General features: G+C 41.3%; 1 protein-coding gene across 2 annotated transcripts; it reads right to left on the bottom strand.

The window, feature by feature from the left end:
* Positions 1-7,077: 7,077 nt before the first annotated feature.
* On the bottom strand, positions 7,078-55,236 carry WFS1 (wolframin ER transmembrane glycoprotein). Of its 2 annotated transcripts, none has more exons than XM_044680771.1 (8): positions 55,077-55,236; positions 45,077-45,283; positions 20,675-20,757; positions 15,796-15,940; positions 15,251-15,421; positions 13,992-14,072; positions 10,460-10,605; positions 7,078-8,966 (listed from the first exon to the last, which is right to left on the bottom strand). In XM_044680771.1, exons 2-8 carry the CDS (start codon positions 45,276-45,278, stop codon positions 7,164-7,166), a joined length of 2,631 nt encoding a protein of 876 aa, XP_044536706.1. In that variant the 5' UTR covers positions 45,279-45,283; positions 55,077-55,236; the 3' UTR covers positions 7,078-7,163. The 2 variants fall into 2 exon arrangements, with proteins under 2 accessions (XP_044536706.1, XP_044536707.1); XM_044680772.1 differs by having other exon boundaries at positions 45,077-45,279.
* Positions 55,237-63,724: the final 8,488 nt, after the last annotated feature.

The raw sequence follows: 63,724 nt of genomic DNA, 5'->3' as shown, positions 1-63,724 counted from the left end.
AAAAAACTCTTACCTTCCGTCTTGGAATCAATACTGTATATTGGCTCCAAGGCAGAAGAGTGGTAAGGGTAGGCAATGGGGTTCAAGTGACTTGCCCAGGGTCACACAACTGGGAACTGTCTGAGGCCAGATTTGAACCTAGGACCTCCCGTCTCTAGGCCTGGCTCTCAATCCACTGAGCTACCCAGCTGACCCTGGATATGACTATTATTAACCACAATTAATCTAAAAGCTTCATTAAGGGTAGGAATTAATGGCTTATTTATTAAGTGTTTAGAAATAACCAAATGATGGATGCTTAATGTGAGCTTCTCAAAACTAGAGGAGGTTAAGTGGAGCTTAGATGATTCTATCAGGGAGGCTTGTGAGGGACATTCTAGCCCAGGATATAGTAGGTGCTTACTATATGGTTATTGATTGGTTGTTGATGGATGACTTCCAAGATACCTTTCAATGCTATTAATTTCTCTTGTTCACTATGTCCAAAGGGCTTTAAATGACTGCCTTCCCTTTGATCCAGCCATACCACTGCTAGGTTTGTGCCCCAAAAAGATAAGAAGGAAAAATACTTGTACAAAAATATTTATAGCCATGTTCTGTGGTGGCAAAAATTTGGAAAATGAAGGGATGCCCTTTGATTGGGGAATGACTGAACAAATTGTGGTATTTGTTGGTGATGGAATAATATTGTGCTCAAAGGAATAAAGACCTGGAGGAATTCCATGTGAACTGGAACAACCTCCAGGAATTGATGCAGAGTGAAAGGAGAAGAACCAGGAGAACATTGTACACAGAGACCAATACACTGTGGTAAAATCGAATGTAATGGACTTCTCTACTAGATGTAATGCAATGATCCAGGACAATTCTGAGGGACTTATGAGGAAGAACACTATCCACATCCAGAGAAAGAACTGTGGGAGTAGAAACACAGAAAAAAAACAACTGCTTGATCACATAGTTCAATGGGGACATGATTGGGGATGTAGACTCTAAGAGATCACCCTAGTGCAAATATTAATATGGAAATAGGCCTTGATCAATGATACATGTAAAACTTAGTTAAATTGCTCATTGGCTACCGGGGCAGGGGGAAAGGAGGAAGGAAAAGGAAAGAAAATGAATCATGTAACCATGCTAAAATATTCTAAATTAATTAATAAAATAAAATAAAAAAATCTCCCATTGACTGATGGCAAAATTGGGTAGGGGCAGTTACTGTACCAGGCTTTACATTTTACCCAGCAAATGAGTGGAGCCTGCTTACTTAAAGCTGACCTTCTGTGACCCCAAGTCAGAGGGTTGGTTTTCCCAGGAAAAGGGGCCCCTGTTGGAGCATGAACTAAGGTAGAAAGGGAAACCCCAAGCTTCCCCTTTGGTAGAGAAAACTTGGGCTAGGAGCAAAGGAGAGAAAGGGAGAGGGAGAAGGGTAGCCGTCTTGTTCAGGTGAGTCACAGCAGAAAACTCATCTGTACCATGGGATGGGGTGTGTGTGTGGGGGGGGGGGGCGTATTTCTGGAGGAAGGTCTGTTTGTTCTTATCCACACCTTTTCCATGAAGCCAAATAACACAAAAAGAGAGCATTGGCCTTAGAGCCAAGAGGTCTATGCTTTGAGTTCCTCTTTCAGCACTGAGTAGCCCATGAATGATGACAAGTCAGTTAAACTGAACCTCAGTTTCCTCACTTATAAAATGGAGGCAATGAACTCCATGTCTCACATCATGGTTGTGAGGAAAGCACTCCAGAGAGGTACAAAGCTCTAGAGAGACATAAGCTAGGAATGAAAAGAGGTTGGACTGATGAAGATCTTCTAAATGTCTTGGTTCTTGTTTCCAAGGGGGCCTTTCTTCTTGGGGAAACCAGTTTTAAGAATGTAAGGTTTATCATCTTGATCATCCAAGATTCCAAGCATCATCTAGCATCATCTGTGTCAAAAATCCAAACACCAAAGGCCATACTTGGTTCTGTAGCTCTTTAAAGCTTATCCAGTAAGGTAGGCAAATATTGTGACCCCCCATTTTACAGATGAGGAAACAGGCTCAGAAAAAAGGAAGCTATTTGCTCAAAGCCACTTTGCTATTTAGTGGGGTGAGCCCTGAAACTGGAGTAAGAAAGGGTAGGCTTGGATTCTAAATTCTGTAACTACCTTTGTGGCTTCAGTCAAAGCATTTACTAACTAATCTGAGCCTCAAAATTTCTCATCAATGAAATGGGAATGGAGAGGCAAAAGATTATCTGGATCCTCAAATTTTAGCCTGTTGTGAGCCATGGACTTTTGACAGTCAGAGGAAACTTCAGAATAATGTTTCTAAGTAATGGAAGGCTATGATAAATTTCAGTTAGAGGTTAATGAAAATAAAGATGCATTTTTTTCCCTTCAAAGTTCACAGAAAAGGGTCCCCACATTAAGAACTGATTGAGAGAGTTTTCTGTCCTCCAGGGTGCTATCGATAATCCTTTGACTTTGGAGGCCAGGTCAAGTCAAAATGTGAATTAAACAAAATAGTTTTCAAAGGTCACATTGACTCATGATGGAATGCATGGAAAATGGTAAGGACCACTCACATCCATAAAGCTTTTCTGTTCTATGTGTTAATAGCAAGGAACTAGCCATTTCCTTTATGTTAACAATCCTTAGAAATGGAAAGGTGATAGCTCTTGGAGATGTAACATTTGTAATAACTGGGTGTCCATTTGGACTGTAATGGAAAAGACTAGAAAAAGTCTCAGTGCGGGCCAACAAAAGACTAGACAATGGATAAATGAGAAAGTCAGCAACATAAGAGACACGGGAGCAGTGAATCATGGGCACCATTAAAAGGTCAAGTGGAGAGACTTTAACTTGGTTGAGACTTGATTTTCATCTACTATGAATTCTCCATTACAAAACAGAGGAAATGGGGACGTGTTGGTTGATTTTCCACTAATGGAGAGAGACAAAGCTAATCACATGGTAAAATTTACAAATATCTTTATAAATTGGGAACTAAGGTGACTCACATCCCCCTGAAAACAATGATGTAGACAGAGGCATGTAGAGACAGAGCAGTTGTTTCATTTCCTTATCATACCTTAGCCTGGTGTATTGTATTAAGCATTAGATTTGGGAGTTTGAGGACAGGGGCTCAAATTTTGGTGCTGTATGACTGGGCAGCTATGTGGCATAATACAGTGCTAGACCCGAAGACATATGTAATAGGGGAATTTCAGGATGTAATAAGGGAATATTGCAGGGAGGTAATAAGGGGATTAGGCTATAGGTAGTAGGGAAATTAAGGCAGAGGTATGGTTGGAATAGATAGATGATAGGCACTGTGGATAGGGGTTTGTGAATCCCTAAGGCAATAAAGTGGATGAGGAAGGTACAATAGTGAAGGTTGGTAGTTGAGGTGGTAAGAGAAGTAAGGGAATGTCTGAGTTTAGGGAATAGAAACACTGAGGTATAAAGAGTTGCAAGGGAGAGGATGAGTTAATCTAAGACAGGCAACAACAGCAGGGAAACAGACTGGATACTCAGGTTAGAAACAAAACACTGAAGGGAAACAGACTGAGCCCTTCAAAAGGGACACTTTTACAGAGCAAGGTTAGAGCCAGCCAAGAACGGCTTGAAACTGACTAGAGACTTCTAGTCAGTTTCACAGGTTCACTAAGGAAGGGACTAGAAGGAAGTATTGAAGTTACACTTCCTCCAAAATGGATACCTTCAGCTTCCCTCAAACTCCAGAGAAAATGTTGTTCCTCTCTCTCCTCCTCCCTCTCTTATTAATCAACTAATGAAGTAGCCAAAGGGTTTTGATTAAAGACAAACAGGGTTTATTGTTTTTTTGGGGGGTTGATTGGCAGGGATAGAGGATATTAGGTAACCCTAACAGCCTCCTAGAGAAAGCTTCAGCTGGGGGAAGGGAGACAGGAATGTGAGACTGAGTAGGGACCAGCCTACTCAGCCCCGAGAGGGTTTGTAGCCAAAAGGGGTAGGAAAGTTGGATACAATGATTCAATAGATCAGTTTGTAAAAAGGGTGAGCCCTATTTGACTAAACTATCAAGATTTGAAACTAACACTCAGATCTACTCTCCTTTCAAAAGTTCTCAGACATTCAGGTAGGGAAATGAAGATGGGAATAAGGAAGGCTAGGGAGATTCAAAGGAATTAGCTAAACTAACAATTTTTAAAAGAAAAGCTCCAAAATATAGGCCAGGTTTCAATCCAAAGAAGGAGCTCAGATGGACACTGATCCTCTCCACAAGTTCTCAGGGCCAACTGACTTTCCCAAGATTCTAAAACCCTTTATCAACTGACAGAAGAACTCTGCAGCAAAGCCTGCAAGGCTATTATGCACCCTCTTTGCACCACGCATATTGTTCCAATCTGGTCTCAGACACTTATTAGCTGTGGGAAAATCGCTTAATTCTTTATGCCTCAGTTTCCTCTTCCATAAAAGGAGCTGGAGAAGGAAATGGAAAATCCCCCCAAAAACCCCAAATGGGATCATGAAGTCAGATATGACTGAAAAACAGAACAATATGACTGGAAAAGTAACTTAGACTCTTGGGACTTTAGTCATATGAATTTAAGCATCTACCATAGTTTTGCTGTCAAGAAGCTAATGGGGGAAGACAATATGCAAGTAACTCTATACAAACAAGATAGAGACAAATACGTTGGGGATAGCCAACAGAGGAAAGGCACCAGGATATTAAGGAGGATCAGAAAGACTCCTTGCAAAAGTGGGAATTTTAGCTGAGACTTAAATGAAACTAGGGAAGCGAGGAGGCAGAGATGAAGAGGGAGAGCCTTCTGGGCACAGGGGAAAGAACCAGGGAAACCCCACAATCAGGAGATAGTATCATGGGTGAAGAACAGTAAGGAGCCAGTGTCACTGGATCTCGGAATATATGGAGAAGAGAGAGGATGTAACACTCAAGGGGAAAGGTTATGAAGCTTTAAAAGCAAAAAAGATTTTATATTTGATCCTAGAGGTAACAGAGAGTCATTGGAATTGACCGAATTTTGGTTGCTGGTCAGACATTTTTCAGTTGTGTCCTACTCTTTGTGACTTCATTTGGGGTTTTCTTGGCTAAGATACTGGAGAGGTTCCTTCTCCAGTTCATTTTTACAGATGAAGAAAATGAGGCAAAAAAGGTTCAATGGCTTGCTCAGGGTCATAAAGCTAGTGCCAGTCTGGATTTGAACTCAAATTTTCCTGACATTCCATGCACTTCCCCACCTAGTTGCCCATCAGGAAGAGTATCATGCTGGTCATGTGGTGGTGAATGACCCTTTACTAAGGTGAGGAAGGGTTACAATCTTTATTGGTGGAAAGGGTATACACAAAGTTCATGATTTGTTTCCTACTTAACTTTCTGATCTTATTTCACATTTTTCTGCCTTCAGACGCTCCCTATCCCACATGCCAGTTCCAGATGTATACCCTTTAATCTCCTGCATTTGTGCCATGAGTGGTTCCCTATGCCTGGATAGTACTTTCTCATCAGCCTCAGAGTCCCTGGCTTCCTTTAACTCTAATGTCATCTTCTACACAAACCTGGTTTGCCCTTTTGAAATTACTTTGTATTAACTGCTATCTGAGTGCTATCTTGGGGAGATTCAAATTCTTCAAAGTTGAATTTCACCCTCAGTAACTATTCTAGACATATTGCACAGAGTAGATGCTTCATGAATATTTGTTGATTGAACTTGAATATACACACCAAGTTTACTTATGACACACTTGCTTCTTTCAAGACATATGGTCGTATTCTAAGAATAAGTTAAACAAGGCTACCCTATCACTCAAATTCCAGTGGGCTTTCCTATTACCATTAAGGTTTTATAGACACTGTTTTGGGGTTTAAAGCTCTACAATACGGCCCCTTCTAACTTTTTAGTCTTCTATAATATTCTTCTAAGAAGAACCAGCTGGTCCTCAGGCATGACTCTCTCTGACTCTTATTTCTGGGTCTATAACTAAACATCCTCCCTTCTCATCACCAGATTTGACTCTTCTCAGCTCGAGGCACCTTCTGCAAGAGATGTTTCTTGGTCCTCCAAGCCACAAGGACAATCACCCCTCTAAGATTAATTTGGGTGCATCTTGTGTATATCTGGATATGTTTATGCTGCTTCCACTGTTGTCTTTCCTTGTAATCCCAGCACATAGAAAAATGCTTCCCAAATGCTAGTTGATTTGTGGATTGACTTTGGGTACTTTCTAACGTTTCCAAGAAAAAAATAATCTTTATAGATAAAATTACTAAAAGTTGTTTGTTTTTAAAGCCAAGGGTCCCAATCTCTAGTTAAATCTGATTCTATTAAATGTGCTTGCATGCCGCAAGAAAGTTTTCAAATTGCATCAATCACAGATTTGACCACAGATGTTTTTATTTCAGCCTCTTCTGACCCCCATTTTTTCTGCTGTACAGCATTAAAGATCACTAAGCTTTTATGAGTATTGGGGGTCCAGCGCCCAGCGCCGAGGTGCATTTGACAAATCAACATGGTTTAGATTTGGCACATTTCCACACAGAGTAGTCATTTTGTACAAGATTCTGAAATCGTTCAAGACAATTCATTGTATGTACACTCAAATCTGGCATGGAACACATTCTCAACCAAAGCTGAGTTCCACTCCATCTGAAAACTCCGGCCTGTTAAATAAATCCAGAGATCAGTTCAAAACTCGCTGAGCTCCGTTAGTTCTAGGGGTCACCCCACTTGGAAGAGTTAAAACTAGAGGGACAACGGAATAAATACAAACCAGTATAACTTTACTTACACACCACTCGTATTTTTAAAACAATAACAACAACAAATCCAAAGGAATATAATAATAGCAGCTTGGGGGGGGGGAATTACCTATAAAGTGCTTTTTAATATCAAGCAAAATTTTTTTTTATTCCAAAATCATACAGGAACCACAACAAACTTGGGGCTTTAGGGAAGCCTGTGTGCATGCAATTTCCAAAGATCATCTTCATTTGTAAATAGGAAAAGTTAAACGGCATTTTTTTTACCAAGTTCATTAGTGCTTGGGGCCATGTGAATGCCACACGAGTTAACACACACTTCTAAAAGAATGGTACGGCCAGCCTGGCGAGGAGGCCGAGCTGGGGAGCGGGTAGGTAGACGGAATGGCGCCCCCGCGGCCCGGGCGGCCGCCCCCTCAAGTGGCCGACAGGAAGGGGGAGAAGAAGAAGTCGAAGGCGAACTTGACGGCCCCGTGCACGGTGCTCCTCCAGTCGTGCTCGATCTTCACGTGCCTCTTGGCGGGCGCCAGCTGGGCCATGCAGTTGAGGCAGCTGATGGCCTTGAGCTCGAAGACGGGCCACTTGCTGCCGAGGCGGCCCTCGAGGATGGTGCTGAACTCGATGAGGCTGCCCTGGCGCAGGTGGAGCAGGACGGCCCTGAACTCGCTGCTGGCCCTCAGCACGATGTCCTTGGTGATGTCGTCCTCCTCCAGGCTGCGGTTGCCGCCGCTGTAGGGCATGCCCACCGTGATCTCGAACTTGTACCTGTCGAACCTCTTGATGTGGCACTGGTGCTTGGCGAGCGCCTTGAGGCGGCACAGCTCCTCTTCGGCCGTGCTGACGTTGCCGGGGAGGCAGCTGGGGTAGGCCTCGCCGTACAGGCACCTCATCCAGTCTCCGATGAAGAACGGGAGCATGTTGATGGCGGACTCGGCGCTGTTGTCGATGTCGGTGACGCGGACGTACTTGAAGCGGCCCGTCCACGTGACCCGGTGGCCCTCCAGGTGGCTGCACAGGATCTGGGTGCGCGCCATGTTGGTGTCCTTCCAGGCGCGCGGCCCGCACAGGAAGCCGTACTGCGGCCACGTCAGCGTGGAGTTGTACACCTTCATGCCCTCCGAGCGGTACACGTAGAACCAGCAGAAGAGCACGACGGCCGTGATCCACACCAGGATCAGCTTGACCACGGAGCTCTTGCTCAGGGACTTCGCCACGTCCAGCACGGAGAAGCTGGCCTTGGACCAGCGGCGCAGGAGCAGGGGGACGCTGCACAGCGCCGTGGCCACCACGATCTTGGTGAGCTCCAAGGACACGAACCACCTGGAAAAGTGGACGACGCCCATCAGGACGATGCCGACCACCAGGATGGGCAGGGCGAAGAGGAAGAGGAAGTAGCCGATGGAGGCCCGGAGGAGGCCCAGGCCGGAGGCCTCGAGCAGGATGACCACGGAGAGCTCGCACCACATGAAGCACACCAGGTAGGGGACCAGGTAGCAGTAGGTGCCTTTGAAGTTCCTCAGCTGCGCCATGCGGAAGAAGAGGTAAAAGAGGTAGGCGAAGAGGAAGCACGGCACGCTCACGTTCAGCGTGACCAGGGGGCCCACGGGCACCGTGAAGAACGTCTGCCCGAGGAGCTTCAGCGGGCGCCAGTCGACGGGCAGAGTGCGCAGGACGGACAGCAGGCCGGCCGCGGCCTCGACCAGCAGCGCCCTCCGCGTGTACGGCTCCGCCGACGTGCTCAGGCTCATGTAGCTGGTCACGGTGAAGAAGACGGAGACGACGGCCAGCTCCGAGCAGGGGATCCACTCCTTGCTGGCTATGGGGAAAGAGAAGATGACGAAGAACACGGACAGCAGGAAGTGGACGTAGGGCTCCAGGTGGTTCCAGCCGAAGTTCACCTCCGCCTGCTCGACGTCCAGGTTGGGCTCAAAGTGCAGCAGCAAGTCTGTGAGGGTCCGGAAGTTCTCCCAGGCCTTGCTGTCTTGGAACACCTTCAAGGTGCAGATCACCATGGAGATGAAGGACAGGTAGAAGATGACTAAGGGGATGAAGAAGGCAAAGAAGTCGATCGTCAGGTTGCTGATGATGAAGAAGAAGATGAGGGCGTTGATGTGGTGGGTTGGGATGATGGTGGAGAGCCAGTGCATGCCTGCCTTGGAGGCCATGTCGATCAGGTACTCCTTGATCTCCATGATGGCGTGGAGGGGGTATTTCACCACCTAGGAAGGAAGGAAACGACATGTTGAAGGGGACGGAGGGTGAGGCGGCCAGTGTCTGAGGGAGAGTGTGTCACGAGAGCCGCCTCCTCCTCTTCCGCCTCTAAATAAAAGCCAACATATCAAACAGGCTCCCCTTTCAATGGACAGACCCCAACCCACTGGGCTGGACTTGGCTAGTATTTCCAAAGCTTTCTGGAAAGTCAAACCTCGTGGACTCCTGAAGGGCACATCTGTGAAAAAGAAGTCTGCTTCCAGGGCCCCTGGGGCCGTCCTCCAGGTGCTCAGGCTCTGCCTTGGCGAATGCATCTAAAGGACGGCGGGACTCTTCATGGATGTGCTCCCAAATGCTCGGGATTTCTAGATCTTCCCCCTCGCCCTGAGAGGTGCTTTCTGGGTTTATTAGAATGTAAACTCTTTTTGGGGGGGGAGGGGAGGGGATGTGTGCATGTGTCTCTTTCTCTCTCTTTTTTTAAGCTTCTATTCCCAAAATCTAGTACAAGGCTTGGCACGGTAAACACTTAAAATCTTTGGGATGAAAGTATCAGAGCCAGCTAGTAGTCCAAAACCTTCTTAACAGGCAAAGAATGGGCCTGTGATGGTAGAATGGACAAATGAATTCCTTCCAGAGACCCTGGTGGGGAGCAAATCCCAAACTTGCATGGAAGATGTTCGAGGAGGAAGGCAGCCAGCCCGGTGCTGTTTGTTTTCTCTGTGACCCAACAAATCAGGCTGCCTGCCTCAGCTTCATCTGCAAAATGGGGATCATCCCAGTACCCGGGTCTCAGGGTGGCTATGAGGATAAAGAGAGAACATATGAACAGTGTTTTGCTCATTTTAGAGGCTGAAGTGCCCATGACTACCATTATCATTTTTTTCTTTTTGAGGAGAAGAGGGAAGAGGATGCGCCGGAGGACCGAGTGGGGATAGAGGAGATCAGCTTTCCTCGAAGTCCTTGGAAGTGAAAGGCTCCCCCCGGCGGCAGGGGGCAGAATGGGTGTATATAGACTTTGGACAGTCTTGCCGAACTACACTTTCTTTTCCCTTAGGACTAAACTCTTGTTGCAGTGTAGGATGTTGAGGTAAAGGGGAATGTCATTGTCCGACGTGAGGGGCAGCACTCCCGTGTTTACAGGGGCTCCTCCGAGGGCTGGGGTCTCACAAGCCTGGTGGGGCTCCTGCAAGCATCAGCCCCCCAGGAACTAGGCCGTTCCCCACAGCCTGTCCTCCCTGCCTGTCTGCCGAGGCCCAAGCTCCCAGGCACCCGGGGAAGCGAAGGGCCCCGAAGTCATGGAGCTCGCCGGGATCTGGATCGGTTTGTGGATCACTGTGTCCTGTCCTGTGCCCACCCCAGCCCCAAGGGGGCGCCAGGCTTGCACCAGGGGGCCCCACCTCCAAGAGGCTGCGGTGAGGGAGGGCAGAGGGGAACGAGGGACCCCAGGGCAGCCCTGGGACGCAGGCTGCCAAGCAGACTCTGGGGCCCCATCCCCACCCACCTTGAGGCGCAAGGGCAGGTCATCGGGGCTCTTCCCTGCCAGCTCGTCGTCGTCGTCGTCCTGCAGCAGGAGGCTGCTCGGGATGATGCCTTTGGCGTACTTCTTAGTGATCTCCACAAAGTCATCCAGGGCGATGTAGTTCTTGGCTGGGGAGAGAAACGCATGGCCGGTAAGTCACTGGGGGCTCCGTCCGTCCGGGGCAGAGCCGGCTCAGCCTGCCTCCTCCCGGCAGCTGGGGGCCAGGAGAGGCTCTGCATGACCGCCTGTGCCTGGGGCGCTCCCCCCCATGCCCCGGGCTCCCCACCCAACAGAACAGCACTGACGGGAAGCACAGAAGGAGTGAATGAGTTTATCAAGCATGCGGGGCCGGGCATGGCACTGAGGGCTCCTCATACAAATACCAGCAGAGGGACACCTTCTGCCCTCAGAGAGAGAGCGACATTCTTCCCTTCTGTCTTGGAGTTGGTCCAAACGGCTGTCCCAAGGCAGAGGGCGGGCAGGGCTAGGCAGGGGGGGTTAAGGGACTTGCCCAGGGTCACCCAGCGGGTTGGGCTGCCCATGACTCCATGCCAATGAATGGATTGCCAAAGCTGAATGGAACGGCAGATATTACCCACCATCACGTCCACCATCTCTCTAATTCTCCTGTCAGGAAGACTGAACAACGTCTTCCTACCCTAAATGTCTTACAGAAACTTTTCTCTTCTCAATGCCATTAGGAACCTGGCACCAAAAAGGTTGTGTGTGTTTGCTTGTTTTTTTAATTTAAGACTGCTACTCGAAATATTCTCTAGCTTCTATTCTTCCTAGGTTTTTTTTTTCTTTCAGTTTTTTGATGACAAATTTCCTCCGGTCTTCCCTGCTTTTTAACAGGTGTCCCAAGCAAGACCTGCCCACAGGAATGTGTCACAATTCATTTACTATTCTGTGACTTCAGCAGTTACTTTAAATGCAAAGAAAAATCCTGGCCAGTTCCTTCGGCCTCCTAAGAAGCTGGACTCCAGGCCCCGGACTCCAGGCCCCGGTCACAGGCATCCTCAAAGCGCCAGCACCCGGGAGGGAAAAGGTTTTCTGGGATGGAGTGTCGTGGCCTGGTGGCTCTGGAGCCGGGGTGCCCCGTGCTCTGGCGAGGAGGGCTCGTGGGGAGGCAGCGGCGTTTCCCTCTGAGCCACAGGGGACCAGGGAGATCACCTGGCTGCCCAAGGAGGCTCTTTTCAACCCTGACGAACTCTTCTTTCTAGCCTGTAGCCTCACCCCCTCGGCGGCCTCCTCTCCCCTCAGAAAAGAATGAAGTAGTACAGTGTTCCTTGACACGGATTTAATTAATCCTCACTAATACAAATTAATCATGAGGATAAACGAATGAGACTAGTTAATCATGCCATTAATCATACTAATTAACCATTAGTATAAACCTAAGCATTTTCGCGCTGAACTACAATCAATGCCTCCTTTTCTGGTGGTTTCTGAACACGCAGGAGGGGGACGACGCTCTCCAGATAAGAATTTCACAGGGAGGGTGTGGAGAGCCTGTGGCAGGCCTAATTATCAATGTAGAGCCTGCGAGGTCATTCAGTCCCTCCTCCTGATTTTTTATTTGTTGTTTTAGCTCTCCCCTCCTGTCTTAGACTCCTGACCAAGTCCTGGTTCCAAGGCAGAGAGTGGGGAGGGCTCCCTCTGGACCCCGGCCCTCCTGGCCCCAGGCCCGCTGCCCTATCCTCTGTGCTCCCTAACACAACCTCCCCACACCCCTCATTTTTTAAATGAAGAAATGGAGGCAGAGAATGGCTAATGAAAGGTCACAAAGCGCTGAAGTCTCGGAGGCAGGATTTGAACCCCAGTTTTCCTGGTCCTAAGACCAGCACTCTGTGCCACGGTCCTAGGGCGGAGGAGACCCGACTTCAAAGCCAGCCTCCAACACTTGCTATGTGACTTTGGGCAAGTCAGCTGCCTGCTGCCTGCCTCAGTTTCCTCATCTGTAAAATAAGGATAACCATAGCCCCTCCCTCCCTCTCAGGGCTGTTGTGAGGACCGAACAAGGTCCCCTTTGTGGAGCCCTCTACAAACTCTAACGTGCCGCGCTACGCCATGCTGCTGCCTCAGAGGGTCCGTTAAACACCTTGAGGCTCCTCGTCACGGTGGCGCACACCCGGCAGAGGCGGGGCACCCCGTCATGGCCCCTTAGACAACGCCGAAGGAGCAGAGGCGCCGGGGAGCTCTTGCCCTCTAAGTGCACGAGCATGAAGGAAGCGGCTCCTGTGTGCCAGGCACAGCGCCGAGACCTCACGAGGACAGCCGCTCTCCTTCCACAAAGCCTCCTTCTTATCCAGTGACACGGATGGTACACGAAGACGGCTTTTCCTGAGAAATGAGAGCCGGCCCACTCCTCAGGGCTTTGAGTGAGAGGGCGCCTCCTTGGTCACAGACCGCGGAGCACGGTCTTGTCCACCCCTCCCTCTGCAGAGGCAGACACAGGCCCTCGGCCTCCCCGGCGGGGACAGAAAGCTGGACGCTGTCTCCTGGCCGGCTCAGACTGCGCTGGGAACTGAACACGCCCCAGGTGCCGCGTGATTAGGACTTGGTCCAGGAACGGAGGCTCCGAGGGGTCCAGGAGATTCCCCGGAAGGCCACGACACCTGCGGCTTGGTGGGTGTCCTACAGAGGAGGGGTGTCCTACGCCTGTCTTAGTTGAGAGGGAAGGAGGGGCCCCGGGCAGAAGTCAGGATGAAAAGCAGAGGATGCGCCGATGGGGGAGTCGGGGCCTCTCTCGGCGGGGTCTGGGGGCTCGCTGCGCAGAGGATGGCTCGATCTCGGGCCCTGCCGCGCTGTACTCGGGGTCAGGTTACCTGAGCTGGAATTCTCTCTCTCCCACTTCCTAGGCTGTGGGCTCCTGAGCAGTCAGGTTCATCTCTCTGGCCCTTGATTTCTTTATCTTTAACATGAGAATAATTGTACTGCCCACGTGTGACGGGGAAGAGTGCGACAGAAGCAGGACCAGTTATTACTGCTGTGAAAAATCCGTCGTAGCTTGAGACGGTGACCTTTTTCCCAGACTAGGCTCTAGCTCGTGAACACCATTTTTCTTTTAAATCACTTTAGTAATTATTTAGTAATAAAAAGGGCCTCTATTTCCAAAGGGCTTTAGGATTGTGAAATGCCTCTTTTTAAAGGGAAGAATAATATTAATGTAAAGTGCCTTCATCAGCTTCAGGGCCAAAAGACCTGAATTTGAGCTGGAAGAGGCTTTAGAAAATGGAATGTCTACTCTGGAAGGGACTTCAGAAGGAAGACTGCCAGGGCTACAAGCAGCCTTTGAATTTAGCCTTTTTCAAAGGACTCAGATAATCTAAACAAGTTGGAGGATTCCAAGTAGACAATACTAGGGATGCTGCTGTCATCTCTAGAGATAATTAGGATGGCGGAAGGGTCAAGGCCTTCCTCACAGACACCCGGAAAAGAGAAGTCAAGGTGGGAGGCGGGAAAGAGGTGCTTGAATTAAAGGAGGGAGCATGAACAAGAAGCCTGTGCTTACATTCGCTGCTGACCAGCCGCTCTAGCATTCGCCTCTGCTTCTGGATTGATTTTGGAATGGGGCCAGGCTGCTTTCCTGCATCTGTAGAACACCAGTTGATTAAAAATCAAAGTCAGTCATGGAGTGAACACATATCTACAGGCAGCTATAAGGAAGCCAAAATACCAGGAGCAAGCCTCAAATTCCCCACCTCAATGACCATGAAAATCCCCTTTGTTCAAGGTCTAGCTAAATTCTTCACCTCCTTCAAGAAGACTTCCCTGATTCTGATTTCTTGTAAGCTCCTTTAACACTTAGAGAGTAAAAGTGAGCCTCAGAGCTTTGGTGTTTTTAGAAGAATGGTGCTGATTCTGCCTCCTTCAAAGTGAGGGCCAAATAGGAAGATATAATGGAAGGTTCTCTATAGCTGTTAAAAGTATTAGACAAATGTAATGTGATAAAATTACTAATAATATCATAACGCAAGAATACTTCTTGTTTAACCTCTTGCATTGTGGGATCTTGAGCATGCAGTCTGTTGCAGAGGATTTATTGAGCAGATATATTTAGGATTAGATAAACTCTAGAAATCTAGGGTCCTCAAGTCCTATTCAACTCTATGCTTTGAGGTTTCTATCAACTTTCAAATTCTATGTTCTAAGAAAGCTTTGAGTCCTGAATTCCATATTTTAAGGACAATCTCAGCTCTAACATTCTACATTCTAAAGTCCTTCTCGGACCTGATATTCTATATTCTAAGTTCCCACCCAACTCTAATACTATCTAATCTAACATCCCTCTCAGCTTTGAAATTCTGTGCTCTAATGATTTCTAATTCTATGATCTAAGATCTCTCTCACCTATGAAATTCTCATCCTAAGGATCCTCCTTATATTGATATTCTATGATCTAATGGACTCTTTATCTCTGAATCCTGTGTTCTAAGGTTCCTCCCCAGCTATAGGGAAGTCTCCCTCAACCTATGTTAGAAAATTCTTTGTTCTAAGATTCTTCCCAGTCCTGACATCCTATTCTATGTAATTTAATGTTATAAAGCATTTCCCCATTGGTCATCCTATTTGATTCTCAGAACAATTCCCTGAAGTAAGTAGTACAATCATCTCTATTTTACACTTGAAGAAATGGCTATCAAAAAAGTGAACTCACTTACCCAACGCTAGTATTAGAATTCAGGTCTTTCTGCCTCAAAACTAGTACTTTTGCCACTACTCTATACCATGCCAGTCTTCCTTAGGAAATCTTTCCCAGAACTGATTTACCTTGTTCATTGACTTGGCCAACGTTTTCTAGAAGCTCTGAAACAGCCACCTGCTTTTTCTTCTTTGGGTTGAGTTTCCAATACATGACTAATGCAGCTTTGCGCACAGCCCTCTCTAAGTCAGTCTCTGAGGACAACTTTTTTACTTCCTGCTCATTTTCCGAAGTGATACCTAAAAAAAGACAATGAAGAACATTAACCACCATTATCCCACATTGCCACATATGATTAGACAAGAGCTGACAATTTATTACTCTGTCAATTTAGTTTCAAAGTCCTTGGACAGAGTGAGTCTGAGTAATGAGCTCCTTCTCTGCCCCCACTCCAATATTTCACTCCCCTCCCACAAATCAGATGAACACTATTAAGAGATCATCCATGTTTTTGCTTAGCTTCAATAAGTATCAGGCAATACTGGGGAAAAAGAACTTCAACAAATCACGGACATCTGGCTGAAGTTTCTTCTCTAAAATTCAACAAAAAAAAATGTTGTCCAAGCCCATATAAAGCTAAAAAGCTAAAAAAATAAAGTGCCCCAACATTCACCTCTTCTGTCTGCTAGGCATCGACGCAGCAGCTTGACAGCCTCTCGCCGGCCTTGCTTCGCAGCAAGAATTAGCCAGTCAACAGCACTACAGTTGTTGAGCTCTTCATCCGCATCATCTGCTAATTTCAGGTAGTGTTTCCCCACCTGGAACCAAACCCAGGATAATGCATAGCCCTCAAGTTAATATAATCCTCAATTGGCTTCTACCCCAAGCTCATCATCTTCCATGATCTTTCTGGCCCACCACCTTACCCTTTCTGATGTTTGTCTTCTAAATCCTTGTCCCCATTCCTACTCCACCTAGTTTAATCTCTTGTTCCTTCCCTCTTGCCCCTATTTCCCACTCAATCTCCTTTTAGCACACTGGATTCCCTCTCCCCAACCAAGTGTCCCTGGGCATTCTCCCATGCTTTCTTCCTGAAATGTCCAAATGTCTATCTCAGCACTGGCTGAAAATTCAGGTAGTTCAATTTGTCCATCTCTTGAGATGTCAAGGTCAGAGTCAGAGAAAGACAGAAGAATCTCACAGAATGAAAGGAACTTTGGAAACCATACAATTGAGTCTCTTCATTTTAAGGAGAAGGAAATAAAGAAAAAAAGGAAAGATTCAGTCACATAGCTTGCAGGAGAACCACTTATTTCTTTAGAACATATGTTTAAGTTGAAAATTTCTAGGAACTTGAACTTTGACAAAATAAGATATACATTAAGGGCAAACAAATCTAATTTTATAAAAAAGATGCTTCTCTAAATGAACTATGAAGAAAATTTCTGATGCTGAATTCCATTTTCCCCAATGACTTGCATCATGAAAATGGAAATGTGCTTGTCTGGACACATTTGGGTCCCAAGGCTTAAAAGAAGGAAAAATGATCCTTGGAGAATTCCATACATCTAAGGAAAATTACAGTTCTAAAATTAAGACAATACAAATATTTGCAAAACATCTAGACACAGAATTAGAGAATCAATAATCACAGAATCATATAGATCTGGACAGAACCTCATTAAAACTTTCACTTTACAGGTAAGGAAACTGAGGACCAGAGAGAGTAAGTGATCTGACAAAGATCATGCAATTATTATGTGTCAGAGGCAAGATTCAAATGCAAATCTTCCTGTCTTTAAGGCCAGATCTCCATCCACCTAGCCATGCTATTATGGAAATATGACTTGACGTTGTTATAACAATAACATGATTATTAATATAACATTAAGACCATATGAGTATGATAACATTTTACATTCTTTCCTTTACATATTACAATCAAACATTTTATAATAAAATGGGAATTCTGTTTTTTAATTCCCCTTTAAGGCTAAAAACAAGTCCAGGCTTACATAGTTTTGCTTTTGTTCTCATCAGCCTACCCCAAGTCGTTATGTTATATTCTACCTTGTGCAACATCTGCTTGTGCCCTATGAAAATAACTAATGAAAGTCAGAGTGTGGGAGCTATTCTTTAAGTATTTATGCTTTCTTATAAGCAGGTTAACAGCTTTCTTCTTTTTTTTTTAATGATCAATCCTGCCATCTGCTTTCATATAGTCCAGCTTGCTAGCCTACTCAAAATGTGTTTCCTGGACTTTTAAGGAGCCAAGCATGGCTTTTAATGAAGGTTTTGCAGTATTCTCACCACTGATTCCAAGCCCTGGGCCACTTATTACCCAGGTGCCTGATTTTAAATAAGTTTGCATCACCTTTGAAGGCAAGGTACAGTAAAAGGCACCAACTGTTTTAAATGGCAGTCACTTGTCTTGAAGTGCTCCCAGATCATGGGATTTAGAAGTGGAGAGGACCTTAGGGCCCAGCTTTCTAATCTAATCTGCTCATTTCTTAAGCCCAGGCAAAAGAACAGACTGGTGTCCAAAGTCACAAGAGCAGGAAGTAGTAAATTAGGAATGTGAAGCTTGGCTTTTCAACTCAATACTGTAAATCCTTGCTATGTAAATGAAATTAGGAAAAAAACAAACAACTGAATGTCTTTTGGTTATCTGGAAAACAAAGAAGAATCTATATGGGTAGAAACTTTCATTTCATAAAGAATTCAGAATACCTCATTCTTCTTCTTAAATTGAGTTTGTTTTCCCTTTAGTACCATTTCCTTTTCCTCTACCAGTAAATCTCTGTCAATGACAGAACCATAACTCCATCAAGGAAAAGAGATGGACCATGAACAATGGGAGCCAGGATGGTGATGCTACTCAGAAACGTCCGTGGTTGCCAATCACAGGGGCCATGTGCCAACACCGGCCTACAGCTAAATGTGGGTCACACAAATAAAAAGGAAAGTAGCTATGCTCAGTGAAACCATTTAGTGTTGGGGGAGCTACATAGCACATTGGATTGAGCACCAGGCCTAGAGACCGGAGTTCATGGGTTCAAATTTGGCCTCAGACACCTCCTAGCTGTGTGACCCTGGGCAAATCACTCCCAATTGCCTACCTTTTGCTGCTTTTCTGACAGAGCTGATACTAAGACAGAAAATAAGGGTTTAAAAAAAAGAAAATGAAAGAAAGTTTAGTCTGAAAGCATGCTTAAACAGAAATGAACACAGTTAGTGGGCTATTAAAAAGATAATAAAAATGTTCCACAAACAAACAAAAAAATCTTTTAGGCAATTGTGTTCCAGGGCAGATGATGGCAAACCTTTTAGAGATTTTTTAAGAGTGCCCAAACTGTAACCCTCATGCTGCATGTGAGCCACTCCCTCACCCCAGATAGGGGAGGGAGGAAGCACTCCCATTGGGCTGAGGGGCAGGTCATGTGAGAAATATCCTCAGGTGTGATGGAGAGGGGGAGGGTAGCAGCCTCCTCTGGCACACATGCCATAGGTTCACCAACATGGTTCTAGGGCAGTGAAGGCCAAACTTTTTAAAGAGGGGGCCAAAGGAAAGGAAATGCTCATCTGTCAGTTTGTTTCTAAGGCAACTCTATAGAATGTTTCATTGTATTGTATCCTACTCATTGTATTCGCCAGATTAGGAAAAATGTCAAGTGGCCAGTAGTTTGCACATCACTGTTCTAGGGCATTCTACTCTTGCCTTTCACAAAAACAAAACAAAACAAAACCAACCAGGAAGGGGAAAAACAAGTTTGAAAAAGACTTCTTCACTTTATTGATAAAGGAAGTAAATGAAAATCATAAAACTAAGCCCTAAAAAAATCGCAGCAGAGATTATCAGCTGGAAATGGTCTTAATGTATCAAGACCATCCAGAGCCCTAATACTATAAATGAGCAAACCAAGACCTAGAGAGGAGGAATGGCTTGCTAATGGCAAAGCTTCTTAGAGGATTGCAGACAAAGAGCTAGAAAGGGTTAAAATGATTTGCCCAAGGTCATACAGATAACAAGAATCAGGTAGAATTTGAAGCCAGGTCCTGTGACCTTCAGATTCACTGCTCTTTCTACCTTACCCTGCTGTTGGAACCAGCACTAAGAGCCCAGGCCATCTAACCCACAGTTCAGTGGTCTTTAATTATGATTCACTTTAAATCTCTCTGCAAAGTTCAGGAACATTGACATAAAAACCAAGATACTCAAAAATCTGTACCGATCAAACATCAGTGCCAGTCAATTAACATTCAGCCAACTTGCAAAGAAAGGACATTAAGACTTGAGTTACTTGAAGTCCATGTGCCTTCTCTAGTTCTGCATTCCTCCCAAACCTAAGACAGTGTGCTGCTGCATAGGGTAGGTGCTTAATAAATATTTGGTGAATGAATGAATGATATTGAAGAAAAATGCCCCAAAGGTGGTGGGCAGTCACCAAACATGGTTGAGTATAAACTGTAATTTACCTAATTCGGAGGAAATCTGAGATAGCAATTTAGCTTCAACTGTATTACAGGTAGCAATTTTTGCTGGCCAACATCTGTGGTCACCAATACCTAGTCCTACTCTTTTGGGACAGCAGCATCACAAAGTGATAAGCTCTTGCCTACTGTAGGTGCCTTCTCTTTAGGATTCCCAAATCCTTATTCATCTCTCAGCAAAGTCCATCCCTTGTCTTTTCATCAAAGTGGCAACATTGATGATTTAGCTTTTTATTGATGACTACTGTAATGGAATAATGCGATTCTTTTCCATATTTGGTATTTGGGAGGAAAAATAGATTTATAAAAAAGAAGCTAGTGGAAATTTGTTATTAAAATTTTTTAAATTAAACTAAATTAAAAAAATAAGAAGCAACAAGAATATTAGCAATGAACAAATTTTTTTTGTGCTGACATCACTACAGCTGACATGTTTATGTCCATAAAATCATCAGATTTACTGCAAGAAGGGTGGAAATCATCCTTCCATCCACCCAAAATAACACAGTAAAGAGGGGGCCAACACTTCCTGTACACTGAGGTGGGAAAAGAGGCCCTTTGATGGGAAACTTATGGCCATGGTGGTTTAAAAAAGATGATTTTCTAAAAAAAAATCTAAGCCCCCAGGGAAAATTAAACTGAGGTCGAATGTGTTGGGTCCAATTGCAAGTTTAATAGGATGCTGGTCATTCAGAGGGAAGTGTTTTTTTTTTTTTTTCCCTTAAACCCCTTACATCTTGGAGTCAATACTGTGTATTGGCTCCAAGGCAGAAGAGTGGTAAGGATAGGCAATGGGGGTCAAGTGACTTGCCCAGGGTCACACGGCTGGGAAGTGTCTGAGGCCAGATTTGAACCTAGGACCTCCCATCTCTAGGCCTGGCTCTCAATCCACTGAGCTACCCAGCTGCCCCCCAGAGGGAAGTGTTTTTAACTAGGAGGAGAGAAAAGGCTAAGTGATCTTGTTCTAAGTTTCATCCTTTTCTTTCTTTAAAGACAATTAAAATATTAAAGCTATAAACAAAGCAGCACAACACAACAAGAACAATAAAAAGAATAGTTACCTCCGTCTGTGCCTTAGGGTCTCCTGCCTTGGCCTTTTCCAGAACATCTTCAAAAGATATTTCAATATTTTCTTTCCTCATCTCTTCAAAAGGAAAAACCAGATACAAAGTATGGGTCAAAAATAGAAGTAAAACCAATTTCTACTAAAAGATTTATTCAACTAACATTTACTAAGGGATATACTGTTTATGTCGTAAAATTGCTATTTTTGAGGCCCTGTGGTGGGGATTGCAGGCAGATACTTTAAGGATGAAGGGGGATATAGTCTTGCCCCTAGGAAGCTTATAGTCTAGTGCAGCAGGATGAGATTTAAGCAAATAAACAAACCACAAAGTATAAAGTGAGAATTATTATAAAGGCTACAAGAGTGAGCTGATCAAAGCATCTTCTAAAGGGTTAAAAATCCTTCTACTTTTTTTTTCCCTTTCATAAAACCAGGCAGGATGTTATAAGCACAGATACAACAGAAGCAAAAAAGTAAACTTATGGGGAAATAAGTTATATTATGTATGTGTATATGAATCTATATAATTATATAAGCATATATTTGTTATTGCATATATATAATTATAACAAAATGTTACAAATACATATATGTATGCATACATGTATTTTTTCTAAAGAAATATCTATACATATAAACACACTCTTTTTCCTTATAAGCAGGTCTTTTTTTTAAGTTTTTACCTTCCATCTTAGAATTAATACTGTGGATTGGTTCCAAGGCAGTAGAGTGATAAGGGCTAGGCAATGGGGATTACATGACTAGCCCAGAGTCACACAGCTAGGAATTATCTGAGGCCAGATTTGAACTTAGGATCTTCTGTCTCTGAGCCTGGCCCTCAATCCACTGAGCCACAGAGCTGCCCCCTTCAGCAAATCTTTAAGCCCTTGCTTTGTAAATAGGCTCCTTTCATGGGCCTGAGCCTGCCAAGGAAATGAACAGAATCCTAATTATGAGTTACCAAGATTAAGAAACTGTAAAGGTCATTTTATTAGACTATAAGAATGACCTTTGGGAGTCTGGTCTATATCTATCTGGTTGGAGGTTTTGTTCCTGACAGAGGAAATACAGAATGTGGATGATTATAGCTACCCACCGTAAGGTCAATTGAAAATTTTTAACACTGAATAAAATGCCCAGAATGGAAAATAAATATGGTACCAAGGAAAGCGTGCTGGATTTGGAGTCAGATGACTTCACTTCAAATCCCTCCTCTGCTCCTTATTACCTGTGTGACCTTGGGGAAGACAAATAAAACAAACTCCAAACTCCTGGCCTCAGTTTCCTCATCTGTAAAATGAGAGGGCTGGCCTATATCAACCTATATATTAGATACTAAAAATACAGTGATGAAAATGACACACAGTTCGCACCACCAAGAAGATGACATAATTCTTTCATCTTATATAGGAAGAAACTAAGGCCCAGAGATGAGAAATGACAAAAGGTTGCCAGAGAAAAGACTATAATTCTATTTTGTATCCCATTCCCATCCTCCCCTACCCCAGTTTCATTTAAATCATGGATGATGGACCCAATGTGGCATAACAGAAAGACCTGGAGCTGGAGTCAGGAAAGACCGGGTTCTAAGCTACATGCCAACAGGCAAGTCCTAGGCTTGAAATTCAGTTTCTTCCTCTAAAATGGGGACAGTACCTAGAATGTCTGCCTCAAGAGGCTGTTGTGAGGATCAAAGAAGATAAGGTGTACTACCTCATACACTGGAAGACAGAATTGGCCACAGATATGATTTCATGTTCTTGTCTTTTTTTTTTTAAAGGCATTAGATGATTTTTAGAAAGATCCAATAGATGAAATGATGGTTCCAGTTCAAAATTTTAAAAGAAAAACAAACACCTCATTCCTTTAGTCTTAAAATTGATACTAAGTAACTGTTACAAAGCATAAGAGCAGTAAAGGCTAGGCTTTATTGGAGTAAAGTGACTTGCCCAGGTAACACAGGTAGGAAGTGTCTGGGGTCAGATCTCTTATCTCCAGGCCTGCATGATTAATTTTTAACAATTATTCATGGTACTGAAAAAACAAAACAAAACATTTTAAATTATTTTGGCTTCAATTTGACAAGCTATAATGTTTCAGCAAATGTACAAATGCTGAACTAATATTTGAGATCAATTCCAACTTTTTCCACTTAAGGAAAAGTTGTCTGTGTTTACTGCTTTTCAACAAAAACAGGAATTTAGAACCACAGAATGTCAGATTAGGAAGGGAGTTTAAAGATGATCAGAACCAATTTCTTCTTTTTATAGTGGAGGTAACTAAGGGGCTTGTGGACAATGTGGTTAAGTGATAAGGATGCAATCTGTGATATGGAAGGGGCACAGATTAAGAGTTGCAAGGGCCTTAAGAGGTCCTCTAGTAATGTCCCTCTCATTTTAAAGATGAGGAAACCAAGGCATCCAGAGAAAAACATGTTGAGGTCATGGTCATATAGTGATTAAGTGTGGCTGTGTTAGAATTAGAACCCAGGTCCATTGACCCTCAATGCAAAGATGGTCAGTTGCTAAACAGGAGGGTAAAAATAAATCAGATTACTGGAAGAAATGACAACCAGTTAACAAAAGTTTTAATTTCAAAATGTTACATCAGAAAGGCTGGAAGGGATCACTTAGAAATTTGGCCAAAGGCATGGCATTCACTGACTTGAGAACAGGAATGTGTTATGAGGTGGGAGGAGTATTCAGGAGTGTCCCAGGAAAAACACAAGTACCAATCATGCAATGTTAGCAACTGGGCAAACCCAGTTGCAGTTAGGACAGCATCGAGAAGAAACATGCTTAGGAAGGTGACAGAATCAAGGGTTATAAGGGCCACTCAGGCAAAGTCAGAGCATTTGCCAACATATTGGCTTTTGGTTAGGAAAAATCTTCTCTCTTTAAGTCTTCTCTAAGTTAAATATTCCCAATTTCTTCAACCAATCCTCTTATGACAACCAATCCTCTTAGTCACCTTAACATTCTGGCTGTCTTCTAGCTTGTCAAGGTCCCTAATGAAATTTGGCACCCAGGACAGCATGATGCAAAGTACAGTACAGAAACTCACAAAAGTACCTATTGAATTCAACAGAAGATAGTGTTGACATTTTTTTTTTAAATGGAGTTCAAAGAAAAATTTCATAGAATGGCTTCTTCCTTATAGCATCATTGTTGGGATTCCTATTAAGGGGAGAGGGACGGGGAGAGAGAGAGAGAGAAAGAGAGAGAGAATATCTCTTAGGAGGGGATCTCACCTTTGGTACTTCCTGACAAGTCTAATCTGGTGGCATTCTCACTGATCTGTTTTTAGTGCACTATTCAAATTCTAGTGCAGATGGCTGGGGTACAATAAGACATATTTTTTTGTGTTGTTTCTTTATTAACATTATTGCTGCTGTCAATACATTTAAATTTCTTAATGTGACGCTGGCCTCATGCCAAAGGCTTACAGCAAAAGCATGTAATTTTAAACTTCTAATAAACGTACATGGTATGCATTCATTCCTTTCAAATTTTATCAGGAAGAAAGAAAAAGAACACAAGGTTAGGTGTTAGAGGAGACCTGGGATATCACTGTAGCTCTGCTACTCACTAGCTAGTCATACTACCTAGGGGTATAGTTCCTGGTCCCCAGGTTCCACATCTGTCAGCATACCCCAAGCAACTTTAAATCTATTAGGGCTAGAGACAAAACCAGTTAAGTGATTTCTTACATTATTATTTCCATGAGCTTAGAATTCCAAAGACCAAGTATAGTTCATACTGCTTTGTAATCTTCCTAGAAGCCTGTCTGACTGGTCCATGTTGGTCTTTTATGCTGGATCTTTATCCAGGTCACACCTAATCACAGTCCCCCAATATTCTGTGCCCATTTCTCTTATGCCTCTATATTTCATCTGAAGATCTCATTAAGTTAATTGAACTGTCATCTCTATGTACATAATTTTCACATCTACCTGTCCAGCCCAAATCTCTCTCTTAACCTCTAGTCTTACATCTTCAACTGCTTACTGGATATCTCAAACCTGCTGTCCTCTAAACTCAACAAACCCCAAATTCAATGCATTTGTCTTGCCACCAAATCCTCCCATCTTACTAACTTCCCTATTACTGTACTAAAAAGGTATCAGTATCTTCTCTAGTAGACCAAATTCAAAATCCAGGAGTCATCCTCGACTTATCACCCACTCTCCTATAGCCAATCATTTGCCAATATCTGTCAATTTTACCTTTGTTACACCTCTCATACATGCCCACTTTTCTCCTCTGACACTACCATCAGGTTGGTGTAAGCCCTCCTCACCTCATACCTGGCCTATTGCCATACCCTGCTGGCAAGTCTCTCCCCATTCTAGACCTTCTTCTACTTGGCTGTCAAAGTCATCTTCCTTAAGCAGAGTCTAACTATAACTCCTATCCTATTCAATCAACTTGAAGATACCAGCAGGCTTCCAGGCACCCAGACTCACAAACCAGGCGTCACCCTCAACTTCACCCTCTTTCACCCATTCCCCAATGCCCAACCTACATGACTGTTGACTGCTGCCAAATCATGTTGATTCTATCCCTTTCATCTGCTTTCAGATATACCTCCTTCTCTTCCCTGGTTTCAAGTTATCATCTCACTCCTGGACCACTGCATAGCTTTCTAGCTGACTCCTCTATTTGATCTCAAAGGCTTGAGTTAAAGCAAAATACCTCAGTTCTAGAAAAAGGATACTCAAGAAATGACATGATTATGAGCTTTATTGTTATATGACTCAGTAAGCAGGCAAAGTGTATATCTATCCATTCATTCATCCATCCATCCATCTGTACATGTGCATATTATACACACTATATAGCAATATAATTAGAGTTTTGTTCCCGTATACAAGAAACTCACTCCAGCCTGAGGAATAGAGAGATATGTTGGGAAGGAAAATCTCTTAAAGGTGGGATTCATGTGGCAAGATATATCTTAAAAATGGGCTTGGTTGAGAGCAGGTAAATCAGTGCCAGATGAAGGAGGGCATCCCGGGGATAATCAGACACAGATCTAGTGGAAAGTTTTTGGGCTTCTTTATTAATATCAGGCTTGGGTGAAGCTCAGGAAGAGGCAATTTCTTTATCAGGCCCACAGACCAATGGAAGCGTTTAATGCTAACTAAGGGAGAAGGAGAATGACTCGAGGCCCCTGCAGCAGGTCAAGAATTCATCTCATGAAAAACTGCAGGCCTTATCCACCTGACACAGAGTTACTGGAAAAGTACAAACTCTGTTTTGCCTCTATGCTTCTATGGGCATTAGGATCACTTAAGTGATTCAGTCTTGGCATTCTAACATTAAAATATGACATCACACCATAATCCAACATTATAAAGCTTGTAATTATCACAATGGTCTCCGTACCTTAGGTCTGTTCCTCCTCTGGTCCACCTGCTAGAAAGATCAAAGTGATCTTTCTAAAATGCAGGTCTGACCACATCATCCCCTTATTCAGCAAATTTTAGTGATGCCATATTACCTCCAGGGACAAAGAGAAAATACTCTGGCTTTTAAAGCCCTTCCTACTTTCCCAGTTTCCTCCACCTTCCACTTCTCCATATGACCCAGTTATGAGGGTCTCCTGACTGTTCCTTGGACAAGAACTTTTTCACTTGGCATTTTCACTGGCTATCCCTCATACCCTGCTCTCCCTATTCATTTCTTCCCAGCCGTCCTGGTTTCCTTCAAGTTACAACTAAAATCACATTTTCTGCAAGAAGCTTTTCCCAGTTCGCTTGAATCTCACAGCCTTCTTTTTGAGATGATCCCCAATTTATCCAGTATCTATTTTGTTTGCACATTTACTCCCTCATTAAGCTGAGAGCTCCTTGAGGGCAGGGACTGTTTTTGGCTTTCCTGATATCCCCAGGATTTAGCACAGGGCCCAGCATATAGTAGCCATTTCAAAAAGCTTGTCGACTTGTACATGATGCCATTACCTAACATACTTAGGATGCTAGACTCTCCAATCTGGCAATCTATATTGCTCAAATAATAGTCATTTTCAGGCTAATACAAAAATTACTTTTCTACATTGAACTTCATTAAGTTGATTCTAGAAGCAAAACTGCTAAAGTTAGTTTCACCACTTTTAGGCACAGAAGAAAGGGAATGTTTGAGTCCTGTACTCAAAGATGTCACTTAAAATTGCCATAATCATTACCTGAGTCATGCCAGAATGGAATAATGATTCCCTCAGCCTAGGGTAAACATACTTTGGTTTAAAAGCTGGGTTCTCAGAAATAGGTATTGTCTCCATCCTTTTGAGTTCCTGAGATATCTTTTGGTGTCTTTCACATAGAAACAACAGGGAAAAGGCCATGGCTGAGTCTTAAACATAAATTTAAATTCAGCCTTTATTAAGCACCAGACATAGCACTAGGAACTAAAGGAATCAAATATGATCCAATGCTTGCCCTCAAAAAGCTCATAATCTAATAGGGGTATGAGAAAGATATATACATGCAAGTAAAGCTGGTAAAGCTTCAATGAAGGGGACACATGACTTAGGTCTTAAAGAAGGAAGTGGCCCCCAGCAGAAGGGGATGTGACCAAAGCATGGACAGTATGGTGGAGAAAGAAAGACTGACTCCAATTTTTCTCCCCCAGATGCTCCTGACTGAGCCATCAACATTACACAAGTGCGATTCATATCGGTTTGCTTATTAAACAGGTTATTTGCTTGATTAAACAGATCTCAACTGTGATTCTTGGGCAAGTAAGTTACTTTTTCTCTATGGTCCTTAGTTTCTTTATCTATAAGATGAAGGGGTTGAACTGGTTTACCTTTAAGGCTTCTTCTGTTCCATATCTCTGATTTTATGATTCCTGGCTACTACCTCTTTCCTGTTTTATTTGTGAAGCCATAAGTTTGCTTACATACCATTCACTGCTAAGAATAGGGGAATTGAGGGTGAATGACTACTTTGTTTTTTAGGGTTTTTGAAACAAGTTTTGTAGGTACATCCTGTGAGCTTCCTCAACTACTGGTGATAATTTAGGGGAATATTTCTGAAAAAAAAATGAGAATTCCATGGTGTTGGCATGGGGTGGGACTTCCCAGGAGCAAAGGCTTCCTTCAGCCATAATCTACTGTCAACTCCCACATCTATCACAGAAAAGAACTGTTGTGTTGATTGACAAATATTCCATAGAGGAGAAGAAATAGGGAAGATTCCTTTTTGGACTGAAAATTTGTGTTACATGCATATCAGCAAGGGCTGTATTTCCAATTAAAAGACACAGGACAATTCTGAGGGATTTATGGTAAAGACGCTGCCCACATTCAGAGGAAGGACTGCAGGAGAGGAAACATATAAGAAAAACAACTGCTTGAACGCATGGGTCGGGGTGGACGTGATTGAGGGTGTGGACTCGAAACTACCACACCAATGCAACTACCAACAATTTGGAAATTGGTCTTGTTCAAGGACACATGACAAAACTAGTGGAAATATGCGTCGGCCATGGGTGGGGGGAGAGGGGGGGGGGAAGGGGAAAGTGGGAGCATGAATCATGTAACCATGTTAAAAACGAATATTAATAAATGTTAAAAAAAAAAAGATACAGATAGTCTGACCCAGACAGAGAGTAAGATTACTGTCTCCCTAGTCTTGGACATTATAATTCTCTCAATGTAGCCTAAGGTTGCATTTGCTACTATTTTGGCTACCATATCACACAAGCTCGATTCCTGAATTCGAAGCATATTAAATACTCTCAATCGATTTTTACAAGCTTCTATACCAGTGTAAACTATGAGACAGCATCTGTGATTTCCTATCAGTGCCACATTTCAGGAGAGATACTGACAAACAGTAGTACTTCCAAAGGAGTGTGACTGGGCAAGAGGTGGAGGATGTGCATCCCATGACATAAGAGGATCTACTGCAAGCCCTAGGAATATTTAATCTTGAGAAAAGAAGAGAGAGAAGACAGGATTAATGTATTCAAGCATTTAGAGAGCCTTCATAATATTGGATTTAACCCTTGAAAGCCAGGGGGGGTGCAGAAATAACACCAATGGGCAGAATTCAGCACAATATAAGGGAGTTCTTTTTTTTTTTAATCCTGCAAAATTCTAATTAATTAATTAAGAATATTTTCCCTTGGTTACATGGTTCATGTTCTTTCCCTTCCCTCCAAACCTGCCCCTCCCCCCCCCCACAGCTGATGTGTAATTCCACTGGGTTTTACATGTATCACTGATCAAGCTATATTTCCATATTATTGATAGTTGCACTGGGGTGATCCTTAGAGTCTACATCCCCAATCATATCCCCATCAACCCATGTGATCAGGCAGTTGTTTTTCTTCTGTGTTTCTACTCCTACAGTTCTTCCTCTGAATGTGGATAGTGTTCTTCCTCATAAGCCCTTCAGAATTGTCCTGGATCATTGCATTGCTGCTAGTACAGAAGTCCATTACATTTGATTGTACAACAGTGTATCCATCTCTGTGAACAATGTTCTCCTGGATCTGCTCCTTTCACTCTGCATCAGTTCCTGGAGGTCTTTCCAGTTCACATGGAATTCCTCCAGTTCATTATTCTTTTGAGCACAATAGTATTCCATCACCAACAGACACCACAATTTGTTCAGCCATTCCCCAATCGAAGGACATTCCCTCATTTTCCGATTTTTTACCACCACAAAGAGTGCGGCTATAAATATTTTTCTACAAGTCTTTTTCCTTATGATCTCTTTGGGGTATAAACCCAGGCTGGGTCAAAAGGCAGGCAGTCTTTTAAAGTCCTTTGTCCATAATTCCAAATTGCCATCCAGGATGGTTGGATCAATTCGCAACTCCACCAGCAATGCATTAATATCCCAATTTTGCCACATTGAGGGAGATCTTTTCTAACACAAGAATGCTCCATAATGGAATCAGCTGTTTTGCAAAATGATAAATTCTCCATCACTGAAAGTACTTTCAGAAATACTGAAAGTATTCAAAAGCAGAAAATGGATAACTGTCTGGTAAGGCATTCTTGTACTGAGTAGAAAGTTTCTATATGACTAATGAGGTTCTATTATTATTTCCTACTTAATCTGGTTAAGCAACTGATCTGAACAACTTTAGCTCAACTGCTTTTATGGGCTAATAGAGATTACAGATCATAATAACCACAGGAGCACACAATGACAATTAATTTCTTCCAGAATCACTGGGGAGAGAGAGCTTTTTAAATTTCAAAAGATTAAAAGTTGGAATGGTCCTTGGAGGTCATTTTATCAATGAGAAAAGAGAGGCCCTGACAAGGTAAAAATTACTTGCCCTAGGTCATACTCTTAGTAGGAGGGCCAGAAATTTAATAAAATAATAATAATAATGTTAAAAAGTATTTATATAGAACTTTAAGGATGATAAAATGTTTTACATATATTATCTTACCTGATCTACAACAACCCAAAGTGGTAGGTGCCATTATTATCTCCATTTTACAGATAAGGAAACTGAGGCTGAGACAAGTTAAGTGACTAATGCAGGGTCACAGGGCTATAAAGTAGGGGAGCCAGAACTAGAATCCAGAGCTTCCAACCCCAAGCCTAGTGATTTTCTACTCTACTATTAAATAATGTGGTGGATTTTAGGACTAGATGAACAAAGGAAAATTTTTTGCATCGAATCTCAGAATTAGAAGGGTTAAAAAAATGATTTCCTCTACAGGGCTGCTGACATGTAGTTGTCTAGCCTTTGCTTGAAGTGTTCCACTCAGGAGGAACCCATCATCTCCCAGGCCACCCATTCCAAGTCTAGACCGTTTTTATGCTTTTGAAATTATTTCTTTCATTAAATCTAAAGTCTGTTTCTGGGCATTTGCCTCTGATTTTTCCTAGTTCTTTTTGTCTGCCTGCGCCAAGCAGAACAATTCTAATTCCTTTACCACTATGACAGCTATTTGAGTACTCTAAGACAGCTATTTCACCCTTTTCCAAGTTTTCTATTCTCCAGGTTTAGAGGCCCCTATTTCTCCCAGCCAATAAATGTTAAGACATGGTTTCTATTTCTCTTGCCACTCTTGCCAATACCCTCTGGATACGGTCCAGTTGTGAATGTTCTTTCTAAAAGTAACACCCAGAGCTCCACACTCTACTCTAGATGTTGGCTCACCAAAGCAAAGTACGGTAGGGCCAACAGCTTCTGCTTCTGGATGCCATACTTCTCAATGCTACTAAAGATCTCAATTTTTTGAAAACTGGCTGTCAAGCCACACTGTTGACTCATTGGACTAGTAGTTTTCAAAAACAAAACAAAACAAAATCAAAAACTGCTAGCCACACCTCCTCCATCTTGTTCTTGTGAAGTTTATTTTTTGAATATCAAGGGCAAGACTTTATATTTATCTTCCCTGGATTTCATCTTCTTGAATTTGATCCATCATTCTAGCCTGCTGAGATAATTTTCACATTTGACATCCAATGTACTGGCTATTCCTCTTGGGCTTGTATCATCTGAACACATAATAAACATTTTATCTATGCTTTTGTCCAAGCCATTGATACGAATGTTGACGATTACAACAGCAAAGGCAGATTTCTAGGGCCATGTCATCCAAGTTGACATCAATGACTATCTTTGGGTCTAGTCATTCAATCAATCTTTTCCAAATCCACCTACATGTACTACTGTCTAGGCCAGAGGTCCCACTAGTTGCATGTGACCCTCAACTCTCCTGGGTAGGATTAAATTAGATTAAAGTATTTGTTGTTGTTATTGTTGTTCAGTTGTTTCAGTCATGTCTGACCACTTTTTGAGGTTTTCCTGGCAATGATACTGTAATAGTTTGCTATTTTCTTCTCTAGCTCATTTTATAGATGAGGAAACTGAGGCAAGCAGAGTTAAGTGACTTGCCCAAGGTCACACAGTTAGTAAGTGTCTAAGAATGAATTTCAACTCAGGAATATGAGTATTCTTGACTCTAGGCACAGATAATAGGCCTTCATCATAAAAATGAAACACAAACAAAAACTAACCTAGAGCCCATTCAACCAGGTATATATTACTACCTGGATTTAGAGTGAGAGGAATTAGATTTGAATCACACTTTTTCCCTTAGCAAACCTAAACATTCTATATAAATGCTAGCTACTACTACTATTATTATTATTTCTCATACATAGTTTTGAATCACAATTCTGTCCTACATGTATGACCTTAGCCAAATTAACTCAACCCCTTTAGGCTTCTTCTACAAAGTAACAGAACTGAGTTAAATGGCTTTCAAGATTTCTTCAAGCTATGAATCTAAGCACCAATAAACTATAAAATTCTGCATTGATAGGAATAATACTCATCACTGGCTCCAGATGAAGAATACTGCAAATCACTTAGAGAGGAGAGCCATTTCTTTTCATACTTGCAGGTAAGATGGCCCCATTCCCTCCCCTCCTTTTAAAATCACTCAAGTTTTAAAAACTTGAAGAAAAACAAGTCTTTAAAAAGCATGAAAGGAAAAGTGAGGCTTTCTCAGGAAATATTTCAGGGTACAACACTAGAAAAAGGAACACCCACAGCTATTAGGGATCTGCTAGAAGCCTGGGTGGCATGTCCAAGCTCTGTGATCACGACTGTTGCTTCACGTGGGTAATGAAAAGGAGATGCTTAGAGGAAGGGAGGGGAGGGGATATTAGAAAGTGGGAGAGAAACCGAGAAGCTAAGGGAAAAGAATCACGAACATTCACACTTGACAAAATAAAAAGGGAAATTTCAATGAAGAAAAATCCCCAAGAGTTAAAAGCATGAACCAGGGGATGGATAAAATTATAGAATCTGACTAGAATGGCCTTTTTAAAAGAAGGAGCATCTTAACTACAGAAACAGCACTACTCAGGAGTCGGATGATTTCAGTGCAAGGACTAGCCCTGCCCCTTTTACTTGGGGCAAGTCACACCAAAGGAGTCTTAGTTTTCTTATCTGAAAATGGGGATGTTAACCATATGACATCTGGTCCTTTCTGGCTGAGACCTAGTATTCTGCTCCAGGTAGTAGATTCTTTATCTATAAAATGGGGATAAATCTGATTTCCTGACTCATTTCCTGGGAAAAAGATCTGTATAAACTAAAAAGTGCAAGGAAATTGTGAATTGTTCTCATGGCAAAGCAGCTTGATAGTAGATAAGGAGTTGGCCTTAAAGCAAGGGAAGCCTGAATTCCACAAATTAATACATACTTTTCCCCTTAGCAAACCTAAACATTCTATATAAATGCTAGCTACTACTACTACTACTACTACTACTACTACTACTACTACTACTACTACTACTACTACTACTACTGTTATTATTATTTCTCATACATAGTATTTTACATTATATATTCCATAGGTTATTTTGTATATTTTAACACTTCATATTTACAACAATAATATCAGTAACAATTCTGGTTTGTGATCCTGGGCAAATATCATTAAGTTCTCAAAGTACTCAGTTAGGCACAGTCTGTCTTCATAGAACTTTATTTCTGCTGGGATAAAACATATTCACAGATAAAGCGAACAAGGATACATAATAAATGCATGAAGATTTAGGGGAGTGGGTATCAACAACTAAGGCCATCTGAAAAGATCTCTTGAAGGAAATAGTCTAGGAGCTCAACCTAGACCCTAGACCCAAAAAGCAAAGGGGGAGGTAATAACATTCTAAGCATGAGGTACAAAAAGCCATCTGGCTAGGGCAACGTGGTAGGAGATAGAGCATCTCATTTTGGCTGAAAGACGAGGAGTTTTTGAACTTCTGACAGAGTGTCACTCAGAGAAGAAAGATGTGCTGCCCACAGTCATGGGACTAAGAACTGGCCAAAGCGGTTCTCTGGGAATGGCTTTAATGCTGTGACATAACACAAACCGAGGCTCTAGTACAAGGTCACATCATAAGTTCACATCCTAATGATTCCATTGAAACTCCAGGCCCAATTGCCATCCATGAACTCCTGCAACCATGGCACACTGACGTCCTGCTTGTGGCAGGCAGAATCACCTTAGATGACTGAAGGGCATCAGAACCAAAAGGGATGCTAAAGGATGAAATTGGGGCTGATGACAGCCCCTGAAGTCATCGACCTCTAGGGGTGAAGTACTTTTGGTTTTGAGTAAAAGGATAGCATACGGGCACCTACTTTATATAAGGCAACTACAAATGGCAATACTATATGATAAATGCTTTAGAGAGCTGCAAAATAGAAGTGTTGGATGAGGTCTTAGGGAGAAGGATCTGGGGGTGGTGGGGGAAGGATCAGAGCAGGCTCAAGGAAGAGGCAGTCTCTGAGTTTGCCTTTAAAAGATGGGTAGGGACTCAAAAGGAATCAGCTTGACCAAGATGGTGAGGTGTGAGAAAACATAGGCTGTGATCTGAGGCACAGAAAACAGCCCAATTTGGCTGGTCAGTAACAAGATGGGCATGGAGAGGAGAAATGGGCAAGGAGGCCAGAAAGACAAGGAGGCATTGGGTTGAAGAAGGCCTTGAATGCCAGGCAGAAGAATTTGCATGTTCTTCAGAAAACAACAGGAAAGTACTAAGGATTTTTTGAGCAGAGGAAAGACATGCTTGGATATAGCATATACTCAAATATTATAGACAGAGAAAGTTAGTTCCAGAAAGGACTTGAGGTCATATGCTCAAAAGAGTATAAAGAGAAATCCATTTTCTCTTTGTAGAACTCATAGCAGGAGAGGGAAACAGAGGATGAGAGTGGGATGGGGACAGAAAATAGAACAAAGCTGAGTGCCAAAGTCATCAGGGACTAGATTTGCTCCTGAGGAAGAGAGAAGAATTACTCAGAATTGATTCACAACATTTACCGTGGGACAACCTGAGCTGCCACACTAATGTACTTTAAAAAAAAGAAAGAAAAGGAACGCCTGATTATAGTCATTGTGCAACCAAAAAGAAATAGCATTCTAATAGCTTTAAAATGTCATTAGATTGTATTATTTTGCATTTGATTTTCTAAGGAACCAGTTTCAGCCTCCCAAGAGGAGCTCTCCTACTCTCATTCCAGAAGTTTCATAAATTTCATAACAACAAGGTCCTGATTGGTATGAACAATGAATCTCCTAAAATGGTTGTGAGTATTTGAATTCACAATTTATAATTATGCTAGATATGGTAGATGGTTATAGTCTAATGGAAATATGTAGTAAGAATTCAAATAATGCGATCCCTTTAGGGTTTCACTTTTTGAAATAATCTGGACCTAACTGTAATCAGGCAAACATGTTTTATATGACTTTACTTGTATATAATGGGTATTATACTGCTTGCCTTCACAAGGAATATGGTAGGGGTTTGATGAATGGAAAGAACTTGGAACTCATCATTTTAAAAAATAAATTAATTTTTAAAAAGGACAACAAATCTTACAGCTAGAAGGGACATCAGAGCCCATCTATTTCAACCCCTTTATTTTAGAGAAGAGGTAGCTAGATGGTAAAGTGGATAGAGGGTTAGACTTAGAATCAAGGAGACCTCAGTTCAAATCCTTCTTCAGATAAGTACTACCTGTGTGATCTTGGGCAAATCACCTGACCTCTTGGTGCCTCAGTTTCCTCATCAGTAACATGAGGATATATATAATAGTATATATAATGATAATATCTATACGAAATAGGGATATACTAAATCTCCTAGGGCTGTTGGGAGCATCAAATGAAAGAATATGGATATGAAAAACCCCTTGTAATTCTTAAAGCACTGTACAAATACTACCAGGAAGACACCAAGGCCCAGGAAGGGGAAGCACAAGGTATAGTCACAGACTAAAGTGGTGAAGGGGAATGGGAATGGGATAACACTTAGGAAATGTCTTGATGCTCATTTGTAAAATGAGGGGGTTGGATAAGATCACTAAGGTTCCTTCCAGCTTTGCTGTTCTCTGCTCTAAGGGCCCTTCCATCCTTTACACTTTCTGTCTCAGGGGCCTTTCCAGCTCTGACATTGGCTGGTCAAGGGATTCTAAGCAAACTTGATGGTCTTAGCCCATTAAAGGCTTTGCCATGAATGGCAACCTGGCTGTTGCTGGGTGCACATAAAGCTGAAGTGTGTGAAGTCCCTCTGATGGCATCTGTCTTCCCTCCCCTCCCGAAGAGGAGGCTAAGTTATTATGGTGTAGGTGGGATGAGACTTGTGGAATTGCACTGACTGTTTAATAATGCTTTTCCTACAAGTCCCAAGAAAGAATGGAGGAGGAATTTTTTTAAAACAAGCATTTTGGCAGCAATTTGGACTAGGTGCCCATTGTGCTCAGTGCTACACAATGAACATTTAAAAAGGCACCGGGGAGGTGGCGGCTGTCTTTTTGAAAACACGTACACTGCTGTGGATTCTCAGAGTGGAGTCAGTGAAGCTCAGCGCTGCCCTGCAGAGAGAAGCAGCCTGGCGTATTGGAAGGAGCAACCCATGAGCAAACAGGAGGTCTGGGTTCACAAGGCAGCCTCTGCAGAGAAAATTCAAAGTGAAGTGGGCAAGTCACACCCTCCATGGAACTGGGTTTTCTCAGCTTAAAAGGGGAGGGCTAGACTTAATGGTCTCTCAGGTCCCTTCTTATTCTGAAGTTCTTATAGAAGGATCATGGTTGACTGTGGTCTAACTCCTAGGTCATTTAGCAATATGATTTGCCCTGTGGCTGGCAAAAAGGGTATTCATTATATTGGGAGGCAGCCAAGTGGCTCAGTGGATAAGGCAACAGGCCTGAAGTCAGGAAGATCCGAGTTCAAATCTGGCCTTAGTCATTTACTAGCTATGCAACACTCAACAAGTCACTTAAACCTGTTTGCCTCAGTTTTCTCACCTGCAAAATGAATGAAAGAAGAAAATGGCAAACCACTCTAGTACCTTTGCCAAGAGAACCCCATGGACAGCATGGACATGCTATGGTCTGTGAGGTCTCAAGGAGTTGGGCAAGATTGAACTAGTGAGCAACAGTTATTGTACAGAAGTGAGAGAGCCCTCCAGGGCCCTCCCTTCCCTTTGTCACTACATTGCTCTATGATCTTATCCAAACCCCTGGGCCTCCACTGTAAAATGAAGGGGATGGAAGTCCCCACTATCTCTAAAAATCAGTGACCAGGACTAGGAAGCTGATCCTCTGAGCTGGTCAGAGCACACCTGGGATTCACTTCTGGATGTCATCAGCTTGGAGAACAACCAGGAGAATGACGAGATTACTGAAAGATCTAATATGAAAAGTGGTAAAGGAATTGGGGGTTATTTTTCCTAGAGAAAATAAACCCTTTGAAGGCAGGGGTTGCTTCACTTTTGTTCTCCATACATTGCCTCCTCTCTCCTGGCACAATGTCTTGTACATGAGAGACTCATAAATGTCCAGAGAGCAGAATGGTTGGACTTGAGATGTGGAGGCACAGTGAGCTTCTGGTGCAGAAATTCTACCAACACAAGATGGCACTTCTGCTGCTATCAGGGTGTTAGAGAGTTTTCCAAGGGAGAACTAAGTGATTCGCCCAGGATCACAGAGCAAGTATGTGTCAGAGTTGAGACCTGAACCCAAGTCTTCTTAGCCTTGAGTTCAGCTCAGTGCCAATCTGTGACTTGGTTCAATAAATGTCATTGTTGATCAAATTGCCTTGAGGAGAATGAGGTACTATCTTTAGTTCTTTGAAAGGCTATTGCATGGAATAAGGATTAGATCTATTCTTGGTTCCACTAAGCAGAAATAGGAACACTGGGTAAGAGCTGAAAAAAAGCAAATTTAGATTTGAACAAAGGAAAAGTTTCCCTAAAATTAGTTATCAAAAAGGAGAAGGGACTGCCCTGGGAGATTATAGGGAATCCCCCTTCCATGGAGCTAACTCTTCATGCAAAGGGTGATGAGCACATCTCAGGTAGGTTGTAGGAAAGTCTGGTTCAAGTATGTGTTGGATGAGATGGACTCAGAAATTCAAGCATTTTTGGTAGGAAACCTTTTTACAATCCTTGCTATAGCCTTCCCCTCTGATCTGTATGCATCTTGTACACAAATGCCTCCTTATTTACAGGACTCTCCCTTTAGAGAGTCCCTCATGGGCAGGGAATATTTCTGCATTTCAGCCTGTCCCTAATGCTTAGGGCCTGACACAAAAGAAGCTGATAATAAATGCTTGTTGCCTAATTTGCCTGTTGCTTCCAACTGAGGTTCTATGAGTCTAATAAAGATCCACACCAAAGGCAAAGAAATTATAATTCATCTGGGCAATTTCATGAGTCCCTGACCACCAAACCTATGTTGACAAAATAGAAAATGGTCAAAAAAAAATTGAAGGCATGGTTGACTGTGGTCTAACTACTAGGTCATTTAGCAATGTGATTTGTCCTGTGGCTGCCAAAAGGGTACTAGTTGTATTGTGAAGCAGCTAAGTGGCTTGGTGGATTGAGCAGGCTTGAAGTTAAGGAGACCTGAGTTCAAATATGACCTCAGTCATGTACTAGCTGTGTGACTGGGCAAGTCACTTAACCCTGTTTGCCTCATTTTTCTCATCTGCTAAATGAGTTAAAGAAAATGGCAGTATCCAATCTCAATCTCTCTTCCCCCTCCCCCAGCAATTTGCCTAAGTTCTCTTGGATGTTCAATTTTTTTAAATTGAATTCAGTAAAAAGGACTTCATTACATAGACAGCCTGTGTCAAAATCTCTGTCTTGGAGAAGGGACAGCAAATAATTTTGTATGCTATAAAGCTCTGTGATGGTAATTATAATCATTATAACAGAAGAAGTAGTTCATCTTTTTGTAGCGTGGGCCTGTTTTTGGATGGAGTGTTGTGCTGTGGGGGCTCTAGGAAAGGTTAAGATTGACCAGGTAAAATGAACTACTATGATTGCTTTTAATTATCCCACACCATCTGGAGAAGTCTGTCCCTAAAGTTGTCATGCTACCAGACAATGAAGTATCAGTTCCATCTGTTATATTTCAAAGAAAGTACTTTTTAGTTCTCCTTCTACCTGTTCCCCAAAAACACTTAGCACGGCTTATAACTGTTCTGTATGAGGTTCAGAGAAAGAAATGAAGAGCCCAGCTGGAAGGGCTGTAGAGCACCCCCTCTACCAGCCCATCCCGTTGTACAGAGGGGCAAAACAGGGAGTGAGCAAGGAGGGCAAGTGATGTGTGTAAGAGCTCAGATCAAACACTAAGACTTTAACCTTGAAAATGAAGCTATACACTTATTCAACAGGTCAGCTCCAAAAGCATCTAGGGACCCGCTCTATATAAAGCCCCTGTTCACACACAGTAAGAGGCCGTGTTGGTGGCTAGTGCTCTGGAGTGCTCTAAAACCCTGACTTACACTTCAAGGCATCTGGCCATATTGTCAGAGACCCTTCTGGGGCTGGCCAGGCCTCAAGTCTCAGTTCTCGTGCTCACTAGCTGTGTGACTGGGGGTCACTCCCTTCATTTCTCTGACTCTCGTTTTCCTCATAAATGGTGACATCTGTACTACTTGCCAGGCAGGATGATTGCGAAGAAGGCATTGAGGAAATTAAAAAGGAAAATTTCAACATTTTATATCTTCCTCTACACCAAAGTACAAGTAGGCACTGAATAAAGACAATTTAATGATGATGATGATAAAATTGCTTCATAAACCTTAATGATTATATTAAATTACATACACTGAATTACTGCCTTGGGTGGCTCTTTAGAGGTTTACAAAGCGCCTTCATTTCTGTTATCAACATTAGCTAACTGGCTGAGATGCCACATTAACAATCACATGTACACGGCACATTGACCAAGTCTTGGGTCACCAGTCTGCTGCTTTGGCAAGTCACAGATGTCGTTAGAGCTGTTGGTGAATCAATAAATGGGGTCCAGCACCCACCTTTCTACCTGCTCCATAATCTCCCGTAGGAATGAACAGAGGAGCATATTTTATTTTAACACATTCATCCATTTGGATGGAAGCTTCTACATGATATACAGACATACGTTATACATGTGTATGTGTGCATATATTTTTAGATTTTGCATATATACACATTTCTCATGTACATGTATTTAATTAGATTTCTCATACATGGGAATATATATAGATCTCATAGATTTATTTCCATGCACACATTCATGTATGTACATATGTATCTATCCATACATGTGTGTATGCAAACACACTTGTGCATATATACACATACAGATAAGAAACATGAGGAAATTTAATTATCATTTATGTGCAAGATATGAGATATACACATATATGAGAAATCAAAATAAGCACATATACATTTATAATATACATATTTTATATTAATAGCTATCTTTTAAGCAAATGTTTACTATAATATGTATATACATTGCAATGTGTATAAACAGTAATACACTTTTAAGGAAATGAAATAAAAATTAAAATAAAACCTAAATGTTAGAATGTAGAGCTCAGTCAATCTGTGGCCGTTTAGTATAAGGGCAAATAGCCCTATATATATTAACTAGCATTTATTTATACAGGATTTTAAGATTTGCAAGGTACTTTACTATGTTATCTTATTTGATTTTCACAGTTGTATAAAGTTAGTGTCATTGTAATCCTGATTTAACATTTGTGGAAACTGGGAATTTCATTTGATCTTCACAGCTCTGCAAGGTAGATGCTTCTATTATCATCCTAATTTTACAGATAAGGAAACTGAGGCAGGGAGAAATTAAATGACTTGCCCAGGATTACACATTCAGTATGTGTCAGAGATAGGACCTACATCAGAAAAGAAGCTCTTGTCTCACAAACAGAAGGTTAACAATCAACTCTGAAAAGATTACTTAGGAATTAAGAGAAGAATGTTTAACCATTTCATCCAATAAATTCAAAAAGGTGTTGTATGAGTCATCCAGGTCCCAAAGAGCCTAAACCAGAAGGAAATTAAGGGCTCCACAACTGTCAAATACTGTTAAAATGCTAAAGCTGGAGGTTATAATTGGACTTGTCAGAGATGTAGTCATACAACCGGAGGAAATAGGGCTTTCGGAGGCCAGAATTCTCAGTAAAGTGGTATTTGTATCAGATGCAGATCATGCCTATTGGCTTGCTCAGTCACCATGATGTACACGTTAATGAATGAAATACAAAGGGATTGATTGGATACCCTCAAAAGGGCGCTGCAAGTAAAATGGGAAGACAGAAGTGATACCCATCCAGGTTCCTGTATTAGGAAATTCAAAAAGTACTTTTACCACGTGAACGAAAGTATCACTTTAGGATTTAATTTTTTTTTTCAGAAAAGACTTATGCCTTTTGTTAGTGCCCCCTGAACAAAATACTCTTTTGATTACACTGTGATTTGTAAGGTTGTATTTATTATTTCTGCCTTGTACCATTTATTTGCAATATCTCTTTGTCCTAAAACATAGACAAATTTTGGGAAAAATTCTACATGGTTCTAAGAAAAATGTGGTTTTAAAGGCTGAGGTAGCTGAGAAAAATAAAGGCCCATTTCCCAACCTTTCAGTATGAGGTCAAATCCCTTACAAACTGGTGGGGGAGGAGTGGGTAGATAGAAAGTGAAGAGAATGTCAGGCCTGAAGTCGGGAGGACTTGAGTTCAAATCTGGCCTCAGACACTTTCTTAGCTGTGCAATCCTGGGCAAGTCCTTTATCCCATTTGCTTAGTTTTTGTCCTTCTGTCTTAGAGTTGTTACTAAGCCAGAAAATAAGGGTTAAAAACAAAAAAAAACAAATTGGTGGGGAAAGATATATGGTAAGGAAAGACCAAGGATTTGAATGTGTAAGGCTGACCACACAGCAATGAAACAGATTTCCTTCCACAAACCACAAAGGAAACTAGTCTTATTACTTCACATTCAAAACCGAAACACCATGTTCCCTCTGCAATGGTTTACTTCTATTACATTTTTCTAGAGATTAAGGTGTCAGACATTGGTTCAGAGAGGTTCCGTCCTCAGAAAGAAATTTATTAGATAAACATTTTGATTCTAAAATCTTCCATCATTATGTCCTTTGACGACTATGAGCCTCTCCGGTACACAAGCCTCTGCTTACCCTGTTCCAGAGTTCAATTGCTGTGCCTATCCTTCTTCCTCCATTGCCTATCCCACCAGCTGAAGTTCTCTTAATTACCCTTTAAGAACCTAACAGGATGCTCTCTCCTCCCAGAAGGCATTTTCCCTGTCCTTCCCCTCCTCTCTGTTCCTGCTGTCACTACTCTGGTCCAGGTGCTCATTATGCCACCTCTACAGATGACTACAATCGCCTCCCAACAGGCCTTCCCACCTCCACTCTCTCCATCCTATCCCTCCCTGGCAGAAGAGTTTCTAATGCATATGTCTGTTCACGTCACTTCTCTGTTCAACATTTTTTTTTTTTATGATTCCCTACTATGGCACTGGACTTTCAGTCAAGAAGACCCTAGTTCGAAATCTGTCTCAGACACTTATTAGTCGTGTGACCCTGGGCAAGATATTTCACCTCTATCAGCCTCAGTTTCCTCTTTTGTACAATGGGGATAATAGTAGCACCTAAAGCACAGGGTTGTTCTAAGTCTCAAATGAGTGAATATATATAAAGTGTTTTGCAATTATTATCATTACCAAATAAAATGACAACTTCTTAGGCTCACATACAACGGCTCCCTATCATCTAGCAGGAAGCTGAGGCCCAAAGTGGAAAAGGGAAAAAGAGCACTGAATTTCAATTTTAAAGGTGTGAGGTCAAGCTCCAGCCCTGCTTTCTACCTACCTGTGTAAACCTGTATAAGAAGTCACATAACTGCTCTGACTTTGGTTTTATCATTAAAAAAAAAAAAAAAAAGGAAGAAATTGAACTGGATGATCTTCAAGCTCTCTTATCTCACTCTAATTTCTTTGAGCCTATTTCAAATGACCATCCCCATCCAGTTGGGCTAACTTGTTTAACACATTCAATACTGTTCCTGCAAAGCTCATCTCTAATCCATCAATAATGTCCCCTTGTCCCTGAATCTTCCCCTTCTCTGAAACTGAAATTAAAAACAAAAAACAAAAATCTAACTGAAAATCACTGGCATGATAATGGGCAATGGAAGGGATCCAGTATCCTCTTGTTCAGGGCAGGAATCCTGCTTATAGTTTCTGCCATAAAGCTTTTTCTGATGAAGGAAGGAGAAAATATTCTCCAAGGTTCCTTTAAACTCTAAACAATTCGATTCCCTGGTCTTGATCACAGTACAGAGCTAGTTCTTAAGAACAGAAGAATTTGCTTAAGCAATTGCTAATAACAATGACTGAGGCTACAGAACTAAGCAGGATTTTAGGTATCCACGTGAGTGCAAGAATTTTTAAAGGGACACAACTGAATTCAATTGGCCAAGGCTTGCTTGAATCATTTTTATCTCAATCAATAAGAGGTTACCATGACCAGAGGCTTTTAGCATCAAAGGATATAGTCTTCTTTTATCAAAATAAAAAGGTTCTTTTCCACATAACAACCCTGAGACAACAATTCATGAGAACCAGATGATAAATAACAAGCTACATAAAGAAGAGTGGCCAAAATTCAATCTGATAATTTCCTTCGGAGAAAACCAAAATTTGAATTCATCTCAAAAGGAAAGAGACTATCTTTGGTGAGATTCTGATGCTAAAACCAGAGAATTTCTTCTTACCGATAGTGGGCCCAAACAGGAGGGAATTAATATGACCTTAATTTTGCATAATGCTTACAGAAATCTTTTTATTGATAATAAGTATATGAGGTGCTAGAGCTACAAGTACAAAGATTAAAACAAATCCTGCTAGTAATAATCTTACAATGGACTCTACTGAGAAAAGAAGTACATACCAAAATACATGCCATACGAATGTAAAATTAATGAATATGAACTCAGTAGTTAAATACAAGGTAGCTTAGAAGGAAGGGTACTAGCAGTTGGGGGATTATGGTAGAGAGGGTTATTAAGAAGAAAGGGCTTGAATTGCATCAAAAAGGAAAAGAAGGACCATATGAGGCAGAGGGAAAGAGAGAAGTCATCTGAGGCATGGAAGGAAGGTTAGGACATGGAGGTAGGAGATGGAGGATCTGAGTTAAAAACAGAGGGGAAGGCCAACTTGGCTGGAATGCAGAGTGTGGGAAGGGGAGTAATATCTAACTATCTAAAAAGACAGGAAAGGTAGGTTGGTGCCAGATTGTGTAGGATTTTCAAAAGTAAACAAGTTAGTTTATATTTTATCCTAGAGGCAAAGAGGAAGCTGCTAGAGCGAATTTAGAAGGGGAGTCATATGGCCATCTCTGCATTTAAGGGAAACTGCTTTGGCCAGCAGTGTAGAGGACAGACTGGCCTGGTGAGAGGCCCTGGTGAGGCAGGGAGGCTAGTTAGGAAGGTTTGGGGAAAATCGGGGCAATCATTAATGAGGACCTGATCTAAGTTATGTGAGTGAAAAGGAATTGGGTGCAAGAGCTGTTATTCATATTATCTCATTCCAGCCTCATGGTAACACAGAGAGGGAGTTAAACCATTTATTCTCACCATTAGATCACAGGTTTTAGACCTCAGAGATTTAACTGCGTGCCCAATAGGAAAGTCTGCTAAATTATAATCTTCAGTTTCTCTATAAAATAGAACAGAGACCTGCAGTAGCTACTTGCCAAAGTTGTGTGGCTCAGATAAAATCATGTATATGAGGTATTTTTAAAATCTCTGAGTCCTTTGGAGCTGTGGGTTATCACTATCATTCTCATCCAGTCCACCCTTCATCAAAAGGGAAAATGCTTTGCCAAAGGTAGCCTTGCTGGCAGAAAGACAGGTAGGATTCAGACTTGGGTCTCAGACTCCAAATTCAGTACACTTTCCATTTTTACAGATCATATCATGCCTCAGAGAAGTTAAGGCCATACGAGGCTCCCTTTCAATCAAGCTCCACCAATATTCAGGGTGTCTCAAAAGTCTTGGTGAAGTTTTAAGCTCACATATCACAATTACTCTTCCAGAGAAAAGTAGGTCTTAAGTGCAAGGCAGTATGATCTGACTCAAGCCAGCCCACCAGAGTCCTTGAACTTAACCATTCAAAAGGTTACTCCTTTGAATTAGAAGTAGGTTTTCTAGAGGCTCAAAGTTCATATTATAGAAGGTAAAGTTATCTTGGTGGCTTTTAAAGAGTACTTTCAAATATGTCAACAGATTTGGGTCTGAATCCTAACTCTGCTGTTTGCCACCTGTGGAACCCTAGTCAAATCCCTGTCCTCCTGCGAGCCTCAGTTTCCTCATCTGTAAGTTCATTTCTGCACTCAGTAACACTGGCATGGGCTAATTTGTCAAATTAGCTAACTATCACTCTACCATGCAGAGAGGAAGGTTCATAAAATACATTTTCATAAGAGAAAGTTAGAAGAGAAAATTTCAAAGTAAGGGAACAAGCTTAATATTTTAAAAAATAGCTTAAAAGCAGTGTTTTTCTATCTCTTCTTACCATTTTTCTCCACCCTCTCTTGGCTAGTTGGACGCCTAGCAGTAGCTGAAGGTGGTGAGGATGGGCCATCTCCTGACAGAGGCCCATGCCTCTGATCCTTAGCTTCTTCACTTGGCTCTGAAGAGGCAGCTGCATTGAGCTGGGACCGTCCATGTTGTGGATGGAGGTGAGATGGACTTGGTGGAGATGCGTCTGGCTCCATGCTACCTGAAACAAACAAACAGGTTTGTCAAGGCAGGACAAAATTACAGTCTTCCAATCCCCTATTCCAGTGATGGGCAGAAGTGATTAGGGAACTGCTTAAAGTAGTGATGGACAAACTATGGCCTGGATCTGGCCCATGGAGAATAGATTGCCCATCACTGCCCTATTCTGTTTTTTCCCCTTTCTTAAAAACACACACACACACACACACACAAAAAAAATATTTATGACAATCAAACTAAACTCATTTGTAAAAAAAAGAAAGGCAACTGAATTTAGAATTACAGATTCTCAGATTAAACCAGTGAATCAACAATGTTTTACTAAGCATTTACTTTGTGCTCAGCACTGTGCTATCTGTTGGGAGTACAAAGAAAAGGAAAACCATTCTCCAACCTCTTGGATCGCCTATTCTAATGGAACCAACAAACAACCCTGTGTAGACAAGATAGAGACAGCTAGGTGATTCAGTGGATAGAGTTTTAGGCCTGGAGTCAGGAAGACGCATATTCCTCAGCTGAACTTTGGCCTCATAACATTTATTAGCTGGGTAACCCTGGGTAAGTCACTTAACTCTGTTTGCCTCAGTTTCCTCATTTGTAAGATGAGCTGGAGAAAGAAATGGCAACCTCAAGTGGATTCACAAAGCTTGGACATAACTGAAAAAAACAACTGAACAACAACTAAAAATAGATGGGCATCTCATAAGGAAGACACTAACAGGAGGAAGGAGACTAAAAAGGCTTCTTGCAGAAGGTGGAATTTGAGCTGAGTCTTGTTCTTGAAGTAAGCCAGGAGAAAAAACATTCTAGAGAAGAGGGACAGACTGTGAAAAGGCATGAAGTCTTGAGATAAGAAGGTCATGTACAAGAAGGCCAGTGTTGCTAGACTGTCAAATATATGAAGAGAAGTAAATGATAAAGAGACTGGAAAGGGAGGAAGAATCCAGGTTGTGAAGCACTTGAAAAGCCAAAGAGGGGATTTTATATTTAATTAGAGATTCACTAGAATTTATTGAATTGGAATGGGGATGAGGATGGCATGTGTGCTTAGGAAGACCACTTTGGAAATTGAGTGGAAGGTAGGTTAGAGCGAAGGGAAGATTTCAGGCAAGAAAAATCAACTAGAAGGTGACTACAATAATCCAGAAGAGAGATGATGAGGGTCTACACCCAGGGTGGCTGGCAGGTGGGAGTACAAAGAAGAGAACGCAAATGAGATATGTACTGAAAAGAGAAATGACAAGATTTCACAGCAGATCAGAAACATAGGGTGGGCAAAAGTGAGGAGCAGAAGATGCCAACAAACTGCTCACCTTACAGACAAGAAAGATGGTACCGTCAACAGGGGACGGTTTGAGGGGTGGGGTGGGAAATGAACTGCTTTAGATGCTATTCCTTTAATAATAGTAGCCTTCCTTATTTTGATTTTCCTCCATTTTACCTATGTGACCCTATGTGCTGTTCACATGTTATCTTCCCCAACAGACTGTGGGCTCCTTGAGGGCAGGAGCTGGTTTTTTCACATTTGGGGGGGGGTATCCTGAGCTGTCTGCCAAGCACATAGTAGATGCTTATTAAATTGTTTATTGACTGACACGTGTTGAATTGGAAATGACTACGGAGGACATGCAAGAATCAAACTGAGGTCTTCTAAATCTAAAGTCAGTATCCTTTATATCACAGCCTGATATAAAATCACATAGAAGGTAAGAACTCAAGCCAAGACTGGACACCAGGTCCTCTGATTCTAAGCCAAAGGCACATTCTTCCATTCTACCATATTGCCATGATATTTAGTCACCCAATAAGAGTTTCTACCACAATACAGAAGCTCGATCTACTTCCATCAGTCTTTGAAACTTCCAATAGGAATTACCCTCATTCAAATTTATCCCATTTTATGGAACCACCATGCAAATTAGATCATTTAAAGTTAGAAAATATTACTACTACCACCACTACCTCTATCAACAACTATGGAAATAACTCATAGGGACAAAGTAATTTATTTTTATTTTTAAAAATGACCCTTGGGGCAGCTGGGTAGCTCAGTGGAGTGAGAGTCAGGCCTAGAGACAGGAGGTCCTAGGTTCAAACCCGGCCTCAGCCACTTCCCAGCTGTGTGACCCTGGGCAAGTCACTTGACCCCCATTGCCCACCCTTACCAATCTTCCACCTATGAGACAATACACCGAAGTACAAGGGTTAAAAAAAAAAATTAAAAAAAAAATGACCCTTACCTTCTGTCTTAGAATGGATACTAGATCTCAGTTCCAAAATAGAAGGGTGGTAAAGGCCAGGTAATTGGGGTTGTGACTTGCTCATGGTCACACTGCTGGAAAGTGTCTAGCCAAATTTGAACCCAGGGTCTCCCATCTCCAGATCTGGCTCTCAATCCACCAAACCACCTTGCTACCCCTTTGGTATTCTAAGACAGAAGAGCAATAAGGGCTAGGCAATCAGAGTTAAGTGACTTGCTGAGGACTTCCTAGCAAACACCTAGGAAGATGTTAGAGGTTGAATTTGAATGCAGGTCCTCCCAACTTCAGGACTGGCACTTTATCCACTGTACTGTGTATCTTGCCCCCGTAATATTTTTTAAAAGAACCATTTGGAACATCAATCTTGAAAGTCAAACCTGGATGCTGAGGAAAGAAGCTATTCACAACCTTTAAATGGATTCAAATCCTGAAAGAATGTCAGCCACACAGAGAAGCAACTTCTGCAGAAACTGATGTTAAACTATATTTACTAACCAGAGAAATCCAGAAAACACGCACCCAGCTGTTTAGAAGATAAAAATAAGCAATGAGAATACCTCAGTAGTGTACTGTCACTGCCCACCCAGGCAAAGACAACTGGTGATGATCATAGGAAATGGATCGTGTCTGATGCCCCATGAAATCAGAAGACATGGATTTCTGTCCCCTTCTTTTAATTGTGTGAACTTGTAGAACTGATTTCCTCTCTCTCACTTGTAGAGGTAACAGTGCCATGGGTACAAGATTAGCTTTGGAGGGAGGACAATGCAAGTCATTTCACATCAGTGTTGCAGCCAATTCTAAGACCATGGTGGTGTGTAAATTCCTTGTGAGTGACCCAGGAATTGAACTCAAATTCTCTGTTTCCAAATCCAACACTCTTTCCAGTGTAACACACAGTCTCTTGGGGATAGGAGATGGGCTGGGTAAATAGGAAGGGTGGAGACAAAGTTTCAAGTACAGAGAACAGTCTAATCTGGCTGGGATGTTAGCTAAACAGTACATAACATTTAGACAAAAACTGCTCAAAAATTATTTTTCTAAAGAGGCAGGAATCTTCAGAATGTTAATTTCACAAATAAAGGAGAATATTAAAGTTTTTTAATACCCTGAGAATCTGGCACCCCTAAAATATATGCTCTAAGAAGGTTAAGACTGTTTTATTTTTGTTATCTCCCTTGGCACATACCATGGCACACTGCCATGTATTTTGCAATTTTTTGAAAGAAATTTATTTTGTATTTTGCTTTAGAAAATTAAAAATAGAATTATAAGAAGGGGTCACCAGTCTACCTTAAAGAGATCTATAACACACAAAAGATTAAGAATCCTTCGACTAATGTAATGGACTTTGCTACTAGAAGCAATGCAACAATCCAGGACACTCCTGAAGGACTTATGAGAAAGAATGCTAACCAAGTGAGAGAAAGAACTATGAGAGTAGAAATGCAAAAGCAAAACATATGACATCACTTATCACATGTATATATGGGATTGTGATTTGGGTTTTAGGCCTTAAAAATTGCTCTATAGCAAAAATGAATAATATGGAAATTAGTATCAAATGAAAACATTTGTACAACCCAGTGGGATTGCTTGTTGGCTCTGGAGGGGGGGAATAGGGAAGAGGTGAGGGAAAGAAAATATATCATGTAAACATGGAAAACCACTTTAAAAATAACTGGAAAATGAGGGTATGTCCTTCAATTGGGGAATGGCTGAACAAATTGTGGTATATGTTGGTGATGGAATACTATTGTGCTCAAAGGAATAATAAACTGGAGGAATTCCATGTGAACTGGAAAGACCTCCAGGAACTGATGCAGAGTGAAAGGAGCAGAGCCAGAAGAACATTGTACACAGAGACTGATACACTGTGGTAAAATAGAATGTAATGGACTTCTGTACCAGCAGCAATGCAATGATCCAGGACAATGCTGAGGGACTTATGGAAAAGAACGCTACCCACATTCAGAGGAAGAACTACACAGGAGTGGAAACAGAAGAAAAACAACTGCTTGAACACATGGGTTGAGGCGGACATGATTGGGGATGTAGACTCGAAACTACCACACCAATAGAACTATCAACAATTTGGAAATAGGTCTTGATCAAGGACACATGTTAAAACCAGTAGAAATGTGCATCAGCCATGGGGGGGAGAGCTTGGGGGATGAAGGGGAAAGTAAGAGCATGAATTATGTAACCATGTTAACTTTTCTAAAAAACAAATATTAATAAATGTTTTAAAAAATAAGTAAATAAATAATTTTTTTTAATTTTAAAATTAAAAATATAAAAAGAATCCTTGGACTAGGTGACTTTCTAGTCTCTTTCAACTTTAAAATATCACAAACTTAAACCACTTACAAATAATTTTCCTAGTATCATGCTCTTCGTACTGAGGCCAATTATATCAGCCCCTTCGTTCAAGGAGGGTAAAGAGAATTACACACAGCACCCTAGTGACTAATGAACATCCATAAGCATGAGTCTTGACTCCAAAGGAATCTTAACAACCCCTGAATTTATGTTTATTTGACCTATTTACATCCTAAGATTGTTTGAGTTTGGTCAGCCTAGGCTGGAACACCCAGCTCTCTTTGTGTTTTCAGTATAAACCCCCCCACCCCACCCCCAGTCCTAACATCTGTGGGCCAAATGATACCAGCTGGAAAACTGCAAATCACCCATGCTCATGTGGGCTTCATTCTCCTGGAGGAGATCACTATAAGATCACTCAGGCTCACTTTAAGGCAGGAATGCATATAATCCTATATTAGTGAACATGTTCACATAGTCACACTAAGGATTTTAAAAAGTCTCCCCAAATCTCAAAACCTACTATACTCCCCTACTAAAAAACCATGCAAAGTCCTTTTAATGACTAATGCCTAAAAAGCGAACTCCTTAGCCTTCTGAAAATCTGGCTCCAATCCATTTTTCTAAACTTAACTGCATGTTTGTTACCCTTAATAAATCTACTTCTGGTACGGTTAAGAACTTCTGATTTGGTCTAAACCTCTTATTTTACAAATGAGGAAACTGAGACCAAAAGAGGAATTGCAACTTATTCAAGGTATCAAAGAAGAATTAGAGAGGAGTGAGAACAATGATGCAAACAAAATAATAATGATGGTAACTGATAATGATAGTAATCATTTATATATAGCTCTTATTCTGTGCCAGGGACAGTACTAATTTTATTTTATACAATATTTTTATATATAGAAATATAGAAATAATATATATAATATAGTTAAGTATATTTTATATTATAATTTACAAAATTATCGTATTTGATTCTCACAATAACCCTGGGAAATTGATGCTATTATTATTCCCCATCTTACAGATGAGGAAAATGAAGCAAACAGAAGTTAAATAAATGACTTGCCCCTGACAGGCAAACTCAGAAAAAAAAAAAAGTATGTTTATGTTAACCCTGAGTAAACTAGAATACATTATCAGGGCCTTCCCATTATGCATCTTATTTACATTTTTATTCCCATGAAAAAGTGTAATGTTTTAGATACTATAACATATACTTAAGTTTGTTTTCTTTTTAAATTAAATTGTTGAGTCATTGTGATGTAGTGGAAAAAGCACAGGGCTTGGAATCTCAGTAGAAAAAAGTACCACATGTATACTTTAGTATATTATTAGGTACAGTATGATGGGACAAAGAAGAGATCTGGCCCCATTCCTCTAGAAAAATTTGGAAATAATATGACCTTCATTTAAGGCATCTGGGAAAACAAAGGTGGTAGCACCCAGGTTAAGCCTTGAAAAAAATAACATATGTTCCTTTGGAAAGTACCTTGGAGTCAGAAGGCCCAGGTTCAAATCCTGCCTCTGACACTGACCAATTGTATGATCCTTTTCCTGGGCTAAAGTTCTCTTATCTGTAAAAAGAGGGGATTGGACTACCAGTTTCTAACTTCCTTTTCAATTCTAGAACTTTCCTCTCAGGACAGGAAAGGAATATATTCCCAACATGGCGGCAAGAAGGTAGCACAGAACATAGTATGGTGGATTCAGAATCTAGAAGACATGAGTACAAATACCACATCAAATACTTACTAACTGTATGATCCTAGCTGAGTCACTTAAACTCTCTCAAACTGAGCTTTCTCATCTATAAAGTGGAGATAATAACAGCACCTACATTTCAGGGTTACTGTGAGGATGAAGAGAGATATCTTTTTTAAAGAAACAAAGCTCTGCAAATCTTAAAGCTCTATTTTTATCTGATTCAGGAATATAAATGTAGGAGGAGTAGGAAATTAATAAACATTTATGAAACACCAATTATATGTCAGGTGACATACTAAGCTCTACAGATATGAAAACAGCAAGAGATAGGTCCTACCCTCTAAATTGCTCAACGGGAGAATGGCCATTTGCTTTCCCTGTCAGCTTGATTTTTCTTTAAGTTCTTATTTATGGTTAATTTCTTTGTGTTTAGTCTCTTTTAAAATAAGGAACATGAACAACAAAAAAAGTAAGTGAGGCTAATCACAGATTCCAGAGGTGTGGGCAGTTAATGCAGTCTACAATATAATCTAACAAGTGAGCTTAGGTGAACTCTTAGAAGATCTGTGATTTGTTTGGTGCTAGTATCCTCTCCATCAAGGAAGTTTACCTCTCACTCTGCTTGCCTTACTAGATAAGACTTGAAATGCCACAGAAATCCTGGCTGAAGATATATTCATGAGCCAAACTAGTGAGACAGAAATGCTGTCTATAACCAGGTCAGTATTAGTCAGAGAGGCAAAGGGGCAAACATTTTTTCAGGAAACCAACAGACATACTTTCATTTGAATATAAAGAATAACATTCCCCAGGATACTAGCTAAAGAAATCCATATATTCTCAAAGATTCTGTCTAGGATTTTATGTTCCCTTTTCCCTAGGGAGATATCACCTTGCTTTCTAACGTTTTTATGCAATTATCAGTTTCTCTGTTTTTACAACATAAGGAGTACTCACAAACACAAATCTCATTAGAGGGTCAAGAAATAAAAGGATTCATTTCAGAGAATCACTTGTGTTAGCTCATTTTTTAAGTTCAGAGGGTCCTTCCAATTAATAAGACACTGGACTTGTACTCTGATCTCTGACTTGTTTCTCTACAAGAAAAGGTTATCCTGTCCTTCCTCAATCTGAGTTACTTATTTTTGCCCTCTAGTATTAAGAGCTTAGGCGAAGGACAAGACAGGAGAGTTAACAGCAAATGGAACTCACTCACAGGGAACCAAAAATGAGACCCTTAGAATGCAAGAACAGGAAAAAGTTTTCAAGGCCATCTAGTCCAATCTCTTCATTTTACACAGGGTGAAACTACCCTAACTTAGTAAAAGGCCAAGCGTGCATGATAAAATAAGGGAGAGGTAGTATGGAAGAAAGGAGAAAACCTCACTGATTTGCAGTCAGAGGACCTGGTTTTAAACTCTGGTTCTGCTATGTAATAATTCTGTGGCTTTAAACAAGGCCCTTAACCTCTTCAGGTCTTGGTTTCTTCTTCTGTGAAGTTTATGATCCTATGAACTGCAGGAATGGTCTAAAAGGGGGCATGTATTGACAAAAGAGGATTTTCTAATCATAGAAATAGGTATTTATAGCTAGAAGGGACTGTGGGGATCATCTGGGAAACTGAGACCCAGGGAGAGGTTACCCAAGGTAACAGGTAGCCAGTGGTAGAGACTGGACATAAACCCACTAAATCCTAAAACAGGGCTTTCAACTGCATCATGATGCCCGGTCACTCCCCCTCCCCCACCAAAACAGAAGCTTTATCATGGAAAAAAATCAACCCAATGAAACCTAAACCATTACTGACAAAGCAGGAATAGAACCAAGCAATACTTGAGCATGTTTCTAACCCACATTTCTGTTCCAGGGCCCAATATATTAGTTTAGGTAGGAACACAAAACAGTTTAGCTTCAGGTCAAAAAGAACACCCAGGAAAAATATGAAAAGGAGACACAGGCTGGGCAGGGGAGAAAGCTCTGGTAACATTATATTTATTAGGTTAAGTTTAATGCTGGTGGAAGGGATAACTTAAAAATAAGGAGACTGGAAAGATATATAATATTTTCATCTATCAATATAACTTCCTCTGGTACTGTTTACAGGATTCAGAGCTAGTTAAATTTTGGATCACTGGGTCCTTCATTTTACAGATTCAGAAACTGATACTTTTTCTTATTCTCCCTTCTGGAAAAGTCAGCATCAATTTTCAATAACAATTTTTTGTGTCTACTATATGTCAGGTACTGTGCTAAGTGCTAGAGATAAAAAAAAGAAGCAAAAGATAGTCACTGCCCTCATGGAGCTTACAATTTAATGAGGAAGACAAATGCAAATGAAAACATAGGAAGCAAGCTATATTCAGGATAAATAGGAAATAATGAATAGAGGGGTTATCTTGGAATTACTTTAATTTCTAAGAAGCTTGGGGAGGGGCAGGGAGATGATGAATGTACTTTTCTTTTACCCAGAAGCATTCTCTTGGGTCCCCTAAGGACCTACTGCTGTGATTTTCAGTCTCTAAGTTGAAATTAAGATAGCTACCAGTTTTCTAAACAGGTTTCCCACTTGTCCTTTACTAGGGCCGGCATTATTTCCAAGACAAGGAGCAATCCCCTTTGTGACACTCACTCAGGTACAGACAAGGGTGTGGAGGTTAAAGGGCTGAGAGGCTCAAGGAAGGTATGGGAGAAAGCCCTTCCAACTTAGTCTGCAAAAATCTGACCTAAGGCTAACCTCACAGCTGGAAAGAAATTAAGAGAAGAGTTTCCTGAACACTAGAGACATAACTAGCTCCAAGAGTGCTGAGGATGTTTTGGAGAAGGGATGCACAGACCTAGGAGACATTACTGCTCTTTCTCCCACCCCATTAGCTGCCAGGAACACAAACTTGCATACCTCTGGCATAGACACAGACCAGAAACATTGGCGGGCTTTACCCGGAGAAAATGCCCTTAGTAGGTAAGGGTCACGGGCGGATGCAATTCCTAAACCCCGACCTAACAGTCAAAGAGTGACCTGAGCATCCCTGGCAGAACATCTGCAAAACGAAGGGGTTCGATTCAAAAAGCATTTTATTAAGCACCTATTAGGTGCCAGGAAGGCACTGTGCTGGGTACTGGGGATACAAAGTGATATTTAATGTCACTTCCAAATCTAATTCTATGACCCTGGAAACATTCCTGGAAGGGGGCCGGGCTTGAGGTAAACTGTGCTGGACTAGAAGTCAGCCCACGGTGAGTTCGAATTCTGGTCTCCCAGCTTAACTAGCTGTGGCTGCCGGCACCTCTCAATCACCTCTCCAACCCTCGGTTTCCTCATCTGTAAAGTGGAGGTAAACATTAGTCCACTTCCTACCTCACGGGGTTATTGGGAGGCGAGAGCCTTGTAAATCATGAAAGCATTATAGAAAAAGAAATAACTGGTGCTACTTCAGTAAGCCCATACTACGAAGTGCCCCTCACGACCATTTTCTTCTTTTCTTGTAGGACGAAACTTACCCAACCCTGCGGGAGGAGTCAATCCTCCAGCGAAGCCCCGCTATCCCGCCGGCCGCGAGGATTTGGCCCGGCAGAGCGCCGAGCTGGTACTGCGTGCGTCCGTTCGTCCGGCCGCACGCAGCCCGGGCCCCGGCCCCGGCCCCCGGGAGAAAGTAGCAGGATCAGCAACTGGAGTAGACAACGCGATAGCAGAAAGCAGACTGGCTGGCGGGCAGGCGGGCCGCACAATCTACCTTGGTGCTCCCGAGACCCCGCCCCTGCCCGTCTCAAAGCTCCATTCAGAGTCCGTCTTTGGAACGCTGCAACAGGGTGCCGCGTGCCGAGAGGCCGGATCCGTCCGTCAGTCACTGAAAGTCCCGTCCCCCGCCCACTGCCTCTACCACTCAGTGGCCAGCGCTCCAGAGAGCTCAGGAAGCCTGAGTCAGCGCCTAACAAAAGTTTCTGATTCGTCGCCCAGGTTTCTTTATGGCTCCTCCCTCCACGTTGCTTCCATGGCAGGGGTTGGCTGAGAGTTGGGAGCTGGAAGAAATCTTAGAGATTGTTTAGTTCTGCCTAGAGGTCCAGTGTGCAAGCTGGTGGCCTAATGACTTGCTCTGCCAGGAGGTACCTAGGCTCTGTCTCCTTTACGTTTCCGGGTACCATTTTCCTTGTCTGTAAGATAGGGGGTTTGAACAGCTGACCGCTAAGATCCCTTGCTGAAGCAGCTCGCTCTTGTATTCTAAATTTTTTTGAACCGACGTTATAATCTAGACTAAAGGTTAGATGAAGGCTTCTTTATAGCCAGTCATTTCTTATTCATTGCAAAAATAGCTCCAAGTCCTAAGCTATTCCATGAATCTCTCCTGCTTTCTTCTTATCAAACTCCGGAAAAGTACATAATCCTAGTCAGTTTAATTATTCAGAACTATACACCCATCTCTGGGAACTGTGGAATTCTCCACCTAATGCCTCTCTTTTCTTACCAGTATTTTCTAGATTCTTCCTCTGGGTTCAGATCTGAGCTCTACTATTAACTCTGTGACTTTGGGCAAATCAGTTCTTTGGACCTCAGTTTCCACCTCAGAAAAATGAAAGTATAGTCATTCGCTATATCGCAATTCACTTATTGGGTCTTCATTGTATCGCGAGTTTAATAAAAAGTAACAGTTTTGAAGGAAAAGGATTGCTTTTTCTAGAGAAATATTTTTATCTTCTTGGAAGAGTCTAAGCCCCAAAATAGTCCTATGAGTCTATAAGGGGCTGAATGTGACCCTATATGAGAGAGATTTCACGGGTTTGTTAGCATGTTGCTCTAGTAGCAACTTCAAGTTTAGGTTGTTTGTTGTTTTCAAAGCAAACCTATGATAGCATGGGGTGATATCTTAACTTGTGTATGAATTTCTAAGAGGGAAAATTATGAGATTGGCTGTAAATGAACAATTTTATTAAATCAAAAGTAGTAAGGGAAAAAGATGGAAAAAAAGGAGAGAGAGATATAGGTTACTTTCCTTATTGCTCCATTTAGCTTGCTATTCTGTGGCCACCATTGGGGGCCCCTAGCTACACTCACGGGGAAGTCCAGCCAGCAACAAATATGGAAGAAGAGAGAGAAATCTGCTTTTGCCTCAGTTTATCAAACCTTTTCACCACCAACTAATTCTCAAACATCACTTCTCTGGCCAGTTGTGACTTTCTATTTTGCCTTGGCCACCCAGGAGGGCAGTGCAGGGGACATCCACCCTTCCCCGTCTCATGATCTTTTGACTCTATTGCTACCTTTTTCTGTCTGCCATTTTATCCTCGTGACTCAATCCATTCAATGATTTCCTTCACATAATCCTCACCTCCAGGTTAAGTTCAGGCTCATGCCAGGTATGTAGGTAGCTGTGCAACCCCATAAAGGGGGGAGGGTAAATTTCCTTGACACAGATTGGATTTAAGTGAGGCAGAATTACACAAAGTCAACAGTCACTCTCTCTTTCAGAGTTGTTGAAGTCCAATAGCAAGTCAGAATAACTGGCAATGGCCCAGGATACAGCAGATAACCTTGGCATCTTCATCAAGTTTGGGTATCTTCTCAGGGGCAGCTAAGAGGCTCTATGACTTCTTTGTGTGTTTCTATATCTTTTCCCTAGCTCCTCTTGATATTTTTCGATTTTTTACATTTTTATGAGATTAAAATAAAGATTGGCCTGTACTTGGGATTACCCATATAGCAGATGGGAACTTGTTACCTGCATCTAGGGAAACCTAGATATAATCTATGAAATTAATATATTCAGAGACTTTCCTGAAGTACCATGGTAGAGCAATGAAAGAGGAATTTTACCCTTTTTTGTGTTAGATTCTCAGAATTATACTTATTTCATGTGAGTCCAGAGTCTTTGTGTTCCCTAAATCAAGGATTATATGAGATACAATCAACTCTTCCTCCCATTCAATTTTTGGCCCAGATCCCATTTATTTTTGGCCCAATATCTATATTTATATACTTATTAATAAGTTATCAATACATAGTCTGGACAATAAGAAGTCTTCATCAACTTGATCCTGATGTTTAGAGAATTGAGCTTGATTCTTTTGAGTTATTTGTTGTTTGTTCAGTCATGTCAAACTTACCAAGGACACTGGAGTCGTTTGACATTTCATTTTCCAACTCATTTTACAGATGAGGAAATCAAGGCAAGAAGCATTAAGTAAGTTGCCCAAGGTCATACGGCTACTAAGTGTTTGAAACCAGTTTGAACACAAGTTTTTCTGACTCTAGGTCTGGTGCTGTATCCACTGGAACATAAAGCTGTTCTTTATATTTTAATGATTAGAGATTCCATATAGAAGATCTTGAAGGGTTCTAAGATTTATGCAGTCAATACAGTTTGCTCTAAAAACAGGAACTAATATTTTCCATTTGGATTCTGTGTTGGATATCTCACCAACAGTGGCAAATATCTTTGATAAGCATCATCCTCCTTATTTTATATATCATTTGATATTAATAATCAATTGGTTGTTAAAAGAAGTTATCTATTTTTACATTTGTCAAACATTATTGATTGATTTTGACACAGGCATGGTGGGCACTTACACGAAGAACAAACAGATGTGGATTTCTAGTGAATTGACTGGTGAATTGTGATCTCATTTGGATTTTTTTCCCTGTAAGATTTCTTCTTTTGCAAAATCCGAGACAGGTGTTGATAGCAAGTTTAGTGATGTCTTCATGATGGTTGTGTATAGTTCCTATAGAGTAAGTATCCATCAACTGATTAGCACAGTAGGAGGAGATTGTAGCTGCCTCCCACCTGTGCTGGAATCCACAACATCTGTCCCCAGAAACAAGCTGGGCTAGCTGAACTCTGGAATGTAGACAAATATGGCCTGATGCCTTTTACACATTATACTCAAGTGGATTTTCTGTCTTTGTTACCTGAAGACATACAGGAAGAACAGCATGTGCCATAGACACTAGCAGAACTAAGGAAAGTGTAAGTTAACCCCCAGGACTCCCCAAATTCCATCTGGAACCATTATGAGAAAGGGAGATATAGTGCAGACTTGAGACAATTGGGGGGTTATCTTTGCCCATAGTTGGATGGATCTGAGACCCAGCTGGACCCAGCACTTTTGGCAAGGATATAAAAAGCAGTTTTCAGGACTTTAGCAAAAGGGAATCTTCTTTTCCAACCACTTTTTTTTTTTTAACCCTTGTACTTCGGTGTATTGTCTCATAGGTGGAAGATTGGTAAGGGTAGGCAATGGGGGTCAAGTGACTTGCCCAGGGTCACACAGCTGGGAAGTGGCTGAGGCCGGGTTTGAACCTAGGACCTCCTGTCTCTAGGCCTGACTCTCACTCCACTGAGCTACCCAGCTGACCCCCCCCCCCCAACCACTTTTAATCTCTTTTCCAGTTGTTTTTCCTGTGCTTTTATCTCCCTTAAGTACTTTTACTTTGGGAGGTTAGAAGATGTTTTTTGTAAAAAGATCATTTATCTGAATCTTGAAACTCTGTTCCATTATACCACAATAGGCAAAATATGATTAGAAGAATGTTGGCTGTTCCCTTCATATAAATACATCAAGGATACTCTCAATGCGTGTGTGTATATATATGTATATATATATTTATATATATGCTGATGGATTTGTGATCAGTCTTGTGGATATTCCAATAATGTGTCCAAATTTGGCTATCCTGTGGGACTCTTATATTATCCTTATAAAGATTTAGTATAAATGGGAAAATCGACACATGGATCAGTATTAATAACTCCAGGTTGATTATATGTGTGTGTGTGTTCGTGTATGTATAGAGGTGATAATTTTAGATATTTTTTTCTCATGCCATCAATATCTTATCTTCTTTATACCTTGAAAACTGATACTCCACTGCCCTTAAAACAGTTTTGTCTTCAGCATATAACAAACATATATTTGTTCTAGCTTATCACTTTGCCAATCTTTGTTTTCTTCAGTGTCATTTGTATTTATTTCTGTGGAACATCTAGGATTGTGAGATCATAATCCAAATGTAGAAGCTCAACTTTTTTCAACAGTGAAAAGTTTTTGTTATGAAACTCTTTGTAGATCTTTTCCATTTCTGGTCTATATGTTGCCTTTTCAATTTCATCTTTAAATGATCTTGGAAAAACTTTAATTATTTGGGTATCTTCTCAAGTTTTCTTCAACATCCTTCTCTGTAATTGTATAAACGAGTTAATATTCTATATTGGTGTTGCCCTTGGCTACCATATTGCACTACTTGCTGACTGTCAGTTTGGTCTTCTGAGTTCATAATAGTTATTGTGCTTTCCTATGCTAGACCTTGGGAAACAGACTTTATCATTGCCAGGACAGTGCTTCACTCCTTTTCAGTGTGGTGGAAACTGAATTCTACTTCCATGGCTTCATGCTCATAGCATGATGAGTCATGGTAGGATTTTTTGTAGGGAAAAGTTTTTAGGTATGATGAAATCATGGATTCTTGGAGTGTTTATTTAAAATATTATTAAAATTCAACTAGATTGTAAGCTCCTTGAGACCAATATCATCATTCCTTCTATTTCTTTGTTTCCTATAATAGAATCTTTCATATAGCAGATTCTTAGTAAATGCCTTTTTCATCAATTGATCACACTTTTTTAATTTATTTTTTTCAACATTAGAAACTGGTATCGTTGACTTTGTTTTCTCCCCACATTATTTTATTTTATTTTTTTAGAATATTTTTCCATGGTTCCATGATTCATGTTGTCGCCCTCCCCTCTTCCCTCCCCCTCCCAGAGTTAACAAGCAATTCCACTAGTTTATACACCTCTTATTACTCAAAACCTATTTCCATATTATTCATATTTATAATAAAGTAATCTTTTAAAAACCACAACCCTAAATTATATACCTATATAACCAAGTGATAAATCATATGTTTTTCTTCTGTGTTTCTACTCCCATAATTCTTTCTCTAGATGTAGATAACATTCTTTTTCAAATGGTCCACAGGATTGTTTTCTTGATCATTACATTGTTATTAATAGCAGAGTCTATTACATTCAATCGTCCCAGTGTTTCAATTACCATGTAAAATGTTCTCCTGGTTCTGCTCATTTCACTCCACCTCAGTTCATGGAGGTCTTTCTAGTTTATGTAGAAATCAAGCAGTTCATCATTCCTTTCAACACAATAGTATTATGTCACCATCATATACTACGTTGTTTAGCCATCCCCAATTGAGGGACACCTCCTTATTCTCTAAGTTTTTGCCACCAAAAAAAAGCACAGCTATAAATATTTTTGTAAAAACATTTTTTTTTTCTCTTTGGGGTACAAACCTAGTAGTGTTATTGCTGGATCAAAAGGCATGAAATCTTTTAAAGACCTTTTGTGCATAATTCCAAATGACTTCCAGAATGTTTGGATCAATTAATAACTCCACCAGCATACCACTGTTGGTTTATACCCCAAAGAGATCATAGGGAAAAAGACTTGTACAAAAATATTTATAGCCGCACTCTCTGTGGTGGCAAAAAACTGGAAAACAAGGGTATGCCCTTCAATGGGGGAATAGCTCAACAAATTGTACTATGTTCTGGTGATGGAATACTACTGTGCTCAAAGGAATAATGGATTGGAGGTATTCCATGTGAACTGGAAAGACCTCCAAGAATTGATGCAGAGTGAAAGGAGCAGAACCAGGAAAATATTATACCCAGAGATGGATACACTGTGGTAAAATAGAATGTAATGGACTTCTCTACTAGCAGCAATGCAATGATCCAGGACAGCTATGAGGGACTTATGAGAAAGAATGCTATTCACATACAGAGGAAGAACTGTGGGAGTAGAAACACAGAAGAAAAACAACTACCTGATCACAGGGGAGGATGGGGATATAATTAGGGATATTGACTCAGAATGAGCACCCTAGTGCGTATATCAATAATATGGAAATAGGTCTTGATCAATGACACATGTAAAACCCAGTGGAATTGTGCGTTGGCTGTGGGGGTTGGGGGGAGGAGGGGAGGGATAGAACATGAATCCTATAACCATGGAAAAATGTTCTAAATTACCTAAACAAAAATCTTAAAATAACAATGAAAAAAAAATAACTCCACCAGCAGTTTATTAGTGTCCCAATTTTGCCACATCCCCTCCAACATTTATTATTTTCCTTTACTGTCATATTGGCCAGATTGACTACATTTAAAAGATAATCCCCTTGGATTAAGAATGATAATAGTAATAGCATCATCAGAAGAATCAGCATTGCATGGGACCTATGAGATCTAAGATCCTGGATTCAAACCCAATTCTGATACTATGTGTATAATCTTGGCTAGACGAATTTTCTTGGAACTCTGATTAGTCTCTTTATAAAATGAGAAGAGTGGATAGTCTCTTTCAAATCTGAATATATTATCCTAAGAAATATTTTCTAGTCCAAGCCCCTTATTTTACAGATGAGTAAATAAAAGCCTAAAGAGGAAGCTTATTGTTTTGAGAAGAGTCGTGAGATATAAATTCTAATCCCAGTCCCAGCTCTGACTAGCTGTGTGACCAGGGGCAAGTCACTAAGTTTATCTAGTCTCAATTTCCTCTTTCACAAACAGGACTAATAATAACCATTTACTTTCTAGGTTTGTGGTGAGGAAAGTTCTTTATAAACCTTGAGGTTACAGAAATGTGAGTTATTAGTATTCTGTGAAGTGCTTAAAGTTGTTTAGCTAATCAGAGGCAGAGCTGGGAATTAAATCCTGGTCTTTGTATACTTTAGCTAAGTGCCTAAAGCTGGTGCCATTTCATTGTAAGAGGTTTGTAAGGTTGTATAGTATTGGGTTATTATTCTTATTTCACAAATAAGAAAACTGGGACCCAGAGAAATTAAATTACTTGGTTTAGGTCCCTCAGCTAGTGAGTCATGGACTTATGTGCAGAACTTTTGAAACCAAAGGCCTGATGATGAATGGTCACAGCTCATGGGACTGTGTATCAGCTTGGCTGGCTGCTATTTCAGGTATCCTTCTTCTCCAAATCAGTTTTTTTTTATGGATAATGTGAGGGTGTCTTCATTTACTCATCAGTGTAGGCAGCAATGATGACATTTACCTGCCTAGAGAGATGATTCATTAAGTACTTCTAAGCTTTCAGTTGGGAAAAAAAAAACTATAATTTGTACTAATGGAACTTGGAATTTGCAAAAGCAGAACAACATGCATAGAATAAAGGAGATTCCTCATAGAACCCCATTTGACAAATGGTCAAAGGATATGAAGAGGCAGTTTTCAGATGAAGAAATCAAAGCTATCAATAATCATATAAAAATGTTCTAAATCCCTCTTGAGTAGAGAAATGCAAATTGAAACAACTCTGAGGTACCACCTCACACCTATCAGATTGGCCAGTATGCCAGTAAAGGAAAATGATAAATGTTGGAGGGGATGTGACAAAATTGGGACACTAATTGCCGGTAGAGTTGTGAACTGATTAATTAAGCTTTTGTACAGATAATAAAGATCAGAGTATTTTAATAGAATGAGAAGTCAGCATAGACTAAAGTGAATAGAGTTCATAGAGAAAATAGCTCTTGCAAATCAGAGAATTGAATACATTATATACATACATACATACATACATATATGTATGTATATGTATTTGTGATTGTTGTTCAGTCATGTCCAGCTTTTCATGACTCCATGGATCATAGCACACCAGGTGCTTCTAACCTCTTCTACCTCTCAAAGCACATTCAAATACATGTTTGTCATTTCCATAACACCATCTATCCATCTTAACCTCTATTGATCCCTTTTCCTTTTGTCTTCAGTCTTTCCCAACATCAGGCTCTTTCCTAATGAGTACTTCTTCTCATTTGTAGGAACTGGAAACAAACAATTAGAAATAATAACTTCAGAAATTACAACTTTAGAAATAACAATTATAGAAATAATAACAATTATGGAAATAATGATTACAATAATGATTTCAGGAAGCACAACTTTAAGACTGATAACAAATCTAGGACTATGGAACAGGCAATTGATAACTCATACCAAATGACTCCACAGCAGTATATCTTGAGTGGAGCTCATCGCTGAACCACCCAGGGTGCTACTGCCCCTCAAGGAGGAGCCCAAGGAACTACCCAAAGATTATGAAGGTGTAGGGGGGGTGGG

The sequence above is a fragment of the Gracilinanus agilis genome, chromosome 6 (assembly GCF_016433145.1).
Source record: "Gracilinanus agilis isolate LMUSP501 chromosome 6, AgileGrace, whole genome shotgun sequence".
Taxonomy (NCBI): domain Eukaryota; kingdom Metazoa; phylum Chordata; class Mammalia; order Didelphimorphia; family Didelphidae; genus Gracilinanus; species Gracilinanus agilis.
This window is presented reverse-complemented; position numbering and strand designations above follow the sequence as displayed.

Coding starts and splice junctions, on each gene's coding strand:
- WFS1 (XM_044680771.1), bottom strand. CDS start 45,278: ATGGAGCCAGACGCATCTCCACCAAGTCCATCTCACCTCCATCCACAA. Junction 15,941..20,674: donor ACCCTAAGGCACAGACGGAG/GTAACTATTCTT, acceptor GTTTGGTTCCAG/GTGGGGAAACACTACCTGAA. Junction 10,606..13,991: donor GCGGCTGGTCAGCAGCGAAT/GTAAGCACAGGC, acceptor TTCTCTCCCCAG/CCAAGAACTACATCGCCCTG.